The sequence below is a fragment of the Lutra lutra genome, chromosome 10, assembly GCF_902655055.1.
Source record: "Lutra lutra chromosome 10, mLutLut1.2, whole genome shotgun sequence".
Classification (NCBI taxonomy): Eukaryota; Metazoa; Chordata; class Mammalia; order Carnivora; family Mustelidae; genus Lutra; species Lutra lutra.
The window spans coordinates 59429565-59491813 of NC_062287.1; the positions used below are offsets into that span (position 1 = coordinate 59429565).

At 38.3% G+C, this 62249-nt stretch overlaps 4 protein-coding genes and 2 pseudogenes across 5 annotated transcripts; 5 read left to right on the forward strand and 1 right to left on the reverse strand.

The window, feature by feature from the left end:
- Nucleotides 1-4822: 4822 nt before the first annotated feature.
- On the forward strand, nt 4823-5764 carry LOC125079731 (olfactory receptor 51A7-like). The gene has a single exon (XM_047693506.1). The coding sequence runs from the start codon at nt 4823-4825 to the stop codon at nt 5762-5764; it is 942 nt and encodes a 313-aa protein (XP_047549462.1).
- A 6767-nt stretch (nt 5765-12531) lies between these two features.
- On the forward strand, nt 12532-13363 carry LOC125079732 (olfactory receptor 51A4-like; annotated as a pseudogene).
- Nucleotides 13364-23016: 9653 nt separating this feature from the next.
- Nucleotides 23017-23963, forward strand: LOC125079733 (olfactory receptor 51L1-like; annotated as a pseudogene).
- Nucleotides 23964-37659: 13696 nt separating this feature from the next.
- LOC125079030 (olfactory receptor 52J3) lies at nt 37660-38598 on the forward strand. Its single transcript, XM_047692365.1, has one exon. The coding sequence runs from the start codon at nt 37660-37662 to the stop codon at nt 38596-38598; it is 939 nt and encodes a 312-aa protein (XP_047548321.1).
- A 9167-nt stretch (nt 38599-47765) lies between these two features.
- On the forward strand, nt 47766-53699 carry LOC125079047 (olfactory receptor 52J3-like). 2 transcript variants are annotated; one of them, XM_047692391.1, is made up of 2 exons: nt 47766-48679; nt 53693-53699. In XM_047692391.1, exons 1-2 carry the CDS (start codon nt 47766-47768, stop codon nt 53697-53699), a joined length of 921 nt encoding a protein of 306 aa, XP_047548347.1. The 2 variants fall into 2 exon arrangements, with proteins under 2 accessions (XP_047548347.1, XP_047548346.1); XM_047692390.1 differs by lacking the exon at nt 53693-53699 and having other exon boundaries at nt 47766-48704.
- A 4201-nt stretch (nt 53700-57900) lies between these two features.
- LOC125078907 (olfactory receptor 52E2) lies at nt 57901-58851 on the reverse strand. The gene has a single exon (XM_047692154.1). The coding sequence runs from the start codon at nt 58849-58851 to the stop codon at nt 57901-57903; it is 951 nt and encodes a 316-aa protein (XP_047548110.1).
- Between the last annotated feature and the right edge of the window lie 3398 nt (nt 58852-62249).

Below are 62249 nucleotides of genomic sequence, written 5' to 3' on the forward strand. Positions count from 1 at the left end.
ATTATGGTAATTCACCTGACTCTTCTTGCATCCAGTTAAAGATTCATTAAAGTATACAGCTGGGCTTTTTATTCCCTCTGGAGGTAGCATTATCATCCCAGAAGGCCACTAACAAAGCATTATGAAGGAAGGACTAGTATCAGAAGTCATGATAATTCTGTGTACCCGAGGCTGGGATTGGAGTGGCTTCATTCTTGGTTCATATATCTAAACCTGAAGTGTAGACTTAATGGCCCACTCCTCGGTAAGTACCTGAAGACCCTAATGTTCCAGTTAGATGTTATTAATCAAGAACATTCAGATGGATAAATTGTGTCCTTGATGAACTGTTAGTATTTTACTGTTTAATACTGGCTTAAATCTCAGGATATACTTAAGACCTTGACAATACCACTGTCTTTGTTAGAGTTCTCCGGAGAAAAAGAAGCAATAGGATATGTCTTGGACACTGATGATTATATGTGGAGGTTGAGAAGTCCCATAATCGGCCACTTAGAAGCTAGAAGTTCTAGCAAGGTAGTGGTGTAATTCAGTCTGATGTCCTAGCTCAAGCAATCAGGCAGGAAGGACTGGATTCTTCTTCCCTCCACCTATTGGCTCTATTCAGGCCCTAAACTGATTGGATCATGCCATCCCATAGAAGGAAAGGCGAACTGCTTGATCTGAGTTCACAGATTTTACTAAATCACATATGGCTAGGTTTTGCACAAATTCCACTTAATCACTTGATTTTAGAGTCCTCCAAGTTGAAGATATGATTTTTCATTCATTCATTGGATGTCATGGGAAATGATATATGATTATATGGGACACAATAAGCTAGAGGAAGGAGGGAAAACAATAATATTATTAGCAAGAGCACACTATGCTCTGAGTTACCATTTCTTTCATTACTGAATTAGCCCTTGACCTAAAGTTTGGATTAATTTGTGTTCACAAGGTAGGCAGGATTAAAACAAACAAACAAACAGCAACAAAGCCACAACTGGCATTCCAACCAGGAGAAAAACAAGTGTTGCTCAAGTTTTGTAATATTGAAAATGCCAAGTTCTGCCCTAAGTTCATCTTTGTAAAAAATATGTTACACTGTTGTATAAAAATATGTATCCTTTAAAGAAATGACTACTTTGCCTATATCACTGCACTCTTTCTCTTCAGGTCACCTTCTGCAGCACTAGCAGGGAAGACAAAAGCATTATCCTATGTTGTGTTTGGGGCTAAACAGCCCACTGGCATCAGCAGAGGGCAGGAGTGGGGCAGTAGGGCAGTCCAAGAGGGTGGGAATTTTATTGTGATTCAAAGTACATCATCAAGAAAGTCAACAGACACCCCTTAACAGGGGAGAAGGCAGGGCCTTGAACTTCAGGGAAGGGATCTGACTTGGGGAAGTGGGGGTTATTCTGATTTTCTTAAGAGAAAGAGAATGACTGACATTACAGAAAGGCAAATCTGACAGCTGGCACAAAAGGCATTTTGTAACACCCGTGCACACACAGGGCCTCTGTGATACTGGTGGGGAGTACCTTTCAATCCTGAATGTACTGACCAATTGATTGCTTATAAGGCTTTTATTTTCTTTTTGTGTGCTAATTGCATTTAGAACTTCCTCTGTATTCTCCACTATTTAGCATAAAATTCTATATGCATTTACTTCCAAACTATATTTTTCTGTGGATACATTTACCACTAAATCACTAATAGGTGACATAGAGACAGAAGTTAAATTAAGCAAGGAATTTAATCTACAAAGATGGAATTAAACCCAGAAAAAAAAAAAAAAAACCCTCAAAAGCTCAAAAGAAGTGATCAGAGAAATAGCCGCTTAGAAACGCAGCAGGCATGTGCAAGCAGCTTATGGATTGTGAAGGAGAGATAAGAAAAGGGTACAGGAGATAGGTGTGGACACACACACACACACACACACACACACACACACACACAATATTATGTGCAAAAGAAGAGGAATGCATGGGTGCCTGGGCAGCTCCATTGTTGAGCATCTGACTTTTGGTTTGGTTCAGCTCAGATCATGATTACAGGGGTCCTGGGATTGAGCCCTGTGTGGTGCTCTATGCTGTTTAAGATTCTTCCTCCCCTCCCCTCTGCTCCTACCCCCACTCACACTCTGTCTCTCAAGTAAAGAAATAAATAAGATCTTGAAAAAAAAAAAGAGGAATGGAAAAAAAGATAAAAGCAAGAATGAAGGAACAAAGGTATAGAAAAGAGAGACAACATTACAAACTAGTTGATACTGATTATATACAAAAGAAATCTACAAGACTTTGGCAACATATGTGAGGACAAGAGAGGAAGAGAAAAGAACAAGACAGCATAATAAACAATTGACCTATGTATCACTTTATGGGAGAGTGTCAGTTCTCTAGTGATCAGGAATTGGTATAAAAGTAAATCTTATGTGTTAAATTTATGTTTATTTGCAATGTACCTTTTAACACTTTGGAATATTCACAGCTTCTTTAAATAATGTCAACAAGTTATCTTCAATAATACTGCTTTCATGCCAGCACAAAGTGATAGCCAGGCACCAGTTATATTAAAATGTATCTCTCTCACTTAAATGTTCTCTTTTAGTCCTTGTGTTTTTCCACTTGTAACTAACAATGACTCTCCAAGATTCTCACAGAAATACAGGTTGGATGGCAAGCCAAGGTTTGCAGTATGGGGTGGGTGATGCATAGCAGTTATCCTTACATATTCCACTTCAGTTCTTCATTCCTTTAGCCTCTAGTTTAAAATGATGCTTTGTATTTATCCAACAAATATTTATTGAGAATCAAATGGGTGAAAGCATCAAGGAACATCAAGATAAACATGAAATATACCCTGACCACAAACAGATCAGTGAAGTGGGAGGAACAGATGTGAAATAAATGTCAAATAAATACTCATAAACTGGCAAAAGGTCATAAAGAAAAGCATATTCCATTTTGTTTTTTTAAATTAAATTAAAATTTTTTCAGTGTTCCAAAATTCATTGTTTATGCACCATACCCAGTGCTCCATGCAATACGTGCCTCCGTAATACCTACCACCAGGCTTACCCAACCCCCCATCCTCTCTCCTCCCAAACCCTCAGTTTGTTTCTCAGAGTCCACAGTATTTTGGAAGTAAGGTGAAGAAATGTTCCAGGAAAGGATTCTAAAGGACATGATATCTAATTAAGGATTTGGACAAAGGCAGGAAAGGAAAAAAAGAGTGTTTTTATGATACATAAAAGCAAAATACTTGAAACAGCATAGTATTCTGGAAATTGAAAGAAGTTGACTGGGACATGAAGAGGAGAATTAGTCATAGAAAGTCAGGGGGCGCCTGGGTGGCTCAGTGGGTTAGGCCGCTGCCTTCAGCTCAGGTCATGATCTCGGAGTCCTGGGATCGAGCCCCGCATCGGGCTCTCTGCTCTCTCGGGGAGCCTGCTTCCTCCTCTCTCTCTGCCTGCTTGTGATCTCTCTGTCAAAAAAAAAAAAAAAAGTAAGTCAGGAGACTGGTAATTAATATCCTTCTCTAGCCTGTGATCACTATTAGAAATGTTTCGTCCTGCATTTTCTCTTTTTTGTTCACTACATAGAAAAAACTAAATTACTTTCTTAGCAACATTTCTCTTAATCTAGAATTCTTACACCCTTATCATATCATAGGGTGAATTTTACAATCAGTGTGGATTTTAAACTTCCAGTTTGTGGTCTCATTATGGAAAGCATTATGTTCAGCTCCTAGATGGTAAAAATAATCAACAAATCTAAAATATTAACTGTGGTTCTACCGTAACTTTCCAATCCCTTTTACAAAGTTGGCATACCATTTTATAATCCCATCAGCAATGTACAAAGGTAAAACTTCTCCAAACCCTTGCCAAAACATATTATTATTATTTTTTAAATTTTAGCCAGCCTGAAGGTGTGGGACGCTATCTTGTGGTTTTGACTTGCATTTTCCCAATGACGAATGATGTGGAAGATCACTTACGTCTGCATTTTTGAGTTATAAAGATTTCCTAAATTCTAGATACACATTTAGATATAGGATTTGCTAATATGTTCTCTTATTCTGTGGGTTGTCTGTTGACTTTCTCAATGGTGTACTTTGAATCACAAACTTAAGAAAAAGTATGATCAAGTCCAATTTATGTTTTTTTTGTTTATACTTTGTGTGCCATACAAAAACGTTTCCTAACCAAAATTCACAAAGATTTACTCCTTTGTTTTCTTCAAATGGGTTTACTATTATAGCTCTTGTATTTAAGTCTCATACTTTGAAATAATTTGTATATAGCGTGAGGTAGTATCTAAATTCATTCTTTTGCTTGTGAATATGCAATTGTCCTACCACCATTTTAAAAAACAATACAGTTTCTTAAAGGTTAAATATCACATAACTGCACATGTATCTATAGTGTGATGTTCTTGATTTGAACCTATGTTAATGCATATAATTTCCAAATTCATTGAGTGTCATTATCCTAACAAAATATGCTGTAGGAAATAGAGACTGATAAATTTTGTTTCCTTCTTATGTGCTGAGTCTAGGGGAAACATTTTGAATATTTATATCCATCTACTGATGAATATATGAGGGATAGGTATATATTCATGTTCCTGTATCTTACTTACATGTGTTATGATATTATTCCTGTCCATACTTTACAAAATGTTTTATTTTCATCCTAAGAATTATTAAAGAATAGGTGGAATTACAAGATTTCCATTGACCCAAATGGCTACACAAAAACGCATTTAAGCAAACTTCTTTTTGCCATAGCAAGAAGACTCTTCTGAGACCCACATCCTCATCTCACTTTCCTGCAATGTCAGTCTTTAACACCTCTGAAGGGGAAATCTCTACCTTCTTCCTCATTGGGATCCCAGGGGTGGAACATGCTCACATTTGGGTCTCCATCCCCATTTGCTTCATGTACCTCCTTGCCATCTTGGGGAACTGCACCATCCTCTTTTTCATAAAAACAGAGACCTCTCTGCATGAGCCTATGTATTATTTCCTCTCCATGCTGGCCTCTTCTGACCTGGGGTTGTCCATCTCCTCCCTTCCAACCATGCTGAGAATCTTCTTGTTCAATGCCACTGGAATTTCTCCTGATGCCTGCTTTGCCCAAGAGTTCTTCATTCATGGATTCTCAGCTATGGAGTCATCAGTACTTTTAGTCATGTCCATTGATCGCTTGATAGCCATCTACAGTCCTCTCAGATACACCTCCATCCTGACCAGTGTCAGAGTCTTTAAAATTGTCCTTGTATTTGCCATAAAAAGTATCTTACTGGTTTTCCCCTTCCCCTTTATTCTAAAGAGGCTGAAATTCTGTAGGAAAAACCTTCTATCCCACTCCTATTGCCTCCACCAGGATGTCATGAAGCTGGCCTGTTCGGACAACAGGGTAAATGTCATCTATGGACTCCTTGTAGCTCTAACAGCTATGTTAGACTTGGTATGCATATCTGTGTCTTACCTGTTGATCTTGAAAATTGTTCTGGGCATTGCCTCACATAAGGGCCGCGTCAAGTTCCTCAACACTTGCATTTCCCATATTTTTGCTGTGCTGATCTTCTATGTGCCAATCATCACCTTGGCTATTATTCACCGCTTTGCCAAAAATATTTCTCCAGTTGTTAGGGTCATCATAGCTGATACCTTCCTTCTGGTTCCCCCTCTAATGAATCCTATTGTGTACTCTCTGAAGAGTCAGCAGATTAGAAATCTGATTCTCATGAAATTATGTGAGAGACAAGGTTGATGAGAAACTTGAGCTGCAATGAATGCTCAGTTCACTTGGCAATGTTTGAGCAAATGTAGGGGTACAGTAATGACAGTGAAGTAATAAAGATTGACAAAAATATATATTTCATATACTCAGCAGGCTCATCAAGTTTCAAAGTATTGATTTCATTTAGCAGCAACAATATCCAACATGTCTTGGGGTTGTAATATGTTGACCACTACATTTTCTGCCTCCTTTATTCCTTTACCTCTCTTCACAACTAGCTATATGACTATGTCAACAATAGCTACAGAAGTACCTTCTTAATTTGAGTAAATAAATTTTTCAAATTATTATTCTTTTTTTTTTTTTTTTTTTTTGACAGAGAGATCACAAGCAGGCAGAGAGGCAGGCAGAGAGAGAGGAGGAAGCAGGCTCCCCGAGAGAGCAGAGAACCCGATGTGGGGCTCGATCCCAGGACTCCGAGATCATGACCTGAGCCGAAGGCAGCGGCTTAACCCACTGAGCCACCCAGGCGCCCCTCAATTTATTATTCTAAAAAAAAAGAAAATTAGTATGTCTGTTTGGGAAAAAAGCAAACATAACTCTAACTCGGGCATGATCAGCTCTAACTGAAATGAATTGAAAGATTAATCACACACATACCACACACACACACAGCATCAGCATCCCCTAAATATCCCCTAGTTTGTGTGCATTTGTATGTATATTTGTGTGTTTTTGTGTATGTATGTATGTTTTTGTGTTGGGGACTGATATATGTATGTGTGTATGTTTCTACAGAAATTCAAATAAATCATAAAAATGCTCCTGTCTCAAGTACTGTGAAGCATGTACTAAATGTAAATACAGTAGCAGATGAGCAATATGTCATTGATTTATATTTTAAGTTCTCTGCAATATATTTAATAAACCTCCCCCTTTAGTATACATAGTGGGTGAGCTGCTCCTTGAAAGTCTGTATAGTATTCTTTTTTTCCCAGTTACATACCTAAGCAGTAATATTATTTCTTTTTTTTTTTTTTTAAAGATTCCATCCATTTGACAGACAGAGATCACAAGTAGGCAGAGAGGCAGGCAAAGAGAGAGGAAGGGAAGCAGGCTCCCTGCTGAGCAGAGAGCCCGATGCGGGACTCGATCCCAGGACCCTGAGATCATGACCTGAGCCGAAGGCAGCAGCTTAACCCACTGAGCCACCCAGGCGCCCAGTAATATTATTTCTTAATTGTCTAGATCCTCCATCCCTGTGTATGTGATTGAAGTAGAATGTTTAAATTTCTATCTTTGTGCTCAGTGTCTAGCAAAGTACCTGGAACATATGAATAGTTTATCATATGTTTGTTGAAAGCATAGAATCCTAGCACATTGTGAAGACACAAATATAATGCATGATAAGAAAGCCAAAGAACCCATTAAAGTATGTCTGCAAATCTCCATTAATACGAAGTTCACTTCTACAAACTAATTACTTGGATAGAAATTAAACTAAAAGTGAGGTGCCTGGGTGGCTCAGTGGGTTAAGCCTCTGCCTTCGGCTCAGGTCATGATCTCAGAGTCCTGGGATCTAGTTCTGCATCAGGGTCTCTGCTCAGTGGGGAGCCTGCTTCCTCCTCTCTTTCTGCCTGCCTCTCTATTTGTGATCTTTCTCTGTCAAATGAATAAATAAAAAGTCTTAAAGAAAAAAGAAAAAAAATTAAACTAAAAGCAAGCACAAATAAAGCATAAATATAGTCAACCGTCCTAAAATAAGTGGAGTAATCTCATGTATGTAGGTAAGATCTAGTTGGACCCTCACTAAAAATTATCTAACTGAATTTAGTCTCACTTCTGATAAGCATGACTATTTAATCCACACTAAACCCTGGAAATTAGAAGCCCTGTGTTAGTAAGATTAAACACTCCACGCTAGAGATGGTGCTACATTACAGTATCCTAAGCAACACAACATTCTTAGGTGAGACATTGCAATGACTCACAGATAGGAAATAGAAGTCGCAGGAACCTGGGGAGCTTCATCATTCTTAAATTCTAGAAGTCACTGTTAGCATCACCAACTCTCGTTCTCTTCACCTTTCTACTTTGCTTCAATCATTATTCCGAGCAAAGCCCCCTACATGCTGAATAAATGGTCACAGGTTGGAGGGATAGGTAGTGGGGACACTTCTTACATCTCTATTAACAAAAGAGAGTGGACTTTCAACGTGAACTTCACTTAGAGACTTAAGGAAAAGGCTAAAGAATACGAATTACTTGACATTCTTAAACCAGAACTGGTCATAATACCTTTGGATATGAACTCATTGTGATTGGCAAAACTGGGTCATGGCACTTCTAAATTACGGTGACTGGAATACACAAAGGAAGATACTTCTTTTCCTAGGGAGGTTGGAGAAATGCTATTTGGAAAAAATAGAACAAAACAAATTAAATAAAGGAAAACAAAATAAAACCAGTAGCTGTCCACTAGACCTGGCAAAGAGCAGAATGACATTATTGAGAAAAAATATAAAAAACATGATTCAATAAAAAATTATTGAAGGATACATAAGAAATGAACTCAAATAGAGGCCTCTAAGAGTTTGATTGGGAGTTCTTAGAAAATACATCCATTATACTTTTATACAAGAATTAGGAATTAGTGTACTTAGAGAATGCAATTCATCATGGAAATGGTAAGTTATCTTTGGAATGCTACCTTTAAGAAGACAGACAAGTATACTGATATATATCATCTTAACTGACAGCACCTATGTAAGAGCCAACAAAAGTCTTCCTTTCAATCTTGGCAAGGCATTAGAATCACTTGGGAGCTTTTTAAAGTCTGGATAATAATGTAATATCACAGACCACTTAAATCAGAATACAACATTATATTTAACCTATTATCTTATTGATGGATATTGGAGTTGTTCCCAAATTTTAACTGTTATAAATAAAATTCCTATAGATAATCTTAGAGACGTGTTTTCTTGTTGCAGCTGTAGTATTTATGTTATGGTATCGCATTATGATATTAATTTTTCTTTTCCTAAATGCAAATTAAAATGTGAGAGTTCAAGTACACTTTTTTTTTTTTTTTACATTACTTACTAATTTCTAGGAGTCCTTTATACATACTTTGTCAGGTATGTGTGATCTTTATTTATTGTCAGATATGTGTAATCTTTATTTATTCCTCATGAATGCTCTGTCTTTTGGTCTTCTTAAAAGTGTTGTTCAGTGACCAGAAGTTCTTCCCTTTTCTTAATTGTAAGTGATTATTATTACTTCAGGGCTAATCTTTTTAGAACCTCGATTATTCCAAGGTCATGAATATTTTTTATAATTTTTCTTCTACATTTTTTCCTTTTATGTTTAATGCTTAGGTCTATGATCTAGCTGAAATTAATTTATGATAAATCTCACTATTCATTCATTTATTTTTGTATATGAATTGCTTCATTTATTGAAAAGATTTTTCCCTTTTGAATTTTTTCACTGTCATTCTGTTCCTTCTTGTGTGTTGGTTTGCAACATCAGAAATTCCTCAGGTAAAATCTGAAAAAGGCCCCCACACAGGGAGGGCAAGCAGAGACCAAAGAAAGAGGCAGAGCTCTCCACATTTGTAGGTGGCAGGTTTAGTAAGCATGGAAACATATATGAGGCTTGTCTTGGGAAGTCCTAAAATGAGTAATGTCCACACCTGCCTCCAGAATCTTAAAAAGTTTATATAGAGGCTTTAGTGGGGTTCAGTCATGTACACCATCCAGATGGTCTCAATAACACCGTGCTTTCTTGAGGCTATGTCCTTGAACATTTCAGGGCTCCCACTGTGGGAATGGTGCACAAAATGTACATTCTGAAGATTGCGTGGGGGTTGAGGATCCTCTATCCAGGCCCAGCTAATGGATCAGTTGACAGTCACAGCCTCCTGATGAATTCCTCCAACATTGTGTCAACACCACACACCTAAATAAATGTAGCTTTAGAGTTAGTGAGATCCAACAATGTTTTTCTTATCTTGCATAGTCTAGATCTTTTGCATTTCCACACAAAGTTTACAATCGCCTTGTCAATTTCTACAATAAAACCTACTAGGATTTGATTAGGATTTTGCTGAGCCAATGTTATTTTGTGAGGAATTGTTTTCTAACTAATGAGTCTGATCTCTCTACTTACATAGATCTTGATGAAATTTTGTGCAAGGTTTTGAATTTATCGGTGTAGCTATCTTAAAATAGTTATTGTATTGGGGTGCCTGGGTGGCTCAGTGGGTTAAAGCCTCTGCTTTCGGCTCAGGTCATGATCCCAGGATACTGGTATCCAGCCCTGCATCGGGCTCTCTGCTCGGCAGGGAGCCTGCTTCCTCCTCTCTCTCTGCCTGCTTGTGATCTCTGTCTGTCAAGTAAATAAATAAATAAATAAATAAATAAATAAATAAATAAATAAAGTTATTGTATTTATTTTTTACATATTTGATTTTACTGATTAAACACCTTGACTGACATAAATGGTATTTTATATTACTACAAATTACTTTTTCATGTGTGTAGGATCTCAGTTTTGTATATTGCTGGCTGGCTTTTTAAAACCAACTTATTCTTGAGCCACCTGATTGGCTCAGTCAGTTAAGTGACTGCCTTTGGCTCAGATCATGACCCAGGGTCCTGGGATTGAGAGTCCCATATCAGGCTCCCTACTCAGCCTGGTAACTGCTTCTCCCTCTGCCCCTCCCCACTGCTTGTGTTCTCTCTTTCTCTCTCTCTTAAAAATAAATAACATCTTTAAAAAAAAGTGGGATCTTCAAAAAGATAAAACTAACTTACTCTTTTCCATTGATGAGTGAATAAGGAAGATGTGGTATATTCATACAATGAAATATTACTCAGCCATAAAAATGAATGAAATCTTGCCATTTGCAACGACATGAGTGGATCTAGAGAGTATGATGCTAAGCAGAGTAAGTCAAAGGAAGACAAATAACATTTGGTTTCACTTATATGTGGAATTTAAGAAATAAAACAAATAAGTAAGTGGGAGAAAAAAAGGATGAAGGTGAGAAAGAAGAGATTAAAGGGCTCAGAATTTTGGTTTGTGAAATATTGAGCATCAAAGTGTATTTTTATGATGAGTCCCTAAGAAGAGACAGATTTAGGAAAGGAGAAAATGATGTCTAATTTGGATATATTGGTTTACAGGGATATTTAGTTAGTGATGTCCAGGAGTATCTGGAAGGGTGAATCCAACCTGAGTGAAGTCTAGGCTAAAATATACATCATAGGGTGTTTGTCTTGCATCACTTCTTTAAAGAGACAAAGTCAACTCCCAGCATCTCTGCTTTGACTCTGACGGGCAGAGAAATATCTGAGCCAAATACCAAACAGAAGTCTCAGAGATTTTGCTCAGCATTTACCACTACCATGTTTCTTCCATACCTGGTTACTAAGGTTCTCTTTCTAATGAAAACAGTTCCTAATTCATGGTCTAGGTGTTTATTACCTGCCCTTGGTATTAACTTTCTCTGGATTTCCTGCATCTGCATGTGTTTATATGCTTATTTTCAGAACAGATGCAGCCTGGTTGCAATCCCCAGAGAGTTCAATGCCCCTAGAGCTGGTGACTGGGGAAATAAAAATTGGCAAGCCCTCCTATATGAGGAGGAGACTTTCTGGCAGTCAAATTCAACGACTTCTGCGATTTTATACTGAAAGCCTTCAGTTACTCTCAAAGATGCTCTCCAAAATATCCACTCTCTGGGGAGTACCCAGATATCCTTCTGTTCAGCTTTCACTTATATTTTAATTTTTTTAAATTTGCATTTTATTTTTAACTTTTTGGCAATAAACAGCACAGAACTTCGTATAGAGCAGGAAGAAGCCTCCAAAAGTCCTACCTCTAGGAAGAATTTTCCTTTCAGAGGCTAGTTAAAAAGACTGTTTACCTTTTGGAGGATCAGCCTTCAATAGTATTCAAATCCTCCTAAATTGCAATATTGACTGCGCCAGGTTCTTATTCTTCTGGCAACACTACACAAGCGTTCCACAAATTCCAGGCCAAAAGAAATGAGGTATAATCTGTCAGTAATCTCTGTAAGGACTTCCCTGACAAATATATACATGATTTGAAATAGTAATAATTTTTAAAGAAGGTTTAAATAACCAATTTTCAGATGGCAAGAAATAAAATTAAGGAGAGTTTAATTTTGAGAAGGCTATATACATTTGTGGGAAGGGTTAGGAAGAAAAAGAGTATGAAATCCCTTTGCCTTTAATAAGTGTCACTTTGGGAATCATATATTCTACCCAATAGTAGATCTAGGACATGAAAACAAAACAGTAGACAACTCAAGGGAACTGGTTGTGATGAGTGTCAGGTGTTGTATGTAAGCAATGAATCACTCAATTTTGCTACCGAACCTAGTATTACACTATATGTTAACTAACTAGAATTTAAACAAAAACTTGACAAATTAAAAAAAAAAAAAGGGATGGGATTGATGACTGGTTATTAAAACACTACAAAAAAAATGAATTCAGACCTGTATCTGAATGCAAAATAAAGATCCAGTTTCTTTTTAGGGAAAATATGGCTGGCAGTAATTTTTCTAAGCTAGGATATCTGAAAATTCTAGTTCAAAGTGGCATGTATTTTTCACTGTATGGCAGCCACATAAATGCGTTGTTCTGTCAAAAGAGCTGAAAGAAGCTCTTCAAAAACTGCTGTTTTTCTGTGATATTTTCAGATCCTCATATTTTACTAACTCAGCATCTATCTCTCTCATTGTAGAGCCCTCTAAATGTATCATGTCCATTATCAACGTAGCATATGTTGAAATCACCACCTTCTTCCTGGTGGGGATGCCAGGGCAGGAATATGCACACATTTGGATCTCTATCCCCTTCTGAAGCATGTATCTTTTTGCTATTTTGGGAAACTGTGCCATCCTTCTTGTTATCATGACAAAGCCCTCCTTGCATGAGCCCATGTACTATTTCCTTTTCATGTTGGCCATATCTGACATGGGCTTGTCCTTCTCTTCTCTACCCACCATGGGGAGGATCTTCTTATTCGATGCTTCTGAAATTTCTTCCAATGCCTGCATTGCCCAGGAATTCTTCACCCATGGGTTCATAGTAGTTGAGTCCTCAGTGCTCCTGATCATGTCGTTTAACCACTTCCTAGTCACCCACAGCCCTCTGAGATACAGTTCCATCTTGACTCCTGTCAGAGTTGCAAAAATAAGAATGGCATTATTTTTCAGGCATTTCCTCGGGGTTCTTCCCTTACCCTTCTCTCTGAGAAGTTTGTAGAAAAAGCCAATTATCCCATTCTTACTGTCTCCACCAGGATGTCATGTAGTTGGCCTTCTCTGACAACCGAATTGATGTCATCTATAGCTTTTTTGGAGCACTCTGCCTTATGGTAGACTTTATGCACATTACTGCATCTTACATTCTGATCCTCAAGACTGTGCTGGTAATTGCATCCCAAAAGGAGCAACTCAAGGCCCTCAATACTTGTGTTTCACACATCTGTGCAGTGATCATCTTCTATCTGCCCATTGTCAACCTGGCCATTATCCATTGCTTTGTCAGACATGTCTCACCTCTCTTCAATGTAATTAAGTCTTTATAAGAAATGAAGTTCATGATAATCATCTCTAAAAATAATGATAAAGCAGATTTTCAAGGATGGTAGATATTACATTTCTGTATAAAAATTGATAAATAGAATTTTTTCTGAGGAAAGTACCTCAACTCACAGTAGTCACAAGAAACAATATATACAATGTAACAAGCAAATATCAAAAATACCCCAAGAACATCAAGTAAAGAGATTCAGTGAGTCTTGAGTAGGACCTGGACATCTGCATTTTTATAAAACCCCATAGTGAACTCTATCTGTATCTCCATTTAAAACCCCTTGATCTTGAAGATGCTCAATGACAATTAAAATTTCAGAATGTTCTCAACTTGTAGAAGAAAAACCCTGTAACTTTCAGGAAGTAAATCTAGTGGAGGAGGCACACACAGAAAGGTTTAGTTACATAATCTGAAACTGCTCTATTATTTACTTGGCGTTCTGGGATCACGGGTGGGGCGAGCATAATTGTACCAGAAGGAGCAGAGGAGCCTTCAGAGTGTTCTCCACAAATGACTAATTCTGACACTCTCATGGTCTCTGGTCCCTTCTGAAGGTTCACCTGTGGGGAATTTTCTTTTTCTTCTGAGTACATCCTGTTAAGCTGGACTCTCCAGAGGTTTCTGGGCCACTGGGAAAACATCAAGGAGGGCTAGATTGTGTGAGTCAGCATATATTAGTGTGTTTATACATCAGCACAACTCTGGTAACTGTGTGCCACCTCTAGTTCCTCTTTATCATGACGTGTGGTACAATGATGTGCCTTCCCACTTGCTGGTAAGTTTCCTGATAGTCACAGGTATCAGTCCCTTTTGATCAACTCAAGCAAGCCAGGTCTGTATTATGAGTCCGTGTGCTTTCCCAGTGCTTAGCATGAATGCTAGCAGTCCAACTTTCTAAAAAGTGCAATACGTGTGAACAAATAGATGGAAATTCATGATCCTGCCAACCATGAGAATCAACTTGTTGATAGGTGCAGGTCACAGCAAGAAACTCCAAGTAAAGAACATTGATCTAGATATTGAGTGATGTGGTTTGCTGTTGTCAAGCTGTCCCCTTATGTGATAATATAAGTTGCTTCTGGGTGTGGGTATACGTGTCTACTGAGCTTCAGTAGGCATCAGAGAAAAAATGGTGGGCACCATCAGTCTTTCTCCACAGCCTGTCCTAACCCTGCATGCTTCTGGTTAGATTTAAATCCTCGCTTTACATTTCCCTCTTGATAAACCAGAAAGCAACCTTATGATTCTAACAAAAAATGGTATCTATGAGTTCATGGCTTTTAATTAATCTTTTAAGGGTTTTTTTTTGTTTGTTTGTTTAAATTTCATTTAATTTGAAGACACAGCCCTGCAAGATGAGGTTATAAATTTTTCATTTGTTCAGTGTTTGTCAGTACATATCAAATGTTATCGCTGACATGAGATGTATGCAGCCAGAGAAAGGGGGCCAAGCAGTACTGTCATCAGTGGAACCCCACTGTGACCTGAGTTACTATTAATCCCTGACCAAGAATTTGAGGATTAATTTGGGTTCACTAGGTAGGAAGGATTAAAAGAAAACAAAACAACAAAATGTCATTCCAAATTGTAGGAATTATAGATGTGCTCAAATTTTGTAACATTAAAATTGTCATATTCTGTCTTAAGTTCACCTAACTCAAAGAAAAGAATCTACGCTATCATTTGGAAGTATGTATCCTCTAAACAAGTGACTGCTTCCCATTGTTCACTGCAATCCTGCATTTCAGATCATCTTGTGAAGAAAGAGTATGCAGCATGAAGCTCTAAACACATGAAATATTTAGAGGCTAATAAGCCCAGCTGGTAGAACAAAGGACTTATGTGGAGGAGTGAGGTGGGAAAGAGGCTGGAAATGTGTGTAGCCTGACTAGGGAGAGGGAAAGTTCAGACAAAGAATTGGACGTTGGAACGTACTTCTGAGTTTTCTTAAGGGAAGACGGACTGATCAAATTAATAATGATAGCGGAAGGCAACTCTGACACCTGGCAAAAAGGCATTTTGCAACAATTGCATACACATATGGTCCCCCCCCCCCACCCCGGCTTTTGAAAGATTTTATTTTAAATCTAGTTAGTGAACATACAGGGTAATATTAGTTTCAGGTGTACAATTTAGTGATCTCGAAATTCTATACCCCCCCGGGGCTCATCACAGCAGTGCCCTCCTTAGTCCCCATCACCTGTTTCAACCATTTCCCACCTCCCCTCTGATGACCATCAGTTTGTTCTCTAGTGTTAAGAGTTTGTTTTCTGGTTTTTCTCTCTCTCTTTTCCCCCTATGCTTCTTTGTTTTCTTAAATTTCACATGTGAGTGAAATCATATGGTATTTCTCTTTCTGTGGCTGACTTATTTTGTATAGCTTAATACACTTTAGCTCCATCCACATTGTTGTAAGTGGCAAGATTTCATTCTTTCTTATGATTAAGTGTGTGTGTGTATATTATATATATGAAAAAAGAAGATGTGGGATATATAAATCCCACTTCTCCTTTTTTCATCCATCAGTTTGATATTAGTGGTGAATGTCTTCCAAGTTTCATGTAATAACTATTTAATCAACTTCTTATAAGTTTTTAAACATTTTCCTTATTATTAGCTGCATCCAGAAATTACCCTGAATCCTCTGCTAAATGACCTGTTATTCCCTGTTTTATTTCAGATTTGTTGCTGTGGATTCAGTTATCATTAAACAACTGTAGGCAATCGAAAGGGACAAACCAAACTAAGCAATAACTTCAGCCCAGGGGAAGCAACTCGGGAGCTCAAGAAATGTGATCACAGAAGTAGCAGCTCAGAAACATACCATGATTACATTGCAGTTTATCAATTATGAGTCTACAAGTAAGAGAAAAATATACAAGAGAGGGAATGATACATACAGAAAGCTAGGTGCAAGGAAGAGAAACATGGAAAAAGGAATTGTGAGTCTATGTTTAGGAAAGAATGGCAACACTAGAAAACCTTGGCTCCCGTTATATACAGAAAGCATCTGTAAGCCTCTTGCAACAAGGATGAGGGAAAGTGAAGGCAAGAAAAAAGAACAAAGCAGTGTAAGTTGACATTGCTAGATGCCTCTTGGTGGAAGAATATAAATTCTCTAATGACTGTGTATTTTTGTGAATGCAAAACAGTTTAATTTTATATTTATCCTTTAACAATTTGGAATATAGATAGTTTATAGAGTGAATACTCTTCTTCAATATAATTGCCTTTTTGTTGTCAGAAGAAAACAATAGTCAGGTACTAGTTATGGTAAAATATACATCTCTAAATATGTTCCTCATGCTTTCTAGTTGTAAACTAACATTGACTGTCTTGAGATTGATTATTCCTTCAAGAATACAAGCCTAGGGGCACCTGGGTGGCACAGTGGGTTAAGCCTCTGCCTTTGGCTCAGGTCATGATCCCAGGGTCCTGGGATCGAGCCCCACATTGGGCTCTCTGCTCAGCAGGGAGCCTGCTTTCCTCCACCCCCTCTCTGCCTGCCTCTCTGCCTACTTGTGATCTCTCTCTCTCTCCGTGTCAAAAAAATAAATAAAATATTAAAAAAAAAAAAAAAAGAAGAATACAAGCCTGATAGCAAGCCAATGTTTGGAGCACAGAATTTGTGCCTGTGATTATTCTTATTTGTTTTGTTTCTGTCCTACATTTCTTTGCCTCTTTGTGACAAAGCTAGATTGTCCAACAAATGTTGAACAAGAACCAAATGTATCACAGGATCGAGTGACCATGAGATAAATATAAAATATACTCTGCTCTCAAAGAAAGCAGTGAGGTTGGAGGAAGAGATGCCCAAAAAAATAGGAACCATAATTAGTAGGATAACCTTGCAAGGTTCCTGAAGAGGTTATAGACCAAACCATCTGTCATCTTGCAGTGGAAGGCAGGGAGAGTTCTAGAGGTTTTCTAAAATATTGGCTGTCTTAGGATATAAGCAAAGACAGACATGAAAAAAAAAAGTATATTATAGAGCGCTGGTAGCATTTGCAAAGGCAAGAGATATAAAACAACATTATATTTTGAAAATTAAAAATACAATGGCCATAACATAAAGAGTTTGGCTAGCCATGAAGAGAAAAAAGGTTGGCAATTAACTTCCCTCTCTGGCCAGGAATACATTAAGAACACATTAAGATTACTATCATAGGTGATTAACCTCCTATTTTCTCTCTTTTTTGTTCAGTACATTAAAAAAAATGCACATTACTTTCCTAAAAGAATTCAGTGATTTGTTTTGTAGAAAGCAAACTTCCTCTTGATCTAATACTATTATGCCCTTACCATATCAGAAAAGGTATCAGAAAAGGTATTCCACAATGCTATGACATTAAAATTCCCAATTGTGGCCTCATTTGTTTTATTTCTTAAATTCCACATATGAGTGGAATCATAAGGTACCTGTGTTTCTCCGACTTACTTCACTTAGCATAATACTCTTTACTTCCACCCATGTCACTGAGAATGGCAAGACTTCATTCTTTTTTATATCTGAGATATATATATATGTGTATGTGTGTGTATATATATATATTATATATATATATTTATATATATTTACATATATATTTATCCCTTCTTCTTTAACCATTCACCTGTTGATGGAAAGTTGGGCCATTTCCATAATTTGGCTATTGTAGATAATGTTACTGTAAACAGGGGTGCATATATCCCTTGGAATTACTACTTTTGTATCATTTGAATAAATATCTAGTAGTACAATTGCTGGATTATAGGGTAGTTCCATTTTTAACTTTTTGAGGAACATCCATACTGTTTTCCCAAGTGGCTGCACCAGTTTGCAGTTCCATCAACATGAAGATTCTCCTTTGTATGCATCCTTACCAACAGCTGTTGTTTCCTGTGTTGTCAATTTTAGCCATCCTGACTGCTGTGAGGTAACATCTCATTGTGGTTTTGATTTGTATTTCCCTGATGATGGGTTGAGCAAGAAAACTCAGTGGTAGCGTCTTTTGTGAGTAGAGAAACCCTCAAGGGAGGTAGAGAAATATATAGAAGCAGAACAACAATGAGAAAGACACTAAAACAGAAGAAAGAAAAGAGCATGATTAAGGGACAAAGCAATGAGAGAACATCATGGGAAAACAATGGATATACCCAAAACACTGAAATCTGGGGGAAAGAAGGAAAGACTTCCAAGAGATGGAAGCAGACAGGAGTAAAAAGAAATGGGTAAAAAAGTGAAAATATAGTGAAGGCCCGGCAGGAGAGAAAAAAGGACAAAGACTGTGAAATATGAGTCAGGGAATCAGAGGAGTAAATACATAGACATATACAAAGGAGTTTTATTCATAGGAGATATGGGTACAGAAAAAGGAGATGAAAATAAGCAGAAAGGGAGATAGAAAAGGTCAGAAAGACTTTCACACCTTGGAGAGAACCCGCTTTTGTAAGATCTTATATTGAACACTGACCTTAACTCTTCCTTTACTCTTGTCTGCTAGCAAGGCATACCTGACTCCCCTTGTCTGTCCACACTGGAGAGAGAGCATACTGTAGTGACGAAGAGCACAGAGTCTGGAGCCCTATTAGTAGGTCCTGAAATGCTACTTCACTATATCCTATTTCTATGACTTCGGGCAAAATGGTTTATTGCTGCATGCTTCAATTTCCTTATATGTTACATGAGAATAATAATTTCCTTGTATGGTTGACAAATAAATATTTGCAAGGTGACAAAGCAGTACCTGGAATAAAACAAGCTCTTTGTAAGCTTCAGAAGAAAAAAAAAAATGGAGGGAAGGGGCATTTTTTATCATGAGGAGGGAATTTGGAGCACATTTTACTTTGCAACAATATTAAAAACATTAGCTCAGCTCTGCTTACTCCTCCAACATCTTGAGAATCATCAGACTCGAATTACAGATGGAGGGAAGAATTTAAAGGGGATCCTTCAATATTCTTACTAAAAAATATGGTAATGTTCTGTTTCAGGTCATGGCTGAATATATCATTGCTTATACATTGCACAGAAACCCCAGGATTGAGAAAGTGAGTATCAGTGAGAGATGGAACCAGAAATCAGTTGAGAGACACACTACAGAGACAAGGAGATATAAAGAGAATCAAACGGTCACTTAGAAGAGTCAGAGAAACAGAGTCAGAGAGACAAGGAGAGAGAGCTTGAGAGAACATGATGGGGACTGATGGACATGGCCCAAGAGTAGTGAGAAAGCATGGTTCTAGAAGTAGGGACTTCTGGTAGGTATTCCTACCTGAGGTAGGTAGTAGGTATTCCTAGAACATTGGTAGGTATTCCTAGAATCTAGCATGGGAGAAGACAGACTAACTACTTAATGGAACTTATGTCCATCTTTCGTTCTCCATCTCCACCAGGAGTGAGTGAAACATGAGTTCAAAAAGTCATAAAGAGACTCCTCGTAGTGAGTAGAAATAACTGTTCTTTCTCTGTAGACACAGGGTAAACTTATATTTCCTGGGATGTATGAGAGAGGTGCATAGATTAAGTAGTAGGGCAAGGTAGACAGGACAAGGTTTTACTGCTGAAGGAGAAAAGAATGTTGAAAGTTGGTATCATCAGACCCTAAGAAATAAAGAATTGTTTGGCAATTATAACAGAAAACCCTCTGGTTGAGGGTGGGGGGGTGTTTTATTTGGTTAGGATAGACCATGGGAAGTTGATGAGAAGCTGTCTCTGTGATACAGGGTCCCATCAGGAGATTTCAGATTAGACTGGTGAGAAGAACATCCAGAAGAGTCAACAACATGTCAGTCCCTTAGGGGACAGGATGAGAACCTATGGATCAGGAACTGCTGGACTTGGGAACTCGAGAAATGTATTTATACTTTTTCCTGGAGGCCCTGTTTCCATGTTCCTTCTGAACCTTTCAGCTGTTACGTGGGACAAGGCACACCTTAGAAAAGAAGGAAATTAAACTTGAACCCTCGGGTTCCAAACCCTGCATTAAATATTCAGTTTTCTCTACTAGGAAAGAAATCCACATACATCAGTGCAGGCAGCTGAAACTTAAAAGAAAACTCAAACTCTTTGCAGGGAAGTTCTCACCCTGGTCTGGACAAATACCAGGGACAGCTTTTTAAGAGTTTGGAGATTTAGGCATTGTTGAGAAGGGGAAGGGTAAGATCCTGGTATTTTCTGCAGGTTTTTGAAGAAGAGATAATTTGAGAAATCATAACGAAGGTTAGAATTTAGTAATCATGAACATCTAATAATACTGTTCTTTATACTATATTCTTCCTTGCACACACATACACACACATACAGCATCTTGACAGATGAAAAGAAAAAGTTTATAGATCAAACCCCCCCCCCCCAAAAATCAGAGAAGATACTACTCCATACTCATTAATTGCTGGAAAACAGAATGCTTTTCCATGTTTGCAAGGAACAGATAAGCAAAAGAAAAGAGTAGTTTAATTTACTGCCTAAAATTGATTTCTGAAGCATAATGGCCAGAGTAAGAAAATTATAAAAAACTATTAAATGCGTTAACTGTTTTGATTAAACCATTAATTTTGTGTTATTTAGTTAACAAATATAATTGATGTATAAAAAGCTTAAGAAGACAATTCACAGAAGAATGAAAATAAATAATCATTTATGTGAAAGAATGATCTAACCGGTAAACAAATGAGAATAGCTTTTTTTTTTTTTTAAAGATTTTATTTACTTATTTGACAGAGAGAGATCACAAGCAGGCAGAGAGGCAGGCAGAGAGAGAGGAGGAAGCAGGCTCCCTGCTGAGCAGAGAGCCCGGTGCGGGGCTCGATCCCAGGACCCTGAGATCATGACCTGAGCCGAAGGCAGCGGCTTAACCCACTGAGCCACCCAGGTGCCCCAGAGAATAGCTTTTTTTTTTTTTTTTGAGGGAAAAGGGGCTTAGAAATAATATTTATTAATAGCCAGAGAGAATTTCTTACATCATTTAGACATGAGCTGATGGTAGAAAGACTCATGAATTTCTGGCTATTCTGCTTACTGGTTGTATAACCTTGGACAAATTACGAGACGCCCCTGTGTTTTAGTTACTCTGTTTTTATATGGTCACTACAATAAGTAAATAAGATGAGATATGTATATATACTTAACAGAAGGACCAGTGTCATATTATTCAATGATTGTTTACCTTTAAATATTATTTTTAAATTTGTGTTGGGCAATGTATATCAGTATATATTATATATCAGTATATATTGTTATATTTTTTGATTCAGTATACCCCTTTTGAAAATCCATGCTGAGGAAAACCTTAAGATATAAAAAATTGATTTACATGGAGGCGCCTGGGTGGCTCAGTGGGTTAAGCCTCTGCCTTTGACTCAGTTCATGATATCAGGTTCCTGGGATGGAGCCCTGCACTAGGCTCTCTGCTCAGCAGGGATCCAGCTTCCCCCACTGCCTGCCTGCTTGCCTCTTTGCCTACTTGTTGTCTCTGTCAAATAAGTAAATAAAATCTTTAAAAAAAATGATTTACATGAAGATATTCATATAATGGTAGGTGTGAAAATAGTGGTCTAGAAAATTAGTAAAAATATAGAGATACCACATTATATATAATGAAAAAAAGAATATAATAATATTTATACAGTGAGATCAGCAACTACATAGACAAATAAACATACATTGGTAAGTAATACAGAAGTCAAAATAATGAACATAAAGCAGCATTTCCTCTCTGATTATCTATTTCAATGGGTAAAGTCTTGGAATATCAAATAATTTATATTTTGTATACACCAATTCAAATTTATCTGAGAGTAATAAAAAAATTCATTTGGGGATTGGTATATATTTGTCTAAGTCAGTTGGATCATAAATAGAAAAGGGTAACAAACTATCATTACCAAATATTAAGAAAGATAAAGTTGAGAGATAAAAGTTCTGACTTAAAACTTAATCATACAATTATTAATATTAAATAAAAGACAAGTGCATAAGAAGGTCTATTGTTGTGTGCTTTGGAACCACATATGCAGGACTACTCAGGTTCCTGGAAAAATAAATAAAAGAATTAGAAATTGGAATTCATTTGATATGTAAATAAAAGAAATAATCAATTAAATCATTTGATTTAACTGAGACATGTGTTCATATGCATGAACAACTATTTTTAAACTGAAAAACAGAATGAAGTAAAGATTGGTAAATAAATAAAAATGTTATGTATTGTTAACAATGAGATTAAGGATATAAGGCTACCCCTGAAGAATGAAAATGAAAATAAGATCAAGAATTGATCCACAGGCTAATTTGAAGGAGATCAATGAGTGTCCTCATTTTCACTTAAATTTTGTTGTATTAATGCACATAATTGAGCTAGAGGCTTTTATTTCTCTATTTTGCATGTACATTAAATTTTTCAAGGCTGTGATGTACACCTGAAGCATCCTAGCAAAGATCACAGGTCCCCGTATACAGTTGCGACCAGACTGCATATTTTACAAGCTGTTCCTGACCGGATGATTCAGCTGCCTGGGATGTCTTTCTTCCTACTTGTATTTTTGTAAATCATTTGAACACCAATGATTGATTTTACATGAATATGGTAGAATTTGCTCACCATTCTGAATAGCCTGTGACATTCTCAGCATCTCTCACACCCAAAGGACTTCTGAAGCGCCACCATGGTGGTCTGAAATAACAGTGGTACTATGGAACCCACCTTTATCTTAGAGGGTTTCCATGGGCTGAAGTCTGTTCACGCTTGGCTGCCAATTCTATTTTGTCTTGCATACCTGGGGGCCTTCCTAGGCAACATCACTATCCTCTCTGTTATCTGGAATGAGTCTTCACTCCACCAGCCCATGTGTTATCTGCTGTCCATCCTGGCAATATCTGACCTGGGCATGTCCATGTCTACACTCCCCACGATATTGGCCGTGTTATGGTGGGAAGCCCAGGAAATCAAAGTAGGAGCCTGTTTCACTCAGCTCTTCTTCATCCACACCTTCATGTTCCTGGAATCTTCAGTGCTGCTGGCCATGGCCTTTGACCGATTCATGGCTATATGTCGTCCACCGCACTACTCAAGCATCCTTACCAATGATATGATTGGTAAGACTGGCTTGGACTGCCTGCTACAAAGTTCAGGAGTCATGATGCCCACCCCCATATTACTAAGGCACTATCATTATTGCCACACTAATGTCCTCAGCACCCCTTGTGCCTGCATCAGGATATTCTGAAATTATCCTGCTCTGATGCCAGTGTCAACAACATCTATGGGTTGTGTGTGGTCATTATCACACTGGGCACAGACTCAGTCCTCATCCTCCTCTCCTATGTCCTAATTCTCCATGCTGTGCTGAGCATTGCATCTTGTGAAGAATGACTAACGGCACTCAACACTTGTTTTTCCCATGTATGTGTGGTGCTTATCTTCTTTGTACCTCTAATAGGGGTATGCATGGTCCATCACTTTGGGAAACACCTGCCTCCCATAGTCCACATTCTCATGGTGGTCATTTTCCTGCTTCTTCCACCAGTACTTAATCCCATCATCTATGGTGTCAGGGCCAAGTAGGTTCGTCTTCAAATTTTCCACATGTTTAGGCAAAGCCTGAATCTTTAGAAATCCCATGGCATTGGTCTGGAGGAAAATTTTCTCCAACAGATTCTTAATGGTGCAACTTTCTAGATAGGTGGTTTTAGAGAATTCCCTAAATCTCTTTCATTTCTAAGTTTCTTGTTTGTAAATTTGAAATTTTATCATTGCTCTGATGATGGCTCTGCATTATGTGGACATCATGTGAATAATTTGTTATGAGGATTTTAATATAACAAAGTCATCTTTTTAATGACATATTGTATTGTTTTCAAAAACAATAATACAATTGAGATCTCTTAATAATTCAAAGACCCAAATAAGGTTATCTTTGGCAGTCTGTGATCCACACACAAGAGCACAGTGCCAGAATGTTGTGGAAAAATTTTTTCAAGAAAGTAGGCTTGTCCTGTAGTGGTCCTGAAATTTTGAAGAACTTGCCAAATCCTGGCTTCTCTCTGTCAAATATCATTCCTATAACTGATTTCTTAACCTTTTCCTTTTCCACTTCTCTGCACGTCCTCTTCATTTACTCCTTTGTATACCTATTAGAAATCATAATCACCTGCCGGTGTTGAGATAAACACCGAGGTCATGATTGCTCAACCAAAGTCAACATATAGTAAGTGGGACAACTGAAGCAGGAGTGCATTCACCGCATCGAGATCAAGAGGATGATTCCAAATCTGGAATGTAGATGGTTGTGGAGAGCGTTCACCCATACAATCAGGTTATAACTTGGGCAAAAACAATTAAGCAATCAAACATTAAATACAAGACAATTCATTTCTGTTTATTGCCATGACAGAGTAACAGGGATCAGATTTATTCCTTCACCTTCTACAACAAAATAACAGTCAGAAAGTTTATAAAATAATAGTTCTCAAAACTCGATAAAAAGGAAGCAAAGGAAATGATTTCTAAGAGAAGGAAAAAATAACATGAGCCCAAAGACTGGCCTGACCTTACTTATTTGCTGGAAATTTATCAAGTCACAGAGAGGGGCAGAGAACCCAAACAGAGTGTGATGTTCTCCCTGAATGACAAGGTAGAACACTAGACAAGGAGAGGTGTGCAGAGACAGACAAATGACCTCAGGACATTCCTCAGAAACCTTCAGTTGTGTACTGGTCAGTGTATGTCTGTGAAGAAACTACCAGGTCAAGGAAAGAACCACCAAAAAGGAGCAGAGGGAGCAGAGATAAGACCTGAGACCAGTCATATCTCAGGTCTTATATATGAATGAGAGGAGTTCCTATGCTTACAGACAGTGTGGAGAATGTTAGGGTCCATGATCAAAGGAACGAGACCAACACAAAGCAAAAGTTAGGCGAAGCTTTATTTCGCGCCAAGCATCGAAAATCAAACCAACCGGTCGGGGCCGTCTCTTACAAAGATGCGACGACGACCAGGACACTGACCACGACGACGCCGCTCCTGACTCCTCTTCCCCACGGCACTGCTCCTGACGACTATGCTACCCGATGACTCCCCCACCTGACAAAAACCCTTCCAGAGGACCACGATGACGATGATGCTCCCGACAACCACAATGCTCCTGACGACTATGCTCCCCAGCCTCACAGACTAACTTTTATAGAGGTGGGGTTGAGCCCATCCCACACACAGGTGGCCAATGAGATTGCAATACACAGGGAAAACTGCACAGTCATGCTAGGTCGGCAATACGGGTGACCAGTTGAATTTCAATTTACCATAGGAAATATATGCACGCCCCACTGATTGGATGTCTCCATCCGGCCTGGCCCGCCCCTATATCTGGGGTTTGCAAGTAAGTTCCTCTGGGAGGGGCAGGGTCAATCCAAGTTTACAACAAAATGGCTCCCTCTGGCTAACCAGGCCCCTACATTCCCCCCTTTTCTTTGGAAATTAGTCAAATCCTTGACTTTTCAGCCAGTTTTATGTTCTCCTGTTGTAATGGGTTATATTGAGCATGTAAGACTAACATATTATCGCTCTAATTTTCTTTTGTACAAATGACATTAGGGTGTTTATAATGCAGGGGCCAAAAAGTAACAGTAGTGCACAGTTGGCTGATGAGTTAGCCGTTCACTGCTTTGTATAACCTTTTCCATTTTTCCTAATTCTGTTCATCTAATTTCCCACCTATACTTTCTGACTTATGAGGTGACTCAGAAGCTCCCACACAAACAGATAACAACAATAAGGAACAACAATGAACTCATAGTCATTTGAGTCTTAGCTTTAGTCCACGGTCAGCGGGGTCCATCAGCTGTGGCTTCCATCTCTGGGGGGCGTCCTCGTCCTTGTCTTGTTTGACATGACCCGTGTGAATCCAGGCCCTAATGTCTTCTACTTTTATTGCCGTGGGGGTAGTCAGGATGACAGTAAATGGTCCCTTCCAGCAAGGCTCCAACTTTCCCACTTGATGGCAACGTATCCAAGCCAAGTCTCCAGGTTGGTAAGGATGTGGTTCCATCTTTGTCTCCATCTCCATTTCATGTTTGGTGGAAAAAGCCTCTACCCAGCCTGAAAAGGTATCTACAAAAACTAACATATACTTGTGCCCATATTTTCTGGGTTTCATTTCTGTAAAATCTATTTCCCAATAAATTCCTGGTTTCTTACCTCTTTCTCTTTTCCCTCTTCCCATTTGAGTTCTTCCCACATTAACTGCCTGGCATTGAGCACATCTATCAACTACATCCTGAACCATACACCCTAATTTAGAAACCTGGAACTGCTTGGCTATAAGCTCCTTGAGTTTGTGTGTCCCCAAATGAGTACCCTGATGTATCTGGTCTACTAACTTTTTACCTAGTCTTCGAGGAAGAATTATTTTTCCTGCTTTAGTCTTAGCCCAGTGCCCTTCATAGTCTAATTTAGCCCATTTTTGTAAACACTTTAAATCTTCCTCTGAATAGTCCGGTTTTTCTGGGAGTATAGCCAGGAGTGTAACCAGCTCTGCTTTTTGCGCCAAGGTTCCATGTGGCAAGGTTGCCATCCAGAGTTCCTGCTCAGGGGAAACCACTGCAACCCCCACATACCTCTTTCCATCCACCATGTAGCTACTCCCATCTGTGAACAGAGTCATCTCCGCAACCGGAAGGGGAATGTCTCTGAGATCCGGCCTTACTCCTGTGACTTGGGTTAGGACCTCCCCACAGTCGTGTAGGTGGTCAGCCAGCTCTTCTGGCAGCAGCATGGCTGGATTTAGCACTGCTGGGGGCCGGAAGGTCACTCTTGGTTCATTGAGGAGGAGGGCCTAATGCCCTGTCACTCGGGCATTCATCACCCATCGGTCTGGTGGAGGCTGGAGAAGGCCCTTGATAGCGTGGGTGGTGGTCAAGATGAGATTTTGACCAAAGTCAATTTACTTGCATCCTTGACCAGGAGGGCTGTGGCAGCAATTATGCTGAGGCAAGGGGGGGAACCCAGCTGCTACTGGATCTAGTTTCTTGCTAAGATAGGCTACTGGCCTTTGCCAAGGCCCCTGAGTCTGAGTCAAAACTCCTTTGGCCACCCCTGCTTTTTCATCCACATACAAGTGGAAGGCCTTCTGGGATGGCCAATGCTGGGGCACTCAATAAGGCTGTCTGTAATTCCCAAAATGCTCCTTTGGCTTCAGCTGTCCATTCTATCATAGTGAGCCCCCCTTTTGCCAGCTCATAGAGAGGTCAGACAATCTCCACAATCCGCAGTATCCACAGCCTACAGTAGCCCACCGTCCCAAGAAACTCCCTTGGGAGTTTGTCAGGATGTGGTGGGGTGGGGATATTGGGTGATCACCTGTTTCCTGGACTCAGACAATGAATGCATTCCCTTGTGGAGATCAAAGCCAGATAAGTGGTGTGGCTCTGACAGAGCTGTGCTTTCTTTGCTGACACCCGATACCCTTTTTCCTGCAGAGTCTGTAAGAGAGCTCTCGTCCCCCGCAAACATGACTCATAGTCCTCAGTGGCTATTAGCAAGTCATCAACATACTGTAACAGAGTGACCTCCAGGTTGGAGGTTCTGTACTCATGCAAATCCTCGTGTAGGGCCTCGTCAAAGATAGTGGGTGAAATCTTGAACCCTTGGGGAAGTCTTGTCCAGGTGAGCTGGCCTTGGAATACTTCCTGTGGGTCAGACCACTCAAAAGCAAAGAGGGGCTGAGACCCCCTGCTAAAATATGCAGAAAAATGCATCTTTCTGTGCCATTCACCCCTTGTACCCAGAGTTCCTCTCCAGATAGTTTTCTTATAGGTTTAAGAAATGAAGAAAATTGGGCTCCTGTGTCCACCAAAAAATCAATTGATTTCCCCTCCACTTCAATTTTTACCTGAGGTTCGGGGAGGAGCTCCGAACCATGGCCCCTTCAGTCTCGGGTGGCCACCATCTTCCTTTTGGGGCACTCCCTGACCCAATCTCCTTTTTCCTTACAGTAAGCACACTGATCTGGATCTAAGTCTTCCCACCTGCCTTCTCTGTGCTTAGGCTTTTCCTTCCATTTACCATCCCCTACCTATCTCCTGTAATGCCAAAACTTTCCTCCTATGCATCCCTGCTTTTAAACAACTTTTCTGCTATTCCCACTAACTCAGTCAGATTCTTCCCTTCAAATCCTTCAATTTTCTGAAGGTTCCTCCTTATATCTGGGGCAGACTGACTGGCAAAAGCAAGATTCATTGCCCTCTGATTTTTGGGTGCCTCAGGGTCGATCAGGCTATACATTTTATAGGCTTCAATAAGCCTTCCTAGAAAGGCTTATTGAGGAGACTCATTCTTACCTTGAGTCACTGTACTATTTCTGGTTTAGTCCGAGTGCAGCTTTTACTTCTGGAAATTCTTACCCATTTCATTTCCAGGATTTTAACATATCAAAGACCTGTATTTGTTCTGAAAGTCTCCCATATGAATTTCCTTTAAGGCAGAATTCATCTTACAAGAGAACTAAAACAATTACAAATGACAAAAACTCAGAATAGACATGGTTAAATATCAAGTGATGACCCTTATCAAAGCACCAAAACCTTAGGAAATATATAGAACTTCTGGAGTAGTTACAGCATTTACCCAAATGTAACCCAAGGTTTATCATTGATTTAGCAGTACTTCTGAGTAACTTAACATATCAAGGAAAAGCCTTATGAGTCAAAGAGATCTCATTTACAATTCTGGGCAGGCAAAGAGAAAACCATTTACATTTTAACCAATTGTGAACTGTTACAACAGAATTCAGTTAAGCACAAAACATGTTTACCAACAGATTTCAAAAGCACAAACCTAGTTCCAGCAACCAGCACTCTAGCATTTTATCCCATTTGTCATCCAAGCAAAACTTCAAAGGTTCAGGTTACCAAAGACTCTGAAAGCTACTTTAACAATTACCCATTAAAACCCTGAGACAGACAATTAACCATCAGCCCAGCCATCCCTCCGCCAACAGACCTTACGTTCCACCTGGGCCCATTCCACTTCAGATGCCATGCTTTCCCACCAGCAAGGGGGAGGGGCTAGGCAGTCCACGTGGGGCCAGAGAAGGCAAAGAATTCCCCAAAACAAAGGGAGTTTTGGCAGCTGCTTGGGAATATTCCTTAAAGTCTCTGTCTCAAGTTAGACTAACCCCAGCCAGCTCCAGTTATAGCCCTTAACACACGAAATGAGTGAGGGGGCAGCCCCACGTCTATTATGAGGAATGGAGAGATGAAAGCCAGAGTAGAGTCCCCTCACTCTCTGCCTGCCCCATTCCTTCAAACACAACAAAAAATACAGCAGACAACAAAAGGACAAGACAAAGACAACTGCAGGCCCAGCAGTCCTGCCACTGGTGGGGATTTTCTAGGGGGACTCGAACCCCCTGACCGCCTAGGGGGACTCAAACCCCTGGTGACCACTCAGGGGGACTCGAACCCCATGTTGATCTATCAGCAGAGGGATGGGGCATCCCCGCATCCACTCCAGCCCTTGGGAGCATGGCCGTGTCCAGCTTCTCCCTGGTGGGCCATACCCAGGAGCTCCACAAACAGACAGACAGACAAGATCCCAATATCTTAGCTCTGGAGGCCTTTCACAGAAATTCCGATGCTGACTCAGTTCTCGTTATTTGATCCCGGACAAGCCTCCCAATGTTAGGGTCCGTGATCAAAGGAAGGAGACCGACACAAAGCGAAAGTCAAGCAAAGCTTTATTTTGCACCAAGCATCGAAAATCAAACCAACCGGTCGAGGCCGTCTCTTAGAAAGAGGCAATGACGATCAGGACACCGACCCCAATGACACCGCTCCCCACTCCACTTCCCTAAGGTGCTGCTCTTGACAACTACCCTACCCTACCTGAAGACTCTGTACTGACGACGACCCTTCCCAACGACCACGACGCTACTGACGACTATGCTTCCCAGCCTCACAGACTAACTTTTATAGAGGTGGGGTTGAGCCCAGCCCACACACAGGTGGCCAATGATATTGCAATACACAGAGAAAACTGCACAGTCATGCTAGGTTGGCAATACGGGTGACCAATTGAATTTCAATTTACCATAGTAAATATATGCACACCCCACTGACTGGATGTCTCCATCCGGCCTGGCCCGCCCCTATATCCGGGGTTTGCAAGTAAGTTCCTCTGGGAGGGGCAGTGTCAATCCAAGTTTACAACAAAATGGCTCCCTCTGGCTAACCAGTCCCCTACAGAGAAACCTTGTAATAAACAGAAAATTTGGCTGTGTACTTGGAAGAATGTTAGTTACCCTTTAGTAATTACCCCATTATCTCACCCAGTTACCATACCAGTTACCATAGACCAAAAGCCATATTTGGTCTTTCCGAACAAAGCCTGAAGCAAAGTATTGAAGGGGTTAAAGCCTTTTCCATGTAACTTTATGACACACAGGAATAAAGATAAAATATGTATTTAGAGAATTATGAAACAATGAGTGCAATTTATTTTGTGTCTTTTCTTTTAGAAACCAACACCCTGGAAGGAGCATATATTATGCCTCCTGCTATATTTTATAGGGTAGATTGCATGTTCTAGTCCCATAAAGGCCTGTTCTCAGACCACGATGGGGCCAGTAGGCCTATCTAATTCAATGGATCTGTGTCAGGAATTGTCAAGAATTTCACTGTAGAACATGCCTAAACAAGATTGTCAACTGACAGCTTGTCTACGATAAAGTTGAACCTCTTTGTCTTCATTTGTTCGACATTAAAAAAAAAAAAAAATCCCTCCATTTGATTCAGAACTCAGGGCTCAGATAGGATGAAAGGTTTTTAAATCCTGGGGTGCTTCTTAAATGGCCACACATATTTTTATAAAAATCAGTACAAGTATAGGGAAAAAAAAAACTTAACAAAATATCTCATAATATTAAGAAAGAAGGAAATAATGACTAAAATATAAAAAAATATACATAAAAAAATCAACCTAGAAAACCATTTGTCCACAGTTATAGAGAAAAAGAAAAAAGAGGGAGATTTTAAATTAAAAATAATTTCCAACTTTTTTATTTTTATTTTTTAAAAAGTATCTTATTTATTTTTTTGACAGAGAGAGACACAGCAAGAGAAGGAACACTGTAGAGCGGGTGGGATAGGGAGAAGCAGGCTGCCTGCAGAGCAGGGAGCCTGGTGTGGGGCTAGATTCCAGAATCCTGGGATCATGATCTGAACCGAAGGCCAACGCTTAAGGACTGAGCCACTCAGGCACCCCTAATTTCCAACTTTTAATGTCACAGATCCATACATTAAAAAGGTCCAATTCACTTAGTAAATGAGGATGAATTTTCAGAAATTTAAGAAGATGATACTATATATTTCAAAGAGGAAAGAAAAGTCAAAAGAGGTTACCTGCAAGAAATAGGAATTACAGTGGTATCAGAATCCTTGATTCCATATGAGGATAGAGGATAAATGCAATCATGTGTATAAAGTCATCTTCAACCAATATAACTATTAGTTCACTAGGGTTGTGGCAACAAAGTGCCACAGGCTGGGTGGATTAACAACAGACATTTCTTGTCTCCCAGTCCCAGATGCTGGAAGTCTGAGAGGGAGGGAACTGCAGTGCTGCTTCCTCTTCACAACTGCGAGAAAGTGTCTGTTCCAGGTCTTAGGCATAGATTACTTGGTGCCTTCCTGATGTACAGGTGTTTTCTCACAGAGCTTTTTTGTCTTTTTTTTTTTTAAGATTTTAATTTATTTATTTAACAGAGAGATACAAGAGAAGGAACATAAGCAGGGGGAGTGAGAGAGGGAGATGCAAGCCTCCTGCTGAGCAGGGAGCCTGATATGAGGCTCCATCCCAGAACCCTGGGATCATGACCTGAGCTGAAGACAGACATTTATGGACTGAGCCACCCAGGCACCCAAGCTTTTTTGTCTTAATAAGAATATTAGTCAGATTGAATTAGAGGCCTGCCCTACTCTAGTATGACCTAATTTTGGCTTAAATTATTGGATAATGACCCTATTCCCAAATAAGATTACATTCTAAGGTACTGGGTATTAGGACTTCAACACATAAATTTATGGCAGGGTGGGACATAGTTTAACCAGTAACAACTAAACGCACAATATCAGTCATAGTTGAGGGCAAAGAAATATTTCAGGCATACAGAGATGTTGAAACTCTACCTCCCCTTAGTTATGCCTTTGAAATTTAATATAAAAATGTGTTCCAGAATAAGGGGATATGAAAATGAAAAAAAAAAAAAGGGGGATCGCAAACAGGGGAGTAAGATAGGCATTTATGTGGAAGCTCTGGGCACATGAAAAACAACCAATTCAGACTGGAATGACAGAATTGAGGCCACTGGGAAGGAGGTCTTTCAGGGAAAAAAAATAATAATTAAATCTGTATCTGTTGAGATAGTTTACATTTTAAGTTTCTGAAAAGATAATCCCAACAGTCTTAGTCATTAAAAAGAATTTATTATTTTTTACAACAGTAAAGATACTGGTCTGGTTTTATATAACAGTTATTTGAAGAAATAAACTGTGCCAGTGGGGACCAAGTTTGTTTTAAAATTTGCTGTTGAGAATCTGTGTCTCATCTTGATCCTAAAATTAGCTGCCTTTATGGATCCAAGATATCTCTTAGCATCTCTCAAGATTTGATGTGTCCTACCTCACACTCAAGAAGGAAGAAATGCACCATAAAGCAAATGTCTTAAAATTGATTTTGATTTTGTACAAAAACCTTATTGGATCCAAGAGAATATTTCATTGTATATGTACAGGCAAACAAAAGCTATACATTTTCAGGAAATAGCTTGAATGTTTGTAGAGAATGATGGAGAAGATCGGCATGGTCCAATGAAAGAAAGATATTACTTCTCATGCTTTGTAGTCAGTGTTTTATTTCATAAGCCTAAGTGCTATTTTAGGAAGTTCCCAGAAACTTCAGTTGGGTGATAAAGGGATATAATTTTTTCAATCCAAAAAGATCACATTCTACTAAAATCTACATGATATATGCAAGATTGATTCTAATATTTGAAAAGAAAAAATTTTTTAAAGATTTTATTTATTTGAGAAAGAGAAAGAAAGCCTGAGCCAGTTGCAGGGAGGGGTAGAGAGGGAGGGAGAGGAAGACTTCAGGCTCAGCAGGGAAACTGATTGCTTGATCCGAGGACCCTAGGATCAGGACCTCAGCCTAAGGCAGATGCTTAACAGACTGAGCCACCCAGGTGCCCCTGAAAAGAAAATATTTAATGTTATTAGAGATTTCAGAAGAAAAATGGCTACAGAGTTGGTAGTGATTGGTGGTTCCTAAACTTGCTCTGCCTGAATAATATCTATGCAGCTGTTCTTGTGAGCTGAAATTTAAAAGAAGAAGAAGAAGAAGAAAAGGAAAAAAAATTATGATTGACCACGTACTATGTATACGACACTGATCTAAATACCTCAGAGATATTTAATTTGTATCAAACGTACCCAGTGATACGACTCATGTACCCAGTGAGAAAGACATTATTTTGATTCCCATTTTATAGTTAAGGAAACTGAGGCACAGAAATGATACATAAGTCATCCAAAGTCACGCAGCTAATGGGGCAGAGCCAGAACTTGAACCAGCACTGTGGTCCCAGGATTGAAATTTTGGCACTAATCAATAGGACTTTTGAAATTTGTACAGGTGAAATCGTGGTTGTGATAGGGAATTCATGCCCAGAAAATAGTGTGGAAAAATGATCATGGATCTCTGTCCTTAGTGCTACTTGGGGAAACTCAAAGCAGCTATATGAGAGGAGGTTGGAAAAAACTTAGTGAAAAGAAATAGTAAAATGAAAAAAAAGACTTCTCCACTAGTTCCGATATTTGAATTAAAATCACCTAGTTCTAAAAAAAAAAAAATTACCTAATTCTATTAAATAAATAAATGAAAAAAATGGACAAATAAATAAATTAGCCAGTTTCCTCTCTATGTAGGTCAGTAAGCCCTCGAATTGGACCACAGAGCCACATTCACACCGAGAGACAGTCTGTTTTCACATGTGTCAAGTATAGATGACAAAAATCATGTGCTTTATCCCTACTTTTCAACTTTTGTTTCCATCTCCTTCAGTTTGCTTTTATGTTCCTTGGGATTTTTGGTCTGGGGAATAGAATCTGGAGGTCTGTGCGCAGTCTCCAAGGACTCAATCCCAGAACTTCACATAAAGCTGGGATTAAAATGGGATGTTTTCTTAGAAATATCCCTTAAGTGCTAGGAGGCTAACATAAAGGCACTCCCCATGAAGTCCTCAGAGGGAGGTATAAGGGCCGCCCTGCTCAATGCTGTGTGAAAGTCTCGATTCATATGGAAGGCAAATGTGAATCAGCGGCTGGTGTCTGGTGAACAGGTGTGGCGGGAAATGCAGAGATCCGTGGGCAGATCAGACTGAGAGTTGAACCAAGTGGCCGACTGCACCAGGCAGGAAAAAAACTAAAATTGTATCTTTAAATGGGGATGAGATTATCTTTAAATGGGGATGATATTATGTTTAAAAGTCTCCGGAAGATGCAATGCCCTTAATATCATCCTGTCAGTTGCATTGGGTGAAATCAATTTCCATGTCAGTAGGAAGGGATGAGGCTAGTGAAGAGCTGCTGTCGTGAGTGGGCTCCTAGTGTTGTTCCATATTAAACAACAGGGACTCTCCAACTTGGCTTTGGCCATCACCCTTCTAGGCAATGGTTTCTTACTTGGCCAGGGTGTTTAAGTTTTACGGACAAAGACAAGTCTATGTACTTTGAAGCACTGTTCTTTCTTCGTTGGACTGAACTCAGAAATGATAGTTTATTTTTTTTTTTACCCTGATATGTTTTCTACATTGAATAAATATAAAAATGATAAAGTAAAGCTATTACAAGGACAAAAATGAATATCTGTTTTTTAAAAAAATATTTATTTATTAAGAGTGAGAGAGCATGTGTCCGTGGGGGAGGGGCACTGGCAGAGGGAGAGAGAGAACCTCAGGCAGACTCCATGCTGAGTGTGGAGCCCAATGAGGGACTCAATTTCTCGACTCTGAGGTCATGGCCTGAGCTGAAATCAAGAGTTGGACGCTTAACCGAGCCACCCAGGTGCTCCTATCTCAGCTTTATTTTTTATTACAATTGCTGAACCATACATTCCAGGGCAAATTCCTTTACCTCATTCTGAGTGGTTTGATGCATTCTATAGTATTTTGAAGGCATTACTTAAGTGTCTTTCTCCATACCGTGGGCAGAACAGCCTGAGAGCTGGACCAAGTGGCCAACTGCTCCAGGCAGGAAAAAACCAAAATTGTATCTTTAAATGGGGATGAGATTATCTTTAAATGGGGATAAGATTATGTTGAAAACTCTCTGGAAGATGCAATGCCCTTCATATCATCCTGTCAGTTGCATTAGACGAAATCAATTTCCATGTCAGTAGGAAGGGATGAGGCCAGTGGAGAGCTGCTGTTGTGAGTGGGCTCTAGTTTTGCTCCGTATTAAACAACAGGGACACTCCAACTTGGCCTTGGCCATCACCCTTCTAGGCAATAGTTTCTTACTTGACCAGGGTGTTTATGTTTTTACAGAGAAAGAAGAGTTTGTGCACTTTGAAGCACTGTTCTTTCTTCATTGGACTGAACTCACAAATGATAGTTTTTTTTTTTTTTACCTTGATATGTTTTCTATATTGAAAAAAATAAAAATAATAAAGTGAAAGTATGACAAAGACAAAAATGAATATCTCTGCTTTTTAAAAATTTTATTTATTTGTTGAGAGTGAGAGGGCATGTGTGAACAGGAGAGGGGCAGAGGCAGAAGAAGAGAGAGAGACCTCAAGCAGACTCCATGCTGAGCGTGGAGCCCACTGCAGGGCTCATTCTCTTGATGCTGAGGTCATGACCTGAGCTGAAATCAAGAGTCCGACGCTTAACCGAACCACCCAGGTGCTCCTATCTCTGCTTTATCTCTGCTGTATTTTTTATTACAACTGCTGAACCATACATTCCAGGGTAAGTTCCTTTACCTCATTCAGAGTGGTTTGATGCATTCTGTAATATTTTGAAGGCATTACTTAAGTGTCTTTCTCATACCCTTCAGATCATTGCAGAACTAGACTCTTCTCTATTAAGACAAGATTATCCAAGAAAGCTGCAAAAAATATCTTTTCTAGTACCAAAATCATTTGAGGCTTTTTACCCAATTCACCTCTCTACCAGGGTCTTGGACTGGTAAGGGAAGTATCCGAGTGTTGGCTCTGTAGCAGTGGTAAAATGAATACCAATAAGATAACAGGTGCTCTGAGAGTACTGGATATGTTGTGAGAGTGAACAGGTGTGACATGGCATTAGACAACCCTCCTTTCCCCTTTCCCACTGATACTCGGTGCTGCCTGTAAATCATAACAGTTCCTGTTTCTACTCCTGGCCAGGCATCCCAAGGGGTCGACCTTATTCCTGATCTGGTGTGTATGAGAGGCTGCTGGGCCAGGGTCAGAGTTTTTACAGATCAGTCAGAAGAATTCAGATTTTAATTGTGTGAGTACCTAGACTCCTGGATCTAGAATTTATTTTCATTATGAATTTTTAAAAGTATTTTCATTATGAATTTTTTAAAAAAATTTTTAACCTACTTTTAAGAATTCTTCCTCCCTCCCTTCCTCCCTCCCTCCCTCCCTCCCTCCTTCCTTCCTTCCTCCCTCCCTCCCTCCCTCCCTCCCTCCCTCCCTCCCTCCCTTTCTTTCTTTCTTTCTTTCTTTCTTTCTTTCTTTCTTTCTTTCTTTCTTTCTTTCTTTCTTTCTTTTTTTTTTCTTTTTCTTTCTTCTATGTCTCTGTCTTTTTTTTTGCTTAAAAGCATTTTTGACTGCCTCTGTAGTATGTTAACTTGACCTCATCTGTAGTCTTGGTGTTGCCAATGTCACTCATCAGAGTGACATTTCCCAGAGTGGAATCACATCCTTTCTCCTTCAAAGTGAATGATAAGCTCTAATTATTAGAAATCTTCACTGAGCTTGCTGCAAGCCTCCATATTTGGGATTAGAACTCAATCCACAGGCAGGGTGAAATTCAATATGACCTCGATCTGCCTTATCAAATGGCTGTGAGGTATCTCTTATATGTCCTTCATTGGCACACTTACTATGTATTAAGCTTGACATCAACTCCATCCTGAAACACTGAGCCAGCAAGTGACATGACATCCCCTTCAAACTTTGATCTCTCTTCTGATCTCTTCGTCTTGCTCTCTCTCATTTTTTCCCCTAGAAGAGGAGAGTTTCACCTCCTTTGACCAGTGACAGCATGGCATACCAGAACAGGAGTATTTTTCACCCAACCACATTCTTCCTCGTTGGAATCCCAGGTCTGGAAGGGGCTCATGCCTGGATCTCCCTGCCTTTCTGCTCAGTTTACCTTGTGGCTTTACTGGGCAATGCCACAATTCTGTTGGTCATCAAGACAGAGCAGAGCCTTCAGAGGGAGCCCATGTTCTACTTTCTGGCCCTCCTTTCAACTATCGATTTGGCCCTTTCCACAACCTCTGTGCCCCGCATGCTGGGTATCTTCTGGTTTGATGCTCATGAGATTAACTTTGGGGCTTGTGTGGCCCAGATGTTTTTGATCCATACTTTTACTGGCATGGAAGCTGAGATCTTGCTGGCCATGGCCTTTGACCGCTATGTGGCCATCTGTGCTCCACTCCACTATACGTCCATCTTGACATTCCGGGTGCTTGTGGGCATCAGCATGTGTATTGTAGTTCGTCCAGTTGTGCTTACACTTCCCATGGTGTATCTCATTTACCGCCTGCCATTTTGTCAGGCTCATGTAATAGCTCATTCCTACTGTGAGCACATGGGCATCGCAAAACTGTCCTGTGGAAACATCCGTATCAATGCCATCTATGGACTCTTCGTGGTTTCCTTCTTTGTCTTGAACCTGGTCCTTATTTGCATCTCCTATGTCTACATTCTGCGAGCTGTCTTCCGCCTCCCATCACAGGATGCTCGGCTAAAAGCGCTCAGCACGTGTGGCTCTCATGTTGGGGTCATCTGTGTTTTCTATATCCCCTCAGTATTCTCTTTCCTCACTCACCGATTTGGACACAACATACCACACTACATTCACATTCTTGTTGCCAACCTCTATTTGGTTATCCCACCTTCGCTCAACCCCATCATTTATGGTGTAAGGACCAAACAGATTCGAGAGCGAGTACTCCATGTCTTTATCAAAAAATAAGACTCGTGACATGAGTCTTTCACTAAGGATTTTGATGCATCTGGAAAGACATGTGTGTTCTTGCTTTAACAAACAACTCCTAGTCCCAATATGTTGCTTCCAGTTTGAGATACAGTTTGATTTATTCCTAGCTGCTGACTAACGGATTCTAACACTTGTGGAAACGTCACTGGAGCTCAAGTTCAAAGGCTAATGTAGTGTCTTGGATGGAGCTGTGTGGCCTCTGTCCTCATGTCTTCATGCAGAGTCCTTCATAGGAGAAAGATTCTCTTTTTTTGGGTAAAGAACATATTATACTGTTATTTATTTATTTACTTATTTATTTATTTGCATTCTGTAATTAGAGAAATGTGGCACTGGAAATTTGACCCTGTATCCTACTTCATGGGTGGTTTGGTTTGTCCATTCATTCATGCATTCAATTTATTATTCCTTTCATTTACATCCATTTTGTGTTTGTTGTATGTCTTGGATAATTCTAATTGCTAGGGATATATCCATGAACCAAAGTAACACAAAATGTCTGGTTTGTGGAGCTTGAATTGTGTTATGTTCTTCAAAAAGAGCAAACTTCATAGGTTCAAAAAAAATCTTTGCCAATCTGTGGCTTGAAGTGGAATGATCTGCCAAACATGTAAGATTCAGGGGAATGATAGCCAAAACAAACATGCAATTTTGATAGTATTTCTTTCTTGTTATTTTTTAGGTTTATTTAGTTATGTGGGAGAGAGAGAGAGTGGGGAGGAAGGGCAGAGGGAGAGAGCGAGAATCACAAACAGATTTCCCACGCTGTGCACAGAGCCCGGTACAGGACTCAATCTCAGGAACCTAGGATCATGACCTCTGATGAAATCAAGCGTTGACACTTAACCAACTGAGCCAACTAAGTGCCCCTCAAAACTATTTCTTACATATCAACAGTACCACATCACTGACTGTCTCCCTCTAGTTAGGCCCATAAAGTGTAGTTTTATAATTTAATCGTGTATTGTATTTTCTCTCTTTATGTGATACATGCTGGCCTTTCCCTATCATTTTATTCACTTTTTTCCTCTCAATCTGCATTTGATCATGAAATACTCCCTTCCCAAATGCAAGGGCTCTCATTCTAGGCCCATAATCTATCTCTCATTCCTCCACTGACTTTGATGTATAAGTTTTCAAACCAATCTATGAATAGTCACCTTTTTTTGATCCTACTGATGGCTTTCAGTTAATTCAATAGTAATATGTCCCAAAGACCAAGCAATGACCTCTTGCATCATCGAAGTTGTCATATTGCTTTACGTTAAAAATATTTTTCTTTTTCAGATTATTTATGAAAAAAACTAAAGTAAATGTATAATGCAGACCTTTGTTCCTGTAACTCATGAATTAACAACCTTCAAACATTGAACTCATCTCAAATATGTTGCTCAATAAAAATATACACAGAATGAAGGTGGAAATTAATTTCAACACTGCTCCAATACAAATTTTGTCCTATTTTTCCAGAGGCAAAATGTATCATTTGTTTATCTGACATACAGTACAGAAATTTTAAATTTTATAACCATCGCAATGTATTTTTTTTCTTTTTAGAGATTTTTATTTATTTATTAGACAGACAGATCACAAGTAGGCAGAGAGGCAGGCAGAGAGAGTGAGCGCAGGAAGCAGGCTCCCTGCTGAACAGAGAGCCTCATATGGTGCTCGATCCCAGGACCCTGAGATCAGGACCTGAGCCAAAGGCAGAGGCTTAACCAAGTCACCCTAGTCACAATGTTTTAATTAGGTCATTTGTTATTTATTTATATGGCTTAAAATATTTCATGTTTTATTTTTTAACATTTGGTTTTACTTATGCTGTCATCTCTTAATTAATAGATATTCACATTATTATTATTTTTTAATTAGAAAGTATCCTGCATTTCCTTGCATTTATTTCTTGGTGTATTTTCCGATGTTTATGCAGGTTTTTATAATTTGCAGTAAAATTATTGAGTAGCAGAATTGTCAATAAGAACACATTTCTGATTTCTTCATCATTGTTTTTGATCACTTCTTAAAAATTTCACATGTATTGCATGGAGCACTGGGTGAGGTGCATAAACAAGAAATTTTGAAACACAAAAAAAAAAGATAAAAATTTTTAAAAAATTCATATTTTTCAATACTTTCCTTTTTTCTAACTTTCTTGCTTCCTTAATCTAACTTTGTTGCCTAGCATTAGTTAAATATTAGTTTTCTAATTATAGTAATTTGTAGCTACCCTACTCTGAACAAAACAAAAATTCTAGCCCTCTTTTGCTTTGTCCTGTTCTTGTATATCTATATCTCTCATTTTGGAATTACCTGGAACTGTGTTTCTAGGCTTAAAAAACCTTCTTAAATGGCCATTTTATTTGCTCGTATATATTTTTAATTATTCCTTTCTGCAATAAATCTTCATGAATATTTTCTTGCTCTGGGATTCACAGTGTTTGTGGAGAATATCTATTTTTCCCACTGCCACAACCCCACCTCGTTGGTAATATTTAATTGCATTTTCATGGTTAAATATGTCCTCATCTGCTCTCATATTTGAAAAATAAATTAAAAATTAATAGAATTTTGGAACCAAGTTCTATTCCACAACATTTCTGAATTCATTGTTCAACTTTTTGTTTTCCTGCAACTAAAGCTGTTAGTGGAAAATATGCCAGTTATTTTTCTACTCTTTTGAAAGATTTTTTCTCTTTTTTTGGGGAATCATCTTTATTTCAGTGTTCTGAAATTTCATTATGAGTCTAGATTTATAAATTTTTTAAAAAAGGCATGCTCAGTTTTCAATCAGTCCTTCTTTTCTTACATGATATATACCATATATCTATTACTTCTAGATATTTCTCTATTACTTTTCAAACTTTATTTCTTTAAATAGTTCCTTCCCCACTTACCACCATATTCTTTTGTAAATATGTAAAAATAAGGATATGGAATAAAAATCTTATGGAATACTTATTCCAAAAGATATGGAATAAATATCTTTATTCCATGTATTTTAATTTTTCTTTCCTTCTATTATTTATTTGTTTTACTATAATCCTAAAAATATATCTGTCTATTCTTAAAACCCCCAATTTTTATTTTCAGCAGTTTCCACCCTATTCTTTAGTCCCTTAATGTAATTATTTCAACACTTAAATTTTCTGTTTGATCCTTTTCTTAAAATTCAAATTCAATTATCTAACGCATAGCACATCATTAGTTTCAGATGTAATGTTCAACCATTCATCAGTTGCATATAATACCCAAGCTCATCACATCTTGTGCCCTCCTTAATGCCCATCACCCAGTTACCTCATCCCCCATCCACCTCCTCTTCACAACCTTTAATTTGTTTCCCATAGTTCAGAGTCTCTTATGGTTTGTCTCTCTCTCTCTGATGACTTCCCTTTCACTTTTCTCTCCCTTCCCTTACGCTCCTCTACACTATTTCTTATACTCCACATATGGGATCCTTTTAATAAAAAAAAAAATCCCTTTCTTCATGATTGCAATTCTCTCTCTCTCTCCTCTAAGGCTGCTAACTACATGTATTTTAAAACCCTGAAGGGTTTACTTTTAGTTTGATTTTATACAGTTTCTTATTATATTGTTCGTTCTTTTTTTTATTTTGTTAATAATCTTTGGACATTTGGTAACTATTTACACTGAGTTTTTCTTTGCCATTGTGATTTCTTGGTAGGCTCTTCAAACACCCTGGCTAAGCAATGTTTTCAGGTCGGGTTTCATAGAAAGCACATTCTGAGATGGAGATTTGCCTGGAGGCAGAATAATGTCCCTTTAAAGAGGTCCTTGTCCTAATGTTCAGAATTTGTGAATATGTTCAGTTTCATGGCAAAGAAGAACTAAATTTGCACAGGGGATTAAGGTTGATCATGATAGGGAGAGTGTCTTGGACTATCGAAGCAGAGCCAATGTAGTCAAGAATCCTTGGAAGTGGAAGACAATAGAAACAGAAAACAGAGCCAGAGAAAGATGTGATGACTCAATTGTGTAATTATTTACACATGCTTTTTTTTAATAATTTTTATGTAAATTCCAGTGGACACAGTGTGATATCAGCTTCAGGAGTGGGAATCAGTGATTCAACACTTCCATACATCACCCGTGTTCATCACAAGTGCCCTCCCTAACCCCCATCACCCACTTAACTCATCCCCTCCAACTCTGCTCCAGCAACCCTCAGTTTGTTTTCTATAGTTAATAGTCTGCTTTATGGTTCACTTCTTTCTTTTTTCCCCCGCTATGTTCATTTGTTATGTTTCCTAAATTCCACATATGAGTGAAATTATATGTTTTTCTTTTTCAGACTGACATATTTCACTTATCATTCTACATTCTAGCTTCGTCCAGTTCATTGCAAATGGCAAAAATCTCATTCTTTTGATGGCTGAGTAATATTCCATTGCATACATGTACCACTATTCCTTTATCCATTTATCAGCTGATGGGCATTTGGGCTCTTTCCATAACTTGGCTATGGATGATAATATTGCTATGAACATTGGGGTGCATTTACTCGTTTGAAGCAAAGTAGGAGCAATATCATATGTGTAGGACTTAAAACTTCATCCCTGGCTCTGAAAATGGAGAAGAGAGCCATGAGTTAAGGAATGTAGGTAGCCTATAGAAGCTAGAAAAAGGTAAAAAAAAAAAAAAAAAAAAAAAAAAAAAAACAACAAAAAACATTCTCTAGTGTCTCTAGAAACATATGCAGACCAGCTGAAAACTCGATTTTATCTCAGTGAGATATGCATCAGCTTTCTAACAAACTGAACTGCAAGATAATAAATTTACATTGATTTAAGGCACGACATTCCTGGTAATTTATCACAGCAGCATTAGAAAACTAATAACGGCTTTGCTCCCAAGATCAGCACCGGGGACAGGTGAATGAAGAAAGAGGGAGAAAATGATTTGTAATGAAATATGAACAAAAGTGTCAGCCAGAAGTTTACACAGGAGTGTTGGAGCTGGAGTGGCCCTTCATTGTTGTCCTCATTGTGGTGAATCCAGTAAGCTTTATGCTCCTTCATCAACCAGGCATTATGGGGGCTTTCTGGGAGGGGGATTTGACCTCAGCTGAGGAAGGTCCATTAGACAATAGAAACAAAGGGGGCCACATTCTCAGTAGTTAGATGATTGAGAACTTCAGATCTGAAAGGAAGATTTGGATGACACACTGTAGCACCCAGGGTAGGAGTTTTGTGTGGCAGAGACACTACTATGAAACTCCACCTAATTCTTTAGGAATTTGCCTTTTGGTGCTTTTTGCCTCTGGCTTTTCTGAAAACCTCAAGACAGAAACCTTCACATCCCTTCCCTGTCTTTGAAATCTAACGACCCCTTGTGTTTTCAAGTATATGCTAGACTGCTCACTCTTGTCCTTTAATGACTGTTTCTATCGATTCTGAAGATACACACACACACACACACACACACACACACACACACACACACACACATATATCTATCTATATATATATATATATATCACTTAGTTTTAACTTACACATCACTTAGTTTTTTTTTTTTAAAGATTTTATTTATTTATTTGACAGACAGAGATCACAAGTAGGCAGAGAGAGAGGAGGAAGCAGGCTCCCTGACGAGCAGAGAGCCTGATGTGGGGCTCCATTCCAGGACCCTGGGATCATGACCCGAGCCGAAGGCAGAGGCTTTAACCCGCTGAGCCACCCAGGCGCCCCTATATCACTTAGTTTTAACATCAGTTTTAATACATCTGAAGCTTTCTGGGGGAATAGTTACATAGACTGCCATCTTGACAGCAGAAACTGTAACATTTTTTAAAAGCTTGGGAAACCAACTTTTTTAAGATATCGTATTTGACAATAGGTCTGATCTGAGTGGAGTAATTTTTTCAGTTAATATTCATTTATGATCGTTTTTGTTATTAAATTGTTGTATGGTCTCATTACTTAAACATTTCAAACTCCATAAATTAGAATGAGAGGCAATAATGTTGTCTATATTCCAATGACCCCCCACACATTTTGACATTGTTTTGCTGTTTCAAAATATGTTGTTTCGTCTTTTTGACTTGTTCATTGAAATTATATCATATATTATTTTATATAGTTCATGTACATCTATGAGAGTATATACATTATGTGTAGATGCCTAATGTACTTTGATCTTAGTGAAAGTGTAATATCTTTGAGTGAATAAAATATTCTGTGCATTTAAGTACTTATTTTTTTTGCAATAATTCAAAGCAGTATAATAACAATTTTTATGCACAAAGTTCATTTGATATTTGAAGTAGGTAACATAATTATTCAACATTTCCAATGATCCTCATTTCTTCATTTACAGCCATTTAAAAGCTTTGGCCATTTTCCATCAGCTGGTAGTAATCCTTTAGCATTTCTTATTGTGCCAATTGGCTGGCAAAGGAGTCTGTTAGTTTTTATTTATCTCAAAATATCTTTAAAGGTAACTGAAGATGAAAAGTAGAATTTGAGTAGACATTTGTAGTTGAATTTAGTAATCAAATACTTCCTATAATGAAAATCTTAGGCCCACGTATGTTCCCTGGTGAACTCTATCCTATGTGTAAAGAGTAATTAATATCTCATAACAGTACAAACTCTTTTAAATCGTATGAGTGGGAAATCCAGTATCTAAACTGAATCAGACCAACTCTAGGATAGGATATATTCACCACTTCTCTCTGTGGCTTCTATGACATAGATATGATAAACTGTCAAGGAGGAAGATTGAGAAGATCAATCATGGACAAAGGATAGTGGGACCCAAAACTCACAGATGTCATTCCATAGTCAAGCATTCAATGAACCTAGGGCACGTGGTAAGGACAGTGCAGGGAGATAACGAGTACTCGGGTTGAAAATGGGATCTCCTACACCAGGCTATTATTTTTGAAATTAGAAAATGGATTAAGTACACTTTGATCTAAGAAACAACAATCCATAGAATTAGGCTGCAAAATATTACTTAGAGGGAGATAGGATGTATCTATCTTTATATCATATAGTAATGATAATATTTGTGTGTTTTTGCCCCATATTTGTAGTTTTCTCTCTATAAATTCCTACTCATGCCACTTTTTCGTAGGCTTCTGTTTCTCTTAACCATAGTCTAGGAGTTTTGCCCACAATCTCAGAGGATTCAATCCCAGGGCACAATTTATACTAGAAAACTGAGTTCTAATTTTATAAGCAGCTAAAGCCTCAGTATAAAATGACTCTCCTTGGACTGTATTTTTTTTTAAAGCACACAGAGCTGTGCTACTTGAGATTTTCCTTGTTGTCTCTATTCTTGTGGAAGAATGGATTATCAAAATAAAAAATGAATTTTATTTTGATTTCAGTATGTACTGCAGTCAAATGAAAGGGAGATGGTCAAAGGTAGCTGAGAAGAGCTACTGGCTTGTTGTGATATGATATTCTATGCATCAATTTCTGAATCTAACTGGGGAAGAAACTTGCAATATATATATATATTTTTTTAACTGAAAACTTTTTTTCATAGTAGTTTTTGTTTGTTTGTTTGTTTGTTTTTACTGTTTTAAGTTTAACCTTGCAACTTTTCAAATTTTAAATGGAGATTGGGTGTCTTTGAAAATATCTAGAAGATCCAAGGCATTATGATTATATAGTTGGTCAATAAAGTATCATTTCTGTTTCTGCTATGGGTTATAAGGAATGGATGAGATGGACCTCCAAAACATAGTGGAAACCTGAGGTGAGCAGTGCCATGTTATTGAGAGTTTATTTTCAGAGAGAAACCCAAAGCAGACATCTGGGTCTTAGAAGGTCTGTTCCTGGGTAGCATCCAACTACTGGACAGCGCCTGTTACCTGGAGTTTCAGTTCTTAAAAAAAAAAACAACAACATATAAATAAGGGAGGCATTGCAAAATACAGCTCTTCTCTCCCCTCCACAAACACACACAATCTAATCTTAGAATGCATATAACATTATTTTTACCTTGTTATGCTTCCCAGAGAAATAGGAAGCTAAATAAAGGATAAAAACTGGAGCCCGTGCTAATATTGCTGACCTCAAACCACTCTGTCTTGAGGTGGAGACCTAGAGAATGTCCATTTATTTCATTATTTGAGCTTATGAGTGACTAGGTGCTTCATCATTTTGAAGGCATTGCAAAAGCCACCTTCTCTGTGTCCTTTAAACAACTACAGAGAGCAGTTCTGTACAGACTTTATTTTCCAGACAGTTTTGTGCTGCTCAAAATGCCATCTTCAGGTCCCTGCCCCCTGAAGCCTTCTAGGCAGTCTTTTACCCACATTCCTAGTTCATCGGGCAGAAGGAGTGAACACAGTACATATTCATTCTTAGCAGTCGTAAACTTGGCAGGTTTTCCCAGAGGAAATGATATGGCATGGAGAGTAAATAAAGAAGCTTTCAAATACTGCTAGAAACCACCATTCTCTTAACACTCTGTAAGGCAATGGGCTATGCAATGGGTTGTTCTTGGGAACATAGAGACATGAACAAAAATAGACATACAGTTTATCACTATCTTTCTTTCTAGGATGTTTCAAGTATAGAGGTGTATGACCTAGTCTGTGCTTTTGATTGTGGCAATGTACTTCTGATATTCTCTTTATCTTTGATAGAATGTTTGGCCAGATCTTGGCATTTTCTTTATGTCAATAAGTGATGAATGAATCATTAGATAATTTCTGCATTTCCTAACTACGGAAGTGTCTTGTACATCTGTGCCTGTCATGTTGCTTCTAGCTGGTCTGTCGCCTCTTGAATTATATCTGCATTTCCATGTGTGCATCCTTGATTTTTTGCATATCTCTCTTCAGACAGGAGCTTTACAAAAGGTACAGAGCATACAAAATTATTCCATATTTAATAGCACGTTCTGTGTCTTATAATTTTGCCATTGGCTTGCTGATAAGCCTTGTAGGTTAAAAGAAAGAGGATTGAATTCTTTGAGAGTGGCCCATTCAAAATGAGTATTCCTTGGCTTATAATAACAAAATACATTAACAAGCCCTTTCAAAGAGCAACCTTTTTCATTTTCACTATATATCAGAGCATTAAGCTAGTCATTTTCATGACCACCTTCAAACTTTTCCCCTCTTTGTAGGAATGACATCTCCTTCTCTGTCATTTGGAAGGATGTTTTATCCCAACAGGAGTACTTTTCATCCAACCACATTCTTCCTTGTTGGAATCCCGGGTCTGGAAGGGGCTCATGCCTGGATCTCCCTGCCTTTCTGCTCAGTTTACCTTGTGGCTTTACTGGGCAATGCCACAATTCTGCTGGTCATCAAGATGGAGCAGAGCCTGCGGAAGGAGCCCATGTTCTACTTCCTGGCCCTTCTTTCAACTATCGATTTGGTCCTTTCCACAACCTCTGTGCCCCGCATTCTGGGTATCTTCTGGTTTGATGCTCATGAGATTAGCTTTGGGGCTTGTGTGACCCAGATGTTTTTGATCCATGCCTTCACTGGCATGGAGGCCGAGGTCCTGGTGGCCATGGCCTTTGACCGCTATGTGGCCATCTGTGCTCCACTCCACTATAGAACCATCTTGACAACCCGGGTGTTGGTGGGTATCAGTGTATGCATTGTGTTTCGTCCAATTCTATTTACACTTCCCATGGTGTATCTCATTTACCGCCTGCCATTTTGTCAGGCTCGTGTAATAGCTCATTCCTACTGTGAGCACATGGGCATCGCAAAACTGTTCTGTGGAAACATCCGTATCAATGTAATTTATGGGCTCTTCGTGGTCTCTCTCTTTCTGCTGAACCTGGTCCTTATTTGCATCTCCTATGTCTACATTCTGCGAGCTGTCTTCCTCCTCTCATCACAGGATGCTCGGCTAAAAGCACTCAGCACGTGTGGCTCTCATGTTGGGGTCATCTGTGTTTTCTATATCCCCTCAGTGTTCTCCTTCCTCACTCACCGATTTGGACACAACATACCACGCTACATTCACATTCTTGTTGCCAACCTCTATTTGGTTATCCCACCTTCGCTCAACCCCATCATTTATGGTGTAAGGACCAAACAGATTCGAGAGCGAGTGCTCTGTTTCTTTGCTAAAAAGTAGGTACTCTTACATTTGTTTACCGAGAGTTTTGACACAGCAAGGAAAATGTGGTTCTTTTCAGAGATTTTTCTCTGCCTAAATTTATTGCTGCTGTATTATATTTCAGAGCATTTGATCTTGTCCCATTGTTGATTCTATGATTTGAATAATCTTCAAAATATTTCAAGTTCTAAGACTAATTCTTTGGAAGGAAGAACTGTTTGTATTACTTCACTCTGTGTGAGAGTGAACAGTCCAAGAATTGACCCTTCCCATCATTAATTTGCAGTGCTTTTTTTTTCTCCCCCCATTTTAAATCTTACTTTTCTCTCCATTCAACAAAATAAGACAAGGAAACATACAACAAATACCTTTATTATCACAACATGGAATTAAAAACTATTATTACTGTGGCTTATTTATCTTGAATGTTAATCAAATACATGAGACATTGAATTTGAAATGACTTGTGAGTCTTATCCCACTCAGTTCCAGTTTTGTCTTATCCTCAGAGATGGGAATGACCATCTCCTTTTTGTCTTTCTTAGAATCTAAATTGATATTTTTAAATTCAATAATTTCTATAGGGTTTGGGATTAAAATTTTTAATTTCATGTAAATGGTAATGCAGTGTGAATCATTTCACAGAGAGTTGTTTCACTTACTATTAAATTTAGAGATTGATGTTGATACATAGGGGATATAATGTTCCTTTCTAAATATACGAGAGTCTTTAATATGCATTTTTATCTTTTCATATTTGAATATATATATTTTAGGTATTTTTAATTCAGAATCAACATCATGACATCTTTAAGAATCATTTTTGTTCATATTTGAAAAATTTTTGAAGGTTCTACACTTAGAAGAAGTAGGATCATCAGATAGTAATTTTATGATTGAATAGGTCATGCTTTTCTTTATTTTTATGGTGTTTATTTACTGATTTCCTTGCCTCCTCTCCAAGTTTCTGCCTAGCTTCTTAAAAGTCTCATAGCATGAATTTTTTATTACACTTGACATAGTAATACTTTTTATAAGCCCCTTATCTTTAATACCTTATTTTCATATGGTAGATTGAATTTTTAAATGAAATAAATACTGATTATATTACCTGTAACACATGAATTTATCACTTTCAAACTTAGGGCTTCTGCATAGATTTAATATATATCAATATCCCAACACCTCTTGTGAATGGGTGTGTGTATGTTAAGTTTTACCTTTAATTCCAATCTAACTACAATTTATTTTGGAGGTGAGATGTAAGAAAATGAAATGCCTTTCTGTTTCTATTTCTAACCTTTTTATTAACATAAATGACTTAATAACTCATTACTTCAGAACTGATTTTCATATATTCTTTCTTCGTATTAAATTTCAATTTGTACAAGGGTCTGCTCTTCATTTGTATAGTTGGTTTATCTGTTCTTGAACCAGTATCACAAGGTTTTTCATCACTACAAAATTATAATATATTTTAATAACTTTTAAAGCTGATTATCCTCCTACACTTTTCTCACTCTCCCTTTGTTCTTTAAACTAATTTGTGGAAAAATAAAATAACAGGCTGCGATTTTTTGTACATAAAAATACCCTGATGGAATTTTGAGTTCATTTATTATTTGGTTCATTTACTATCAATTAATTAAACAATGAGTCTTTAATTCCTTAAGTATTAACTGAGAATTAATTGTGTTTCTCACTTAGACAAGCACAGGTGATAAAATGTGTCTTGGTGAGATACTGCACTGTGACCTTGCTAGCACTGTTTCCCACAATTCTCTTCCTTATAAGTTTCTAGTTTAGAGTTGGTCACATCGGAAATGCATATGCTGTGGGAGCAAATGTGAAACAGCAACCACTGTTTTCTGTGGTTCGATATTGTTTGCAGGCAGAGACAGAGAGACACAATGATACTAGAGAATTCTCATTTCTCCCCATGTCCTTCAGCAACACCAGCTCCCCACAGCTACTGACCTGTTTATTAACAGTGATCACAAATGCACCACCAGATAGTTTACTGCAAACACAGAAGCAGTAGCCAGGAATAACAAACCATCTTCTTAAATTTCTACACTCACTTCCTTTATGAGCCCATCTCAGAAGCTGAGAGTTCCTGGTTTTCTGCAAGCACCAACTCATTCATGCAGGCCTAATCTGGATAGAAATTTGTTTTTGGATCTTTTTTTCCCCCTACATCCTCCCACAATTGTATCTAATTCCTATAATAAAATCTGCATTCCTTAATACTCATAGTAGTTCTGAAGCCTAACTAACGAAAATATAGATACCAGAAGAGCTTCCCGGGTAACAAATTCTTAAGAATGGAATTTGGCATTAGTTCCTCACCTAATTAGCCTTAGGGAAATAGGGCCTTTGCTGCTGTTGGCAAAGGGGACATTGGTGGTATGTAGAATATGGTGACAAACATATGTTTTTACTTTCTATAAGCAAGTGCTTAAAGAAGGCAAGGCTTTGAGTGCCCAAGTATTTCTGCCAAATATTTTAGTAAGAATGAGAAAAGTATAGATTTGCTCTTTCTGGGATAAACAAGCTGGAGAAGGATGATAAAGGAAATAATGAGTCAATGACCTCAGGGCTTTAAATATCTAGCCTAAGGCCCAGGCAAGGATACAAAGTATGTTAGACTACCTTAAACAAAGAAACAAACAAAACAAAACAAAACAAAAAACCCTCCTAATGTTCTGCTAGGTCATTTTTTTAGAAAGAAATAGAACTCTAAAATTGGAATGGCATTATGTGAGTAGACTTCAGTGAAGCAAATCCTAAATTCTGCCAACCCCCCTTTACTATTTGAAGCAGCTCTTCTTCTCTTGTATGAGGTACATAGTCTCCCCCTATTCAGAGAAAATATAATATCTTCCGCTCAGGTATGTGGCTTACAATGGACTAGTGATCTATGCCCTAAAAATTCCCACCACTCTGTATGGTTTCTGAGAATAGTGGTGTCTAATAGGAATAAAATGTGGGTCACTCATATTATTAAAATTTTCTCTTGACCATGTTATGAAAGCTAAAAATAAGTAAAATTGATTCAATAGAATACTTAATCTAACTTAATATTATCCAAATGTATTTAAACATAAAATCAATCATATACCTAACAATTAAATGTTTGATATCATTTAAATGATAAAAGTAGGTCTTCTTAATCCAGTATTTAACACAAAACACAGCTTATTTTGTACACTAAATTTTCAATAGCTAAAATAAAATGGAAAACAAAGCATTATGTTGAACTGAAAAATATTTTATATGGCTTCAGACTTTAAACTTTAATTAAAGTGAATAAAGATTAAAAATTCATTCCTTCAGTGGAGTTTGCCACGTTTCAGACGTTCAATAATCAGATATGGCTAGCGTCTGGTGCGTGGGGAAGTACAACTCTAGATCTACGATTGGACACAAATGCTAGAAGGATCCAGAGATAAAATATATTAACCAAATAACTGTAAGGTTTTGTCAGTTTATACAGATAAAGCCTGAGGAATATGTGTGATACAAAATTCTGAGTACTGGATCTGAGTAGAAGAAATATGACATAACATGAGGCTGAATTGTACCTAATATGAGGACCTTAAAGAGAGATTCTGGACCCACTGTATTTGAGAATGTTTGGATAGTTGACTGATACCTGTACTCAAAGATGGTCTTCAGTAAATGAACTGAAATGGCAGAATCTTCCTGAGGAAAACCAGAAAGGAAAGTTTCCAAAGACTCAGGGAACATAGAATGTTAGAGTGGATTTATCATGCCTAATCAACCAGCCCTTAACCCTTCCCTAGAGTCGTTAAAAAACATTCTCCACATCATGACTGTGAGAAATATATTCCTGAGGAGAACCTAGGAAAACAGGAGAAGTTCTGTTTGGGCTACTTTCAGTCGGTCAGGAATGATGTCAGGAATTTTTGCTGTCAGGCTGTGTTTCCTGAATTCAATCTTGAGACCACTCTGAAACCTGGAACCCATTGAACTGGAGGCTGTCTTCCACTGAAGAAGGATCCTACTGAACAGCCAAATATACACTGGTCTTCTTGAAAGGGACCAATGATAAATGCAATCATTTATCATTAAGACAATGCATTGAAAAAGCAAAGCAAAGCTGGAGGCATCATAATTCTGAACTTCAAGCTCTATTACAAAGCTGTAGTTAGCAAGACAGTATGGCACTGGAACACAAACAGATGCATAGATCAATGGAACAGAATAGAGAACCCAGAAATGGACCCATAACTGTATGGTCAACTAATCTTCAACAAAGCAGGAAAAAATATCCACTGAAAAAAAAAACCAGTCTCTTCAAAAGTGATTTTGAGAAAATTGGATAATGACATGATAAGAATGACATTTTCTGGCTCCTACACACAAATGAATTCAAAATAGATGAAAGAACTAAAAGTGAGACAGGAAACCATTAAATCTTAGAGGTGAACACAGACAGCAAACTTTTTACCTCAGCTGCAGCAGCTTCTTACTAGTCAAGTCTCTGGAGGCACAGGAAACCAAAGTAAAACTGAACTATTGGGATTTCATCAAGATAAAAATCTTTTGCACAACTAAAGAAACATTCCACAATTTTAAATTTTATTTTTTGTAAACATATATTTTTATCCACAGGGGTGCAGGTCTGCGAATCGCCAGGTTTACACACTTCACAGCACTCACCATAGCACATACCCTCCCCAAAAGAAACATTCCACAATTTTAAAGGCAACTTTGGAATGGGAGAAGGTATTTGCATATAGCATATAGCATGTATCCCAAATCCATAAAGAACCTATCAAACTCAACACCCTAAACACAAATAATCCAGTTAAGAAATGGCCAGAAGACATGAACAGACATTTTTTTCAAGGAAGACATTCAGATGACTAACAGACACATGAAAAGATGCTCAACATCACTTATCATCAGAGAAATACAAATCAAAACCATGATGAGATACCACCTCACAATGATCAGAATGGCTAAAATTGACAACCCAGGAAGTAACAGATGTTGGTGAGGATGCAGAAAAAGGAGAACTACCCTACAACGCAGCAATTACATTACTTGGTATTTACACAAAGGATACAAAAATACTGATTCTGAAGGAGTATATGCCTCCCGATCTTTATAGAAGCATTATCAACAATAGCCAAACTATGGAAAGAGTACATATGTCCCTCGACTGATGAATGAAGAAGAGGTGATACACACACACACACACACACACACACACACACACACACACACACAGGAATATTATTTAGCCATCAAAAATCTTGAAATCTTGAAATGAAATCTTGTCATTTGCAGATGGAGCTAGAGTGTATTATGCTAAGCTAAATAAGCCAGTCAGAAAAAGACCAATATCACATGTTCCACTCTAATGTGGAATTTAAGAAACAAAACAGAGGAACATATGGGAAGGGGGAGAAAAAAGAGAGGGAAACAAACCATAAGAGACTCTTAATGATTGGGAGCAAACTGAGGTTTAAAAATATGGATGACAACTTTCTAATTACAAAAATAAATATAAATATTTACATCAGAAGTTTGAAATAGTTACCAGCCTATAATATAAAATTATGTCACACCAGATGCATTAAAATTTCAATTGATCAACAATAAAGGGAAAATAAAAGGAGATATAAATACAAAAATTCATAACTAAAAGATGAAAGACAACCTGGTCAGATACAATATTCTTAAAAACAACATAAATGTCATTCAGGAATTAAATACTTTCTAAATTTTACTATTTTTTTTTCTATTTTTACTATTCTGAAAAAAAAACCAGACTTGATCTCTTTACTAGAATTGCTTGATACAGACATGATAGAGAAAAGTATGAAGTTTCTTCAAAAAAAGAAAAAATAACACTACTGTATAATCATGCAACTCCACTTCTTGGTAAATACCTTAAGGAATAAGATCAGTAGCTCAAAGAAATATGTGCACTCCTGAGTTCACTAGATTATTAGTCATGGTAGCCAGATAAGGAGACAACCTAAGTATCCATTGACAAATGAATAGATAAACTGTTGTACACGTAAACAATGGAATACTACTTAGTCTTAAAAAGAAAGAAAACTTTCCAAGAGGGTTTATGCTAAGTGAAATAAGGCAGACACAAAGACAAATACTACATGGTCTAATTTTTATATAGAATCTAAAAAAGTCAATCTCATAGAACCAGACAGTAGAAGGGTGGCTCGGGAGGAGAAATATTCATAACAGGTACAATCTTTCAATTATAAGATGAATAGGTGGTGGGGATCTAATGTCCAACATGGCAACTGTAGTTAACAATACTGTATTGTATTCTTAAAATTTGCTAGAGTAAATCTCAAGTTTTCTCACTACAAAAAACAAAGGGTAACTACGTGAGGTTATGGATGAGCTAATGAAAATGATTGTGTAATCATTTCATAACATATACATAAAATCATAATGTGTACACCTTTAAAAATCACATTGGACAAGCTAAATAATGACCACTTTTATCAGTCATATTTCTGTAAATCTGGGAGATCCCCTGTTAATTTACAATACCATATCCTCTAAATAACCTTAAAATGAAGATGAAACAAATCCTTATTTTTTAAGCAAAGAAAACTCACTACCAGAAAAAGTGTATCAGGTAATATTTAAGTTTATTTCTTTCAGACATGAGTAAAATCGTTACAGATGAAATTTTAAAGATGCAAAAGGAATGAATAACAACAGACATAGTAACTATTTGGAAACATTTAAATAAATGTTGACTTTCCAAAACAATAACCCTATGTGTGTAAGTTTCAAAGTTTATGAGAAGCAAATTAAGCCAACAGTAGTATATAAGTCAGAAAGTAGAAAAAAGGAACTAATTTTTTTTTATCCTTTATGAATAGAAAAGAGTAAGACTGCTAGTTTATACTAAAATTTGATGAGTTTCAGGGGCATCTGTAGGACAATGGGAAAAGTAACTGTAAAATTATGTATAAAATCAAAGCAAAGCAAGTAAGACTTACCAGTCATGATTAAAAAATTCTGCCTCCATCAGAAAGGATGAATACCCAACTTTTGTATCAATGTGGATGGGACTGGAAGAGATTATGCTGAGTGAAATAAGTCAAGCAGAGAGAGTCAATTATCATATGATTTCACTTATTTGTGGAGCATAAGAAATAACATGGAGGACATGGGGAGATGGAGAGATGAAGGGATTTGGGGGAAATTGGAGGGGGAAATGAATCATGAGGGACTATGGACTCTGAAAAACAATCTGAGGGTTTTGGAATGGCGGGGGGATGGGAGGTTGGGTGAGCCTGGTGGTGGATATTAAGGAGGGCACGTATTGTATGGAACACTGGGTGTGGTACATAAACAATGAATTCTGGTACACTGAAAAGAAATTTAAAAAATAAATAAAAATTAAAAAAATTCTAAAGAAGAAAATCTTTGTTGTGAAATATCTGTATCTCAGGTTGAAGTAAAAGATAGTAAATATGAGATTTAATTAAGAAAAAGAATAATTTTGTTAAATGTGCATGACATGTGTAGTGTATTTAAAATATGAGAGTTGTCAGGCTGGTTTAAATATAAATTCTTTTATTGAAGGGTGTCTTTTCCATTGGATATTCTTTCCTGCTTTGTTGAAGATTAGTTGACCATAGAGTTGAGGGTCCATTGCTGGGATTTCTATTCTGTTCCATTGATTCCTGTGTCTGTTTTTGTGCCAAACCATGCTGTCTTGTTGATCACAGCTTTGAAGTCAGGCATTGTGATGCTACCGGCTTTGGTTTTCTTATTCAAAATTCACCCGGTGATTCAGGGTCTTTTCGGGTTCCATACAAATTTTAGGATCATTTGTTGCAGCTCTGTGAAAAACATCAATGGTATTTTGAAAGGGATTGCACTGAAAGTGTAGATTGCTCTGCACAGCACAGACATTTTGATACTGTTTATTCTTTCAGTCCATGGGCATGGGATGTATTTCCATCTCTTTGTGTCTTCCTCAATTTTTTTTTAAATGATTTTATTTATTTATTTGACAGACAGAGATCCCAAGTAGGCAGAGAGGCAGGCAGAGAGAGAGGAGGAAGCAGGCTCCCTAAAGAGCAGAGAGCCCGATGCGGGGCTCGATCCCAGAACCCTGAGATCATGACCTGAGCCGAAGGCAGAGGCTTAACCCACTGAGCCACCCAGGTGCCCCTCCTCTATTTCTATCATAAGTGTTCTGTAATCTCTAGAGTATGGATCCTTCACCTCTTTGGTTAGGTTTATTCCTAGGTATCTTATGGGTTTTGGTGCTATTGTAAATGGAATTGATTCCTTAATTTCTTTCTTCAGTTACATTGTGAGTGTATAAGAAAGCAACTAATTTCTGTGCCTTTCACCATTACTTCCTTACCTGCCACCACTAACAGGAAGGGTGTCAACAGCACCTTTAAGGGCTAATATGGGGGTCATCTTAAGGAAGAAGCAATCTGCCTCAAAAAAGCAAGACTAGGGGCACCTAGGTGTCTCTGTCGGTTAAGCATCTGCCTTCATTTGCTCGATCCTGAGATGGAGCGAGCCCTGCATTGGGCTCCTTACTCAGCAGGGAGCCTGCTTCTCCCTCTGCCTGTTGCTCACCCTGCTTGTGCTTTCTTGCTTTCTGTCATATAAACAAATAAAATATTTTTTAAAAAGGCAAAAAAAATAATCTTTGATACTTGTAAATGGAGACAAATTTACTTATCAAAATATTAAAAGGCTGAAAAAAAGGATAGATGTTTATAAGTTGAGTTTGCTGACTAATTTTAAACTCTATAAATTCCATAAAGTCAGGGAAAGTGGAATCATCATCATTTTATCCCCAGCAGCTTGCAGTTATGAAATACACACTCAGAAAGTGATTATATTCAGAGAAAAAAGAAACTGCATGAAATATCAACTAATTGGCAATGGATGCATTCAAAACTGTTGGTATATAAATATCAATCAGATATTTAGATGAATAGAAAAAAATGACATGACCTATTACATTGAAATTTAAGGGGCAAAGAGGATGCGACAGTGCATGTTGGGAAATGGTCTGAAAAGGACATGGAAATTAAATACATTTGAATACTTACAGAATAGAGCCAATATAGATACATATTTTAACATACTTTCTTGGAGAAGGCATCTTTCTGATTTGAGTTTCATAAAATTTCAGATTGAACTGAACACGTATTAGGTGTCATTATTTTTCCTTTCCTTGTTTCTGTAATAATATTTTCTTCACACGGTCATAGATCTGCTTGGTCCTGACTCCGTATATGACAGGGTTGAGCATTGGTGGCACGACAACATAAAGATTGGCCAAGAGTATGTGGATATAGCGGGGGACATTTCGGCCAAAGCGATGTGTCATGAAGGAAAAGAGGGCCGGTGTATAGAAGGCAAGAATGACACAAACATGAGAACCACATGTGCTGAGGGACTTGAGTCGGGCTGCATGGGAAGGAAGACGGAAAACAGCACGGAGTATCTGAACATAAGACAGGGCAATGGCTATGATGTCAAAGACTAGGTTACAAATTGCACATAAGCCATAGATGATGTTGATCTGGATGCTGGCACAAGAGAGGCGAGCAAGACCCATGTGTTCACAGTAGGTATGGGGAATGACATGATTCCCACAGAAGGGCAATCGCAAGATAAGAAATACAAATGGGATCACAAAAATAAATGCTCTCACTAACACACCCACACCAATCACAGAAACAACCTGGTTGGTGAGGGTGGTGCTATATTGGAGTGGGTTACAGATGGCCACATAGCGGTCATAAGCCATTGCCAACAGGACTGCTGACTCCATAAGTGTGAAGCTGTGAATGAAAAACATCTGCACAAGGCAGGCTTCAAAGATGATCTCTCTGAGGTTGAACCAGAAGATCCCAAGCATCTTGGGGATGGTAGCTGTGGACAGACCCAAATCAATAGCAGCCAGCATGGCCAGGAAGTAGAACATAGGCTGGTGTAGGCTGCTCTCAGCCTGGATCACAAGCAGAATCATGAAGTTCCCGATGAGTGCAATCACATACACAGCACAAAAGGGAAAGCCGATCCAGACATGCAGCGTTTCCATTCCTGGGATCCCCAGCAACAAGAAGGAGAAGAGGTGGAATTGGGTGTCATTGGGAAGGAGCATTCTATTTTGTAAGGCATAAGTCTTCAGAAGTGTATGCTGACTCAGTCTACAGGTTACCAGAGAGTCTCTGTCCTGTAGGAGACCTAAAGATAATAGAGGACACTTAATTAGCTACTTTTTCTCATTATCACAATCATCACCAACAGAACCTCCCCTTCAGTTCTGACCAACTTAGGATTCTCCTAGCTTCTAAATTTAATGATGGAAATTAATTCTAGTTGATTGACAACACTCTGGGATTAGCACACGGGATGAATAATAACATAAAATAAAATAAAAGCAGCAGTTGTCACATGCATATAGAGATTATGCCACACATTCTTACAGTCACTTTATCCCCGGCCTTCAGTCAGCAAGTTTTCCTACTCCCTCCTATCGTATCATCTACCACTCTTTTTCTTGTGCTCAGTTGGCCATAGATAAGGATCCATATTTCCAAAGCATTGCTTACCAACAAGGACTCCTGGAGTAGTTAGAAAATCTCCTCTAGCAACGTTCTGATCTCCTTTTGCATTGGTGGGAGGATTTTTTTTATACTGTGGCCAGGCCTCTAGAGTGGGAAATTGGTCTGTGTTGGGATTCCCTAGGGAGAGTGGGGGCAAGAAAGCTCTGAGATCTTGATTAACTCCTTTTCTAGTGGAATAGAATATACCAGACTCCAATAGGCAATGTCCTGATTCTGGACCTTTGCTCCCAAATCTACGATTAGCATATTTTCAGTGGGATTATTATTATTATTATTATTATTATTATTAAATAGTATTATTGTTTTGGTCTTGTAAATTTTCTTAAACATTTTTTTCCAATTGGGTTCCTGGAATCAATTTTAGGCTATTACTTTTGAACCTCTTCAAGGGAGGGGGTGGCTTGTCCAAGCTCCAAATATATATAAGCTAAAGGTTATATTAAGTCTGGGTATATCTTCTTAGTATCATGCAACTACCACATTGAGTCAATATTTATTAAAACCAAAGTGCTAAAAAGTAAAGAAGTACACTAAAATTGCATCATAATGACTCAATATTTAGCATAATTGGACTATCCTGAAGTGAGGAAATCATACAGAAACCTATCATGTCATCCCAGTGGAGGTTTCCCATCAGTAGTGGAAAGCAGGAATAAAAATCCAGAAGGCAGAGGCTAATCATTTTAATCACTCCTTTCCTGACTAGTTATTTAAAGCCATGTATGAATTGCCTTATCGTTTCAATCTCCATTTTGAAACCTGAAAAATGGGGACATTTGTCAAACGAGTTTCAGTGTCCTATAGTCCTAACATCATATGAGGATATCAACCCTTTTTACCGATGAAGAGACAGAAACAGAAAAAGAAGAGTAGTTCACATGGAGAGGTAGAGTTGAGTGTTTAAGCTTCCATTCTAGAGGGTTTTCCATGAGTAACAGGAGCTGACCTTGGACATTCAGATGGATACATCAGTTTTATCATTCACTCACTGATGAATTGAAACAACTATGCACCGACCATCTACTATGTGTCAGGTGCCATTTGAGGCACTGCCTGTAGAGTAGTAAACAGCACGGACAGTGAAAGACAAGAAACAGAATAAAAAATTACATAGATGACAAAAATGAACTGTGTTGAAATATGAGGCTGGGAAGTTGGAGAGCATGCTGATGATGAGAGTTAGTCATTCTAAGTAACATTGTCAGGAATGTGACTTTAAGGTAAGGGTAAAGGAAGGTGGAGCAAGTCATGTGGAATCTGGAATGGGGTGATGGCTGCGGGAAAGCTTTCCAGGCAGAGGGAACAGCAAATGCAAAGACACTGAAGCTAAAGCATGTTGGGTGTCATCAAGGAAAATGCAACTTTCACAGAATCCAAGTCTCAGAGATGTGGACAACATCAAGCCCCCTCAGACTTCCACACTCTTACAAGTCAGAAGGTCATCATTCAACAGAATAAATGCCAAAGGAGATCCCCATACAGTGGCTGGTAGTTAGTATAGTTCATGGCTACTCTTTCAGTCAAGAAACCAAATTTAAATCAACTCAATTACTTGTTTTGTTTGGTTTTGTATAGCAAAACATGGCAACAGAAAAACAGAAAAAAAAAAAAAAACATGATACCAGAGTATCAATAGTGAACTTTTCTTTTAATTGACTGATAATACATAAATATATTTGCATGCCTTCTTATTCTTTCTTCTACCAAATTACAGTAATCACTAGGGGATATTTAAAGATCTCAAAAACACAAAGAAACAGATTTTACCAACCTTGGTAATAGGCAGAAAATGGCCCATCTCCCCAAAAGGTATTCACATTCGGGTCCTAGGAGACTGTGGGTAGGTTACCTTGCAGAATAAAGGTGAATTTAGATTGCTATTAATGAGGCCTTAAATCTGAGACTTTATTGTAGGTTATCTAGATAGGGTCAAGGTAATCACAATGGTCCTTGAAGGTGGAAATGAGAGGTAGCAAAAATCTGGTATCTAAAGGTAAGATGTGAGAAACTCTTGGGGTGCCTGGGTGGCTCATTTGGTGCCTGGGTGGCTCATTTGGTTAAGCATCTGTCTTTGCCTCACTTCATGATCTCAGAGTTCTGGGATCAAGCCACAAATCGGGCTTCCTGCTCAGTGGGGAGTCTGCTTCTCTCCCTCCTTCTGCCCCTCCCCTGCTGCCTGTTTTATCTTTCTTGTGATCTCTCAAATAAATGAAATTAAACAAAAAATAAAGATGAGAGAAACCCTTGACTAGCTGCTATAGACAATGTGTCTCCCTCCAAATTCATATTCTGAAATCTAATCCCCAGTGTGATGGTATCTGGAGGCAGGACCTCTCAGAGGGGATAAGGTCATGAAGATGGAGCTTAATTATGGAACAGAGTGGAATTAATATCCTTTTGGAAGATACCCCAAAGGGCTCCCTCCTCCCTTCTGTCATGTGAGGACATAGCAACCATCTGGGAACCAGGAAGCTTCTCACCACAGACTGAATCTGCCTGCACCTTGATCTTGGACTTCAAGTTTCTGCTGTATACAGGCCACCCAATCTATGGTATTCTGTTACAACAACCCAAATGGGCTGACATCAGCCTTTGCCAGCCTTGAAGACTGAAGGAGGCACATGGTCAAGGAATGTGGGCATTCTCTGGAAGCTGGACAAGTCAAGACAAAGGATTCACCTCTAAAGCTTCCAGAAAAGAAAGCTACCCTGCTGACATCCTGATTTTAGTGATAGGTTTTGAATTTCTAATCTATAGAAATTTATAATTTTAAAGTAATAAATCTGTGTTGTTTTAAGCCACTAAACTTGTGATAATTTATTATGGCAGCAGGAGGAAACAAATCCAACCAACTTCAGATCTGAAAGGAGGATGTAGATGACACACTGTAGCATCCAGAGTAGGAGTTTTGTGTGGCAGAGACACTACTATG

What these genes read in the sequence shown, in the direction of transcription:
- LOC125079731 (XM_047693506.1), top strand. Translation starts at nt 4,823, where the DNA reads ATGTCAGTCTTTAACACCTCTGAAGGGGAAATCTCTACCTTCTTCCTC.
- LOC125079030 (XM_047692365.1), top strand. Translation starts at nt 37,660, where the DNA reads ATGGCATACCAGAACAGGAGTATTTTTCACCCAACCACATTCTTCCTC.
- LOC125079047 (XM_047692390.1), top strand. Translation starts at nt 47,766, where the DNA reads ATGTTTTATCCCAACAGGAGTACTTTTCATCCAACCACATTCTTCCTT.
- LOC125078907 (XM_047692154.1), bottom strand. Translation starts at nt 58,851, where the DNA reads ATGCTCCTTCCCAATGACACCCAATTCCACCTCTTCTCCTTCTTGTTG.